At 43.7% G+C, this 72,089-nt stretch overlaps 1 protein-coding gene and 1 non-coding gene across 2 annotated transcripts; both read right to left on the reverse strand.

Moving 5' to 3' along the window:
- Positions 1-3,058: 3,058 nt before the first annotated feature.
- LOC120848786 lies at positions 3,059-15,727 on the reverse strand. Its single transcript, XM_040220812.1, has 4 exons — positions 15,655-15,727; positions 13,989-14,071; positions 6,832-6,933; positions 3,059-3,160 (listed from the first exon to the last, which is right to left on the reverse strand). The coding sequence occupies exons 1-4, from the start codon at positions 15,725-15,727 to the stop codon at positions 3,059-3,061; spliced, it is 360 nt and encodes a 119-aa protein (XP_040076746.1).
- A 12,246-nt stretch (positions 15,728-27,973) lies between these two features.
- Trnaf-aaa lies at positions 27,974-28,055 on the reverse strand. Its single transcript has one exon. It is a non-coding gene; the product is annotated as a tRNA-Phe (tRNA).
- Between the last annotated feature and the right edge of the window lie 44,034 nt (positions 28,056-72,089).

Below are 72,089 nucleotides of genomic sequence, written 5' to 3' on the forward strand. Positions count from 1 at the left end.
GCCTGACCTTAGGTGACGACACGGTGCCGGTAGCGGAGTCGGTGCCATCAACATCGCTCCCGCTCTCGCCTCCCTTCGCCACCGGATCACCGGCGAGTGCCTCTGCCTTGTCGGCGCCAGCTCTCCTCTCAATTTTCACTTCGCTGCCGCCGCAGTCATCGCCGTATGCATTCTCCTCGCGGTCTTTCTCCGGACTTATTTTAGTCTGAGCGCTCCTAAAACACTCCGGAGCGAAGGCTGCAAACTCCGGCATCGGCGCGAGGACGGCGCGGGGTTCTTTCGCGAGCTCTCTCATTTTTGTTGGGTCCTTCGAACTCCATTTTCTCATCGCCTGAATCTTGTCAGCTTTAATTCCTTAATTTCGCGTTGCAGTCTAAGAATTTCAAGCGCTATAGCTGCCGACCTGCTACCTACTCCGTCCTCCGCCCCCGAAGAGCCGCCCTTAGCCCCTGATATTGTGCTCTTGGACATTGTGAGCTTCGGAGGAAACATCCTGGGTCTTACCTGGGAACGAGGGTCCTGCCGTGCCGTCACATTTCCCCGGGACGTCTCTGTGACTCCTCTGTGTTGCCTCCTTCCGCCGGTCTCGAGCCCTTGACTCCCGGAGCCTCTCGCTGGGATGTCGCTCCGTCCGCCGCACACGATGCAACAGGCTATTGCCGCCGTCTTCTCACGCAGATATTGGCGGGGCTCACCATCAGCTGACGTCGTGGCGTCCTTCTTGAGTCCCTTGACTCCCGGAGCCTCTCGCTGGGATGCCGCTCCGTCCGCCGCACACGACGCAACAGGCTATTGCCACCGTCTTCTCATGCAGATATTGACGGGGCTCACCATCAGCTGACGTCGTGGCGTTCCTCTTGGGTCCCTTGACTCCCGGAGCCTCTCGCTGGGATGCCTCCCTTCTGACTGCCCCGACACCTTGTGGTACACTGTTACGTCACAGTGCACGGCGGGAACTTTGAATTCGGCCTCGTATTTCTATTTTTTATTTTAAAAAAAACTACGCAACTCTATAGTGAAAATATTTTTTGTAATGTCCTTATGTGCCATTTCAACGCCTCTGAGTGACGGCGGCTCCAAACACGAGCGTCACGTGTTTCGGCCTGGAATGCCTGTGGGGATGATGCGGGGGTGTCCCGGTGTCCCGCGCCTTGACCGCGCTCCCTCCCTCCTCTCTGGTCACTTCTGTCACGTGACCTGAGGAGGAAGAGGGAACCAGCCGCGCGCGACTGCAGCGCTTGCTAACGCTTGAAGATAAACTTTCGGCAGCCCTGTGCCTTTTTAGGAATAGACATTATGCGAAAAATAGGGACTCTAACCAAAAGTTTAATAAACATTTACCAGACGTTTCGAGACCAGTTCGTCCTCTTGTTCAAGGGCGAATGACGGAAAGAACACGCGTCGCTGAAATACACTGAGAAATGTATGAGGCTTTGCTAACTGCACGCAGTTCCGAGACGTAGGTGCTGGGCAGGGAGCCCTAACAACGATTCAAGTTCCCCTTTGTGTGTTGAATGAACCAAGACTCAACAAAGAGCCGCTTTCGCCAATTTCTCTCCAAGGCCAGCACGGTGCTTCTCTCGAAGTCCACTGTGTGGCCAGCTGCTCCTGCGTGTGCCGCGAGGGCACTGGCATCCACATCCTTCTCTCGGACATCGTATTCGTGTTGGGTAAGCCTCTCTGCGATGTTCTTACTTTCGCCAATGTATGAAACCGGGCAATCTTTATACATGGTATGCGATAGACCGAACCTTGGGCCTCTTCTTTGGGGTGCCGATCCTTTGGGAGGGGCAGGCGATGATCCATTGTTCCCGTAGGCTTATGAGTCACCGCAAGAAGGTTTGAGGTCCATCTCCCTGCTGCCTCCGTCGTGGAACTAAGTTCCGAACAACTCGAACGTCATTGCTCGTCAACCTCCCACACCCACGCGAACGATAGAACGTGTGTGGCACGTTCAGATTCCTAGCCGCATAATTCCGCGCACATCATTGGCTGCATCTACACGGGTTGCATTTACATAAATGCGACCTTAGCGCGTCAAATCGAGATTCTACTAATTTGATTGATAGCAGCTGGGTAGATAAGGAAGAAGTAGGAAAGCAGGCAGCGTGCAAATGGTCTCCTCTCGATGCGTTTCGCTACGATCACATTCATGTAAACGTAGCCATGAATGCGACCATATTGAACCAAATCGAGATTTGACTATTTTGACCGGTAGGAAATTTTTATTTATTTTATTTATTTATTTATTTATTTGGTAATAATGGGTAGGAAAGGAAAAAGCGGGAAGACAGGGTGCGTGAGCTTGGTCCCTCTTCGATTCGATATTCGACGATCGCATTCATGTAAACGTTGCCACAGTATAATTAATAAAGTCGAACTTCCTAGAGATTGAATTCCTCAGAGAACAATTGTTTTCGGGAAAATCGAACGCCGTTCCCCTCCACACATGATTGAAATGCCACACAGTGCGTAATTCGTATCGCCTGATCCCGGACACTATTGTGTGGTAAAACATAAATAATAAAAAATCGAAGACGGCGAAACACTTTAAAGCTAGCGCCCGAGTTCCCCAGCTGCCATTCTTCGAGCGTTTTTTCTTCTTTTATTATTTGAACTTTTGTTCTTGTGTGTGGTTTGCCCGAGGCTATGTTCCAGATTTCTCAAGTAGACACTGTGAAACCTTCAACTAACTATTGCCTTCATTGTTTCCCTTGAATTACAAACCCTAATTTTTGAAACCATATGTAGCGCATTGTGTAAGACAAGGAAAATCTTGAAATAGATTCGATAATTTTAAATACATTTCACTCCTGAGTTACAAATACCGTCTGCAAATTTTATCTTGCCACATATTGAAGTAGATGCCTTAGAAAAAGATATATCAAGGACACAGCAGAAAACACTTGTACCGCAATACAGCCCAGTTTGTAGTAACTGAATATCACAACATGAACTAAAGAGGAGATATACATTTATATAAATGATAGATACGGATGAAGGGCACATGACACTGCTTTATTTATTGCAGTCGCCGTAGCAGAAGTTGCTTCCTTTGTTATTCAATATTGCACCCCCTTTTCTTAAGGCTATCTTTAATCGTCTGCATTGTGTCACTAAATTCTTGGAGGGTGTTTTTCAGTTTTTGAGAGCAGGAAGTCTGAAAAAGAAAATGCAATTCTGGTTTCAGAGCACTCAGAATACAAATATCAGCGTTCAAATAACTTCGTTTTACTGGTAACCACTTCTTTAATTCCACTGCAATTTTTATGTAATGAAATGCGTGATAAAAGATCCACCTAGATCCACCCATAAGGAGGCACACATATGTGCTTTTAGAGCGGAGATCTTAGGAGCCCGTTTCCGAGTTGAGCGGCGTCGGCGACGCCGTCGGTGTCGCTGTCGCCGTCGGCGTGGGCGTAACCGCGCGCATTGCGATATGGGACGTTTCCCCGTTAATGTTAGCAGGGAAATTTTTCCGCTAAATTTAGCGGGGAAATTTTTTAGCTTTATTTAGTGGGTAATTTTTTCCGTTATATATAGCGAAAAATTTTTCTGCTAAGGTTATAGGGGAAATTTTCCCGTTAAATTTACCGGGGAACTTTTCCCGCTAAATTAAGTGGGAAAGTTTTCCAGTAATATTCGCTAATAAAGTTACCCGCTAAACTTAGCGGAAAAATTTCCCGCAACATTTAGCGGAAAAATTTTCCCACTAAATATAGCGAAAAACTTTCCTCGCTAAATTTAGCGGGGAAATTCACGTCACGTGGCCTCATCACCAATTCAATTTCTCCCTAAATTTAGCGAGGGAAATGACGTCACAACTTCCAGTCACGTCAGCCATGAACAAATTCAGAGGCAGGAGGAGAGGTGGAGGAAAGGAGGAGGAGGAGAAGGAGGAGGAGGTGAGGATGAGGAGGGAAGGTGAATAGAAGAGGAGGAAAGGAGGAGGAGGGGCGTACCCTCCCCTCCTCTTCCTCAAGAGATTGGGCTATTTGGGAGGAGGCTTCGTTTCAAAACTTGCACCATGAAAATATACTTTTATCCTCTTGACTATTTTAATAAAGGTGCCGTGTCACTATTTCTGGGCTTTCAGTAAATAACGCGCAGCATTAGTCTTTGACATTCACAACCTACAAAACATGGGCTAGATTATATCTCATAATGACAGTCACCACAATATATACAAAAATCGGCATTACTTCCTCAAATTACAGACAGAATGAGCGGCCACATGATCTCGTGCAGAATGTTTGCCGCCCAAAGTTCATCACAGCCGTGCACTGGGGTTGGCAACCACATCGCACGTGCTAAGATGCGGACAGTGTTAGGTGTCGGCTGTTCGCGTCGCTGCAGCGATTTTACTCCAATCACCACCCGAAAACTTGTTTACGCATTGATTGTTTTAAGACCAAATCGTGTGCCCCCGCTGAATTCGGGTCCAAACTATGAGCTGCATTTGAATATAGTTATTAAAGATAATCCCGCGACTACGACAACGATACGATATGTGTTACTGCGTCATTATGGTTGACGAGGGGGAAGTTGGAAGAAAAATTCCACACGTATCGTCAAAATTACGCAGCGACAAAGACGCTTCATGGTCAGTTTCAGAGCACAAGTTCCAGTATGTTTGTGTAAAAAGAAACACGTCCCAACCTCAACACGAACAGCACATTCATAAATACTGTACTTTATGTATTGTGTCCCTATATAGTTTTTTCCCTATCGTTCCAAGGTATTTTAAATACTAATATTACTACTTGCAACTTTCCCTAATATTGCTACCACTGCTAATACTCTTTCTTTTATTCCTGCTCCTATTTTTGATAAATATACAATCACCTTTAGTACTTATATCATTATGTAACAAAAATAAGCGAAGACACTTAAGACTGCTTACGTGTAGGAATGCCATAGCATTCCTGCACGTAGCGCATTCCTACAAGCAGCGCGCCACGTCTTCCTTTTTCACACGGCACTCCTGCAGTGACGTCACGCTCCTCACTGCGCAGGCGCGGCACCCCCGCCGGCTCCACGGCTTCCGTGACGACGCATCTGCGTTGGCGTGCTTTTCTTTGTGTTTTATTTTATTTTTTAATTATTTTTTTAGGCGCGTTTGTTTTTCAGCCAATGGGAATTTATGTGCCCGTTTAGCTCAGCTAATTTAAATTTACGTGCGGTTTCGCTCAACCAATTGGTATTTAGGTGTCGTTTTTCGCTGCTACCGACATCAGACAACTCCGGCTTCGTTCCATGGGCAGTTAATACTCTCACAATTATATTTTGATATTCTAATAATTATTGCTGCAAAGCAACAGGGAGGACCAGTCGTAAATATTAAGCAGAAATTCGCCTCATCACCAGGCTGAAAGACTGACGGAATTGCACGTGGCCATTGCCTCCCCATCTACGTCCACCAGTCATCGTTAAGATGGTTGTTTGCATAAACGCAACACTAAGCGGCCTTCAGAATTTTGGCTGGTTCGTGAGTTGTCTGTTCCTTCCAGCCTCTTTAGTAGTCGACGTGATCATGTGGAGTTGGGTATAAAATAAGAGGCGTTTTCGATTCCATGAAACAATTGTCAACAATGTTTGCAGCTGTCGCACGTTAAAATTATTTTGTGCTATATGCCGTCAGTAAAGTGGAATAGGAAAATGTCTGATTATTCTGAATTTATATAACAAAGATGACTGACTACGTCTTTCCCAGGGGATTTGATGGAATGACGCATGGTCTTGCAACTGTAAAACATGGTTCGCGTACTAGCTCTGCACACAATAAGCAGAGAGACAATAAACAGTTTTAGTGGACCGTACGCTATAGCTTTGCGTACGCAAGGAGATTGCGGGTCCTGAGTGCGCATGCGCAGAACGGAATAGAAGGGCTGGCGTATTGCGTACGCACGCAACGCTGGTGATTTTGCGTTGCTGGCTAGCGGGCCTTGCGGGACGCTCTCGTGAGATCTCGGACCCAACGAGAGCGCCAGTTTCAAGATGGCGGTTGCCTCGACTGGCGCAGCAAGGGCGACGTGGTGTTTTCGAAGTTCTGTGTTACGTGAAATTGCGTGGGGTTCAGCTCGGCGATTCTTCCTGGGACTTACCGCTGTCGAATCAGATCGCCCTATAGCTGAAGGAGTGCACAGTGGAAATGTTCGCCGCTCGCAGTGTGCTTCGACGCTGCGATCTGCTCATCGCTAAGCCTATTCCCACAGTTCATCGCCGATGGACGAACGACTCTAAAAGAAATCGCCGAAGTCCTCGCTATGCACTGGATATTAGGGTCATGAATTTCATTTCGCGATAGCATTGATAAAAGGTGCCGTTTCCACGGGACGACTGACGGAGGCTCCGTGATCGAATTTGGCTAGGCACTCGTATTCGTGGCCTCTGTACCCCGCAGAAAAGCGCGCTTGACGAGGCATCCGTGGCTTGGTTTAATCTTAAATAAAATGATTGGACACTTTTTCTTTTTCAATATTTCTTTCCAGGAGCATGGTTGCGCTATAATCACCCGGAATTCTACGACTCTAGCAAATTTTACCAAGATCATGCGCGGTGTTCAGTCGAAAACGTAACGCACAACTAAATTCGGTCCAAGCAGGTCATTTTTAGCTTACGCTATTGCGTATTGCGTACGTAAGCTCCAGCAACGCTATACTAAAGCTGTCTAATAAGTACCACTTTTCTCATGTCTGAACAACAGAAATTGAACGATAAATATTTGTTTCAAATATATCGAAAAAAGGCAGCTGCCATAAAACTGACACCGGTAAAACAAACAAAACGACAAAAGCGCGAAGGCAGTGAGAACATTTTCTCGTGACTTACCATTGTTGCACCGCGGGGCCAAACTGACTCCGGCAACTTCACCCTCTTGGTACCATCATCGCATCCGAGCTCGCCCGTGTCAGAATGCATAATATGAAAATACTGCAATGCGCCGACATATAATGTCACAAATAAGAATGAAAATAAAGCTATCTCCTATAAAAAACAAACTGTTACTAATGCTGTATACAAAAGCTGGCGCCACCGTTGACACACACGCGCGTTAGAAAATAAAGAAGTGCAATGCACGGGGGCGCCGGTGGCGCGAGCAGTTCAGCATGCGCCTGGAACACCATCGGACGTGGCCTGTCTCGGTCTTTATTACTACCTCGTAACAACAGGCGACGAAGGGGAATTCACGTATTTAACCTGCTTGCAAGATGCTGAAGTACGGTACACTGGAGCCTTTCGACCCCGAAAGTCAAGTCTTGCAAGAGTATCTGGAACGAATGGAACAGTTCTTCGCAGCAAATGAAGTCCCAGCCATCAAACTTCCTGTGCTGTTGTTGGTCGCGGACGTATTCCACGCTGCGAAGTATGTTCGCACCAATGAAGCTGACGGAAGCGACATTGGAGGCCAGCCTACAAACGCTGAGCTACCATTATTCGCCGAAACCGTCTGTCATGGTGAGCCGTTCGAAGTTTGATAGCCGAGTACGACTAAGAGCAACAATCGATCAGTGACTACGTAGCCTCACTTAAGATCGGAACATTGCGAGTTCGGCACATTCCTCAATGACCTCCTACGAGACAGAATTGTTTGCGGCATTAATGACGGACAAATAAAAACTCGTCTGCTTGAAGAGCACCATCCAACGTTGGAGCTCGTGGTTGTTAGGATTGCACAAGCTATGGAATCCGCAAAGCGTGACGTAACCGAGCTAGGCGAAGCCGCGGCATCTTCATCAGCGAGTATCAACGCTGTTCAAGTTCCTCAGAAGAAGCACGTGAGCTGCTATCGTTGTGGTGATTGTCACTTTGCAACGGAGTGCCCGCACATCCGGGACATCTGCAACCATTGCAAGAAAAAAGGACACATAGCCAATGTCTGCACAACGAAAAGCGCAAGCTCTAGCCAACGTGCGTCTGCAACAAAGCAGAAGGGAGGACAAGAGTGACTTAAGTAAGCGAGCTCCAGTACACGTCGTTCAACATCCAGAACGCTAAGAGGTTTCGTTTGACCCTTCTAAAAAGTCCAATCTCTTCGTAGTTGAGCTGGAACTTCAAGGTAAGCCAATAAAAATGGAGCTCAATACCGGGGCAAGTGTCTCTCTATCAAAGGAGAGACTACATTCCACCAGGAATTTGCTAACCTTCCCTGCGAGCCTTCGAAGGTCCGTCTGAGAAGTTACACCGAAGACTAGAAACCTGTGGTCGGGAAAGTCACCGTGACTGCGAAATTCAAGGACCACCACTTCGAGCTTCCACTATTGGTGGCTGAAGGCGATACTCATACGCTGTTGTAACGTGATTGGATGGAAGCATTGAACATGACTGTATTCCACGTTTCAGATATCTACTTCGTCAACCCTGTCCAGCAGCTCATAGATCAGCACACCACTCTCTTTTCTGACGAACCAGGAACATTCCAAGGAGTCTCGGTGAACTATCAGTTCGATAAGGCGCCAAACCACGGTTCTTCAAGGCACGAAGTGTCCCATTTTCCTTGCTCGACAAAGTATTGGAAGAACTCCAGACATTAGAGTGAGAGGACATGCTTGAACTCGTGAAGTCTTCCGACTGGGCAGCACCGATCGTCCCTGTCACTAAGAAAGACGGTCACATTCGCATAGGCGCAGATTATGAAGTGACTGTAAATCCTGTTGCAATCCTAGACCAGTATCCCACTCCAAGAGTCGAAGAGTTGTTGCCGAAGCCTTCAGAAGGCTTCAAATTCACCAAGCTTGACTTGAAGGACGCTTACCAGCAGTTGGTCATCGATCCAACTTCACGGAAATACACCACAATCAACACTCCCAAAGGACTTTTTGTGTAAAAGAGGTTACCATTTGGAATATTTTCGGCCCCATCAATCTTTCAGGGAGAGATGGAAACCCTGCTCCAAGGTCTCAACCATGGCGTCGTCTATTTTGATGAAATTCTGGTGACGGTAACGGATGACAAGGACCATCTCAGCAACCTCGATAAGGTATTCCAGCGAATTTCAGACAGAGGAATCAAGCTGAAATTCACCAAGTGCAAATTTATGATGGACGCTGTCGAATACCTGGGCCACATCATCGACGCAGAAGGGCTGCACCCTGCTCCAGGCAAAGTCGAAGCAGTCCTCAAGGCTCCTGCACCAAGCAACGTCAAGAAACTGCAGAGTTTCCTCGGCTTGGTTGACTACTACAGGAAGTTAATCCCGAGCCTATCTTCTGTTCTACATCCCTTGCATCACCTACTAATAAGTAGGCCACCATGGTGCTGGAAAAATGAACAAAAAACTTCCTTCACTGAAACAAAAAAACTTCTGACTTCGGCCAGCGTGTTGGTCTATTGCAACCCAAAGGAGGAACTTACACTTACTTGTGGCGTGTCCCCATTTGGTCTGGAAGCTGTTCTGGCCCACCGCAATGCCCAAGGTGTGGAACGTCCTATCGCGTTCGCATCCAGGAGCCTACAGCCGGCTGAAAAGAATTACTGCCAACTGGACAGAGAGGCCTTGGCCTTAATCTTCGGCGTAACTAAGTTCCATCAATACCTCTGGGGAAAGCACTTTGAAGCAGTAACAAACCATAAGCCGCTGTTTAGACTTCTTGGCCCAAACAAGGCCATCCCAGAGCGAAGCTCTCCAAGAGTGGTACGTTGGGCCCTCATGTTAGCTGCGTACCATTACACCGTAGTCTATAACCCCGGCAAGGCAATTGGACACGCTGATGGATTGAGCAGATTGTCATGAAAGAGCAAGCACATCACCGTGGAGCCGCCAGCCGACATCTTCATGTTGAAAGGGTGCTGTCGTCAGCCATAGTAGCTCAGGCTTCAAAAAGGGATCCTCTCTTGTCGAGGCTTCATCACATCTTGTTGGAAAGTGGCAACCTCCCTCGGGAGGCCGAATGGATGTCTTACAAAGTTCGAGAGCACGAGCTCAGTCTACAAGAAGACTCCGTGCTCTGTTGAACCAGAGTCGTGATTCCCGCGTCTCTTCGACAGGAAGTCCTGAAGCTCATTCACGGAAGTCACCCGGGCATTGAAAAAATGAAAACTATCGCCCGAAGTCACATATGGTGGCCTAACATCGATGAAGACATCTCAAACAAGGTGAAGTCCTGTGCGACTTGACAGGAACATCAACACCTTGGCCCTTTCCAGAGAAACCGTGGTCAAGACTGCACATTGATTTCGGTGGACCTTTCCAAGGTCATTGCTTCTTGGTCGTCGTTGACAATTTCTTCAGGTGAATTAAAGCCATGCCTGTGTCTTCTCCATCTTCAGAAGCAACTATAAACTGCTTAAGGACCATTTTTTCAACTCATGGATCATTGTATCTGACAACAAAACAGCTTTCACGGGTGCGAAATTCCTGGAGTTCCTCAGAAGGAATCATATTCGAGGTGTCAAGGTACCGACGTACCATCCCGCATCAAACGGTGCTGCTGAACGCGTAGCTCAGTTAATAAAAAAGAAGTTGAAGAATGCTAACCCGGCGACTTTCAGAGCAAGATCGCCAGGTTACTTTTTCAGTACCGAACAACACCTCATGACCTGACAGGTCGATCTCCTGCAGAACTACTCATGGGATGGGTGCTGAGAACCCCTCAAAGCGCTGCGTCCGGACCTTCAGAAAAATGTTGTAGTAAAACAACTGAAGCAGAAGCTGCATCAGGAAAAAGGAGCACGTCGTACCTTATTGCCGACACCTGACTCCAGCGTCATTGTGAAGAATTTTAGGCCATGGTTCAGCGTGGTTGCCAGCCACTGTTATCAGACCAACAATTGTTCATCGTCCATCGAAGTACAACTGGAAGACAGAACCAACTGGCACAGACACGGCGACCATATCAGACTCGACGACAGGTTCCCACCGGTCACGCCTGAGTTGCCAGAACGAAATGCACTCAGTTCGTTCGCTGAACAACCAGCAGCCAAGGCAGGAAAAATGGGGCAGGTAGATGAACCCCCAGGGGCTCGAGCATCAATGCCACCGCCGTTGTCTCCTCAAAAACTTGTCGAGAGATCGATCGCTACAAAAGACTTTCCAGTTCTGCGCAAATCAACGCGCACAAGAAAACCAGTGCATCGTTATCCTCCCAGAACAACGATCTCGGAGGAAGGAGTGTTACGATTGCCGCATACAAAAGCTGGCGCCATCGTTGACACACACACGCTTTAGAAAATAAAGCAGTGCAATGCACGGGCGCCGCTGGCGCGAGCAGTTAACAGCATGCGCCTGGGACAACAGCGGACGTGGCCTGTCTGGGTCTTTATTCCTGCCTCGTAACACAAACAAACAAAACAATACGAAAGTTGAAAAGGTGAATTTAAAGGCCTGCCCTCAACCAGAGAAAAGGAACCCGGCCTTCACTTTCTTCCTCGCAAACCCTCCCATAACATAAAGGGAGAAAATCACCTCTCGGTTTCTCCTCGACATGTTACGACTTGTTTTTTGTCCGCCTGATTGGTATTTTTTTGCGAATGTGGGGTGGGTACAATGAAAGCTTAAAAGTAACCCCAAACAAAATAAAATTTACTATTTTTTTTTTTTTGCTGTGCCTTTACAAAGCGCAAACCACTAAGAAGAGAAGAAGAGGAAAGGACAGAGTGCTTTGTTAAATCATTGTCTAGATGTTCAACCAACTAGCGCACCAGTTGATCTTGAGTCAAAACGACGCCGAGCTGTGATTGGCTTTGATTGAAAGGATAGTGCCATAGTAGGTACACCTCAATGCTAGATGCCTTGAAGTCTACCCTCTGTATTTTTTCAATCAGCCAATAAGAGCTCGACGTTCTGACGTCATCGAAACCCGTGTGCAAAAAGTAGACGAACCTTCGGTTTGCATTGTTCGAACGCTCACATTTGTTAAATATCATGAACGAGTCCTGTCGCGGAGGTCGTTAATCACTCCATTTAGGGGCGAGAAATATGAATGGCTTTCGGCTATCTTTTCTTGCAAACATATTTTCGACAGCTAAGCGCATTTTCAATTGAAACAACTGAACGGGCGGCGGCGTTTAACCTCATCATAAAAAAAACAAAAAAACATTCTAGTAGCATTCGCTTTGACGCGCACGTACCCCCAAATAGTTCATAGTCTTGACGTAGAACTACGTCTTTCTCCGCGCTTGAAAACGGGTGCAAAGTTGGGAGATCGATGCCAAAGAAACATGATCACGGAAGTGACGTCACACAGATAACACCGGCCTCCTAATGCGTAGTAGGTATGCGCAGTAAACAATTTTAGCTCATTTACTTGCTCCTTTACATTCGCCCTCTCTTCGAAGGAACTCACGACCTTGACATCGCCCTTGACGTCATCCTAGAGGTCGTCCTTGAGGTCGTTTTAGTGGTCCTTCTTGACGTCCTTTTTGACATCGTCCTCTGGGACGTCCTCCTTCAGGTCGTTCTTAAGGTAACCCTAGAGGTCGTTATAGACGTCGTCCTAGACGCCGTCCTTGAAATTGCCCTGGAACTCTTCCTAGATGTCGTTTTTGATGTCGTCCTCTAGGACGTCGTCCTCACCATAGTCTTAGACGTTGTTCTCGAGGTTGTCCTAGACAAATCCGATCGCAATTCATACACAATCAACAACAGAGGTTTTTGAATCAATTTCTTATCTGCTGGCTTGCTCGTTTGCCAGCTTTAACGCGGCGCGCTCCTTCCTGTCTGACTGAAACGGTGGTAGACCGGCTCCGGCACTCGTGATTTCATAACCTCCGCTCAGCGCTCTAGACAGCGGCCGAGCTCGCGTCCTCGGTGGCACAGGAAATTCACGCGACTCTCAAGCGCGAACCCCCCCGCCCCCCTCTCATTTTTTGTGCCACCCGCATGTAGTTATACGGAAATTTGTGCAACATGATACACCTATGCACCTTTTTTTTTTACTGTGAAAATGTGCTTTCTAAATTTACACAGAAAAATACAAAACTGTGAAACTAAACAAGTAACGGCAAAAGGCGGGAACCTAGCCGCTAGCAATATTTGATATTGCGCCTATCGAAATCAACAGTCGACTCGATTAGGGTCAGCAGGGACAGCGGTGAGAGACTAGCCCCCAACCCAGTGAGTGGGCTCAAAAAAGGTTATCTTTTCTTGTGGCCGCGTGCTTCGTGGAAAGATGTATACACCGGCACGTGGCCTGACGTCCCGCAGCTGAGGTGGCGCTGCTGTTGACGCAGCGCACGAGCAGATGTATAACTTGACGCTTGTCTGGTTCCTGTGCACACGCAGTGCCCACGCCACGCGCCGACCTGTTTGTCAGCGGTGTGCCGGTGAGACCTCTTTACAAACAAGTTAGCTTTTGCCCAAAACAATGGTGGGGACTGCGCGTGTGCTGGAACCAGATCCGCGTCAGTCTCTGCGGATGTGCTGTTACGATAGCAGCGCTACCACAGCTGCGTGATGTCATAGCCGAATATTGGGGTATAGGAAAGGGCCATTAGTGTGTGATTTGATCAGGGACGTTGGCAGTCGTCAAGCACACAGTAGAGCTTCGTGAGATTTCGCCAGGTGTTAAATAACCTGGGAATGGGGGATATTACGCTAGTGAAGGAACAAGCGTCACCTTAGCGCAAAGAAACGAATGAGCACCAGAAACCTTAGGTACCCTTCGTTTTAAGAATTGTAAAATATTTTTACGCAAGGTAAAGATTCCAAAATAAAACCCTTCAAGCTTTTTAGGTTCAGGAATTTCCCCCTCTTGAATACCTACCACTTTTGAGCTTGTCTAATTACTCGCTCCACCTGACACCAGTAGAAATTACGATATGGAAAGACCGCCGTGTATTTTTTCGCTTTATGTGCCCCCGTGTTCACGCGACGTGTCACTAACTTCGTAAATTGGTTAGTGTTTCTAAAAATACTACGGGTTTTCATGCTAAACGCCGGGTTTTAGTAAAAATGGTAATAAATAATTAGTCTTTGCGCTATAAAAAAATAGAAAGACCCTTTAGAATATTTGGAAATATATTTGTTTTTAATTGTTCGCAAGACTTACAGAATGTCCAAAAAGTTCGCAATATATATTTGCTCCTCCACGAAGAGCATGGAAGCAATCCATTGAGGAAGGCGTAGACCCCTCTGAAAAAAAAATTGAAGGTACACTTAGGCGAGGAGATTATTGTGAGTTTTAGTATTACGTATACGAGCAAACGCAAGCACTGACAGTAATTTCTGGAGAAGGGGAACAAGGGTGAAAAAGGGCAAACACAAATCTCAAAACACAGTTTGGAGATTGTGTTTATCCTCTGTCCCCTTGTTCCCCTTCTCAAGTGATTGTTATCGTTATTCTTGTCCAGCTCGCTTGCAGATTTGTAATAATTTCATTATCATAGCATGCACTTTTGCGTTCGCGTCAACATTGCGTAAAAGGCGGGTACATTGCTAGTATTGCAGCCACAAGTTCGCCCAAATAAACACTGATATTAAGTTTTACCTTTGTCAAGCATTTTTATTCCCAACAATAATCATTTCCAGTTATTCAGTTAAACATTTTACTGTCAGACTTGCACAAAATATCCGATGATGTCGATAAACATCATCATTCGTTATTTTTAGCACTACACATTAGGTGCATATTTAGCAACTGATTCCTCAATCCCCTCTACAGCTTCCAAGAACGCAAACACCCGGGGTTTTGTAACAGCTGGATTTGCGACATCAAGATAATCCAATTCCTTGAACGCATGTATAGACGAAACATTTTCTGTTCAACAGTGCAGCCTGTGTGAGGCTCTTAAAGGTGCCTTGAGGAGGTTTCTGAGATCGTCTAAATATGGCAATAACTCACTCTGCTGGCCGTAAACATCCTAGAAATCCGTCAATCATTACGATACGCGTCCGATTTCCCTATTAAAAATGCAATCAAAAATCGCAACACACCCAGGTCGTCTTCGGAAATGGGAGGTACATGTTCCGAAACAAGAAGCACTGTCAGCCAATGGCAAGCGAAGGATCCTGGCGAATACCGACCGGTGGAACCGCGGAGTGATATCTCGAATGCGTGCGGCTGACGACCGGACACTTCACTACCGCGGAAGACACGAAAAAAAAAAAATAGTGCCCTGTGTTTGATACGATTATTGCAACATTATATTCCGTCTCTGCGAAAACCTAACATTTTTCGAATACTCTTTTACCTGCTTCTATTATCTACAAAAGCATACACATTTTGTAGTAACAGCGGTTGCAATCTTAACTAAATGTCGCGTTTTTTTTTTTTTTTTTTTGTCACATGTCCTGGCTGTCGGAACGATGCTCCTCCCATCGCCGGGGATGACTTCAGTGTGTTCAATTATAGCTTTTTTTAATAGAGAAATCGGCTGCGCGTCGCTATGATTTATGAATTTTTAGAATGCTTTGAGCCCGCACCGTGAGTTATCGCGGTATCTAGGCGATTTCAGAAACCTTTTAAGGGCACCTATAAAAGATATGCGATGTAGTGACTTCCTTTTGGTCAGGTTTGTATGAACACTATTTGTTATACCCTCTTCAGACACCTGATATTCTAAAGCATTGTAGCAATATCAAATGACGTTCAGAGGGCAGCGGTGGCATTCAATGACAGGTGTTTCTTAAAGAAGTAAACCTGGCAAAATATATTTCGAAAGAAAGCAGAAGAAAATGTTATATTCGTTAAATAACTATATCTTTATACTACTTACCTTCTTGAGATGCCAGTAGGATAGGCACCACGGCGAAAAGTACGAGCAGCATGTTGCATATATCGCGAAACATAATCGCAGTCCAACGGGAACGTCCTCCTAAAAGAGAAAAATTAATATGAATATAGCCTCGAAACTCGACAGCGCCATCTTTTTCTCGGAAAGTAGAGTCAACGTGGTTAAAGCAGAGCTCCTGCGAAATATTAATGGTCATCGTTATTTTATCAAGCATTCAGCGTGCACTAAATATTTTCCCCTGAATAAGTCTATGAAATATCCCACAAAAAATATTTATTTTCTTTTGAGAAAACAATTTTTGAAGTTTACGCATCTGCATCACGATCTTCCGCTCTACTGGCAACACTGAGCAGTGGCGGCAATAATTTTCACGTCAAATGTTGTATCCAAGAGCGGATCCTTTGCCCTCGTTGTACGTTGTAGTAATCCGAAGTTTGCGACAAGACAGTGGCGCCGCGGTGCAACTCCTCGCAGAGGCATTTGGTGTTTAACGCGACCAGACTGGCATATGCATTCTGTGTAGCAGCTAACCTTAGTTTCTAAGATTGGCTTACCTTAGCACAGCGCTACGTTCAGGACCGCACTCGGCGCTAACTCTTTTTACGCGAGACTTCGAACTCGAGAACACAGATCCCCTCCATGCGCCGGCAAAAACCGTCGCGATCATCTCAATTCCAGCACGTCTACTCAATCCTCCGGCAAGCGAGGAACAATATGTTATTAAAAGGAGCGAAAAACGCTTCTCACGTAAATTTCATCAATTATTGGCCCTGATGAACGCCGTCTCGTAGGGATTTCCAGACTGCAGAAAACACGAACGCTTTTCTAAGGCATATTCCAGAGCAGGTAAAAGAGAAACATGGCGTCGTGTTGCCGCCGTTGGCGTTTACAACTGCGGGACGCACAAATGAACCCGAGTTCCGAGCAACTCCTGCGGGTCGAATGAAGTAAAAACACAAGCCGAGAATGCGGGATTAGGGTAGGTTTTAGAACTTCAAGGTGTGGCACTTTCACTCCGGAGCGAGATCGAGAAACACGGCCGCGGGAAGGCGCAGACGCGGCTAAGATGGTGCGGGCAGAGCTCCCGAGCGGGAACAGCCTCATTAAACGCGGACGCTGACGTTCATGGCGCGCTCAAAGAAACGGCAATGTTGTGCTTCAGGAAGAGCTGGTGAAATCTGAATTCTCCTTTCACATTTGTTCTCTCTACTTCTAAAGTTCGAAGTTGACAATGGGTTCTGTTCCTTCCCGTGTTGGCAACATCCGGGTTTACGTTCGGTCTGTACCCGATTCTAGAGGCTTCGACAAATGAACCTTACTGTTTTCTTTGGGTGAAGGACATTCCCAGCAGTAGAGTTCGACTGACGTGTTCCGGGATAAACGTTGCTATGCCCTCATACTGTTAAGTTGTTTTTCGGGTTGCCCACCTGCCCTTGTCGCAACAAACGGTTATTCAGGTTAGAAATAAAATAAGACTGTATCCAAGTTCTTGTGCACGTTACTCGTCGAAAGTAAAGAAATACCGTTACTCGTTACTTGGCCTTAAGAGCAGCTAAGTAGGTTACTCGTTCCTTTTCTAAAAAAAGTGACTAAATAGGTTACTTGTTACCAAAAACAAGTAACTAGGTAGAACTCGTTACTAGTAACGCATTGTGTACATTTCTGGACCAAACACCCGAGAAAACAGGTAAAAAACGAAAAAAAAAAGGCTGAGATGTCTGAACTATCTGTCGGCCTTTTTACCTGAATTATCGGGCTTCTTATCATGACTAAATATACACCAGCTCGCCTGCGCACTTGCATTCAGTTCATTAACATATGTTGACTTTTTATTTCCTCAGCTATCCGAGAGAACCCCCTAAAAAGATATATGGTGCGTGAGTACGCAATTGATATTCCTAATTAATATATATAATTAGGTTTTTTAATTATTGGAAAGGTCCAAACTATCCCCCTAAATACCAAAAATAAGATAACAACGTCGCTAAAAAAAAAAAAAAAAAACATCGACAGCAATCCGTTTTTTACACAAAGGGTGTTATGAATACAATTTCACGAGCACATATTGAAATCTAGGCGCCTCTAAGAGCGCGGCATTGCGACAAACACTAAAACAAAAGCGTTGCAATGTCGAGGAGAAGTTACCTAAGGCTTTCCTGCTTCAAGAATCTTGAAGTGGCGATTGCCAGTCTGAGGTGTCGAAAGTTTGCTGGCTTATTTATATCCCTGGTTGTAGGCGTGTGCCTCGCAACGTGTGATTACGTGAGCATTTCCTCGCCAATCGTAGCTTCGGATGCAGGTGGTAGGAGACAAAGACGGCACCTGTAAACTTGACCCTTCCACTCAATTCGAAGATCATTTTGCCGCCCTTGAAAAAGAAACAATACAGCAAAGAATGTGCGTCTAAACATATACGTATATATATATACTTTTGTTTTTTTGCCGCATCTTTTATTTTCTTCAATTTTGCAACCGCGTTTGGTTTTTCAAATATTTTTCGTAAGAAGAGTACGATACACCTCTGAAAGATCATATTTTACGCTGTCGGCACAATCTAGAGTCGCGGCGCAGAGTATGCAGGGATTTGTCTTACAGAACTGTTAGGTAACTGCAGAGAGGCCCAGGGTAGTCTTCAAGATAACGCAGGGCAGTCTATAGACTTTTTCTGTGTACTCTCGTCTCCAGCCACCTAATAGGCGTATCCGGTATGGGCGACGAAAAAATAATCCAACGTTTCAACCTGCAAATAGTAAAAAAATAAAGGGGAGGCAAAACGACAAAGTGTGACGTTTACGCTTATATCCTAAATGCCTTCTATTGGCGTGGCGACGGCAAAACAATGTTTTCGCCCATACTGGAAGTGACGTCAATTCAAGATGGAGGCGCACTTGCAGAAAAGGTCTATACTTCGTTTCAGCTTCGGTCCGAGCGCGGCCGATGTTATGAGCCGAAGGGCCAATCAAAGAGCGCAATAAGCGCAGCGTCATGGTGCGCTCTCTGCGCTTGATAGGACTAGCCGGCGGAGGAACGCGCACAGAGAGGCGGCGAATACCGGCCGGTCCTATCAACTGCAGAGAGCACGCCATGACGTTGTGCCTCTTTCGCTGTTTGATTGGCCCTTCGGCTAATAACATCGGCCGCGCTCGGACCGAAGCTGAAACGAAGTATAGTGTGTTCCCCTTCGAGTTCCATTACAGCCGTCGACGCTGCGATCATATGTACCCGATCACACAGCGCCGAAAGTGCATCGTCACGGCGCCTATCGTTCTTGCGCGTTTGTTATAAACGACAAGACCAATCACGCGGAGTGAATGCCGCCCCGATGCTGCGCTTATTTCGGTGCGAGATTGATTTGCCCGCTGACAGCAGATCCACGAAAACAACGAGAGCAGTGATCGTGCGATTTTGGCATTGCTCGATTGGCCTCAAAATCGTACCATCGGCTGCAGTCGGACCTTAAATGAAATGGAGTATAGGGTGTTTTCACTTGACGTCAATCCGCCATTTCGTTGTTAGTTTCCTTTATCAAACAAATTTACTAATTAGAAGGATTACGTCGCAACCTGTTGAGGGGATGTCAGCGTGGTAAGATAAGCTTCTATGCTGCACGCATATGAGGGATCATGTATGTCCTTGGAATGCTCGCCTTTAGTACACGCCAGACAGCTCACAAAAAAAAAAAAAATATGGTAAACGAAATCACGTGAGTGAAACCACCATATTCGCAACTCCAACGCCCTATAGATGGCTGGGCGGTATAGTTCCGAGATGGCGGAAGAGACGGGGATAGATTCTCTGGGATTTCCCGTGCGCGGGTTCGCTGACGCTCGTAACCGCGCTAAAAGTAATTCCTTTGTCTAGAAATGCGAAGCGTTCAGAAGAGGAGCATAAAACGAGAATGTTGACATTCAAAAGTTGCGAAAACCTCACCTTGCGAAGCTTTGTGGAGGGCGATCGCGTTCTAGGTACCGGCCACGTAACTGTTTGAGGTCAAATGTTTTTGAAGGTGAAGAAGACATCGTGGTGTTCTCGCTTTGTTTGGTCAATAGTGCTCTAAAAGTTGAGCCGCGCACGGTAACCGTCAAATCTCCGGAAGAGCAGCGTTCACAGTTCTGATGTCTTCGTGTCACAGGCTTACAACTCGATACTTATCGTCGTGGTTTTAGTATTGCAACACGTGATTCAACTGCGCCTTCGTTATTGATAGGAAGTTATGGGATAGCGTGGGGACCCCTGGATACCGTACGTAGCAGCATTGCAACCGGAAGCTCGCGCTGCATTTTTTGAGCATAATTTTCAACGCGCGCCGGGTGCGTTGCCGTACTCACGGTAGCCTAAGGTAACGCTAAACTAAAAATGCCTATTACCATCATCGGCGTGCTTAGGGGTTTTATTTATTGCTCTATCGAAAAGAAAACTTTTAATATACCGTACTATTGTGTACCGTGATATTTGTAACGTCGCGGCCCGCCTCGCCAAATCTGCCCGTTCTAAGCTCGCGTCACGAACGGCTCTCTAACGCGGACGCGCTTAAAAATCTTTGTGCATTTCCCTATTTGCCTTTACAATTACCTGAAAACAAATATGCGTATTCTATCGTTGGAAAGTGCTTGGAGCAAAGGGTCATGTTCCTTTTGACGGCCTTAGAACGCAAACCCATTCCCGATTTCTATTGCTCGATATACCGATGCGCGATCAGTTTTATCCTGCACTTACGGCAAGTAATAGACTTCTCGTAGACCGCACGCTAGAGGTCTACACTATAAGCGGGAGCGTTTGCCGTCCCGTTGAGTACAGATTGGGCTGGCGACCACAAGACCAGAAATCCGCAACGTATGCGACATACGAAAAGTTCCTAATGAAATTAGACATCTGGGTTCCTTCGGGCAGCGCCACTGCGAGGCGGAACACAAGAATTCCTATTTTAACGCGCCCACTTTTTTGTTAAAACTGCATCACGCACAAAGATGGCGACCAGAACCATGCAATGACAGCAGCACCAAGGCACCAAGGCCGACAGTTGCTGCCAGCGTCTCCGCGCCGCCACTGCCGTCGCCCCCGTTCCACTGGTACTTCGTTCGTCCGCGAGAGGGCGAGCAGAGGGCTGGACTTGCTAATAGTGAGCTATACACTGCCAACCAGTTTTGTGCTGCTGCCCCAAGGCCCCAAGCAGTGAGCATTATCGCGAAGGGGAACAATTTGAGCTTCCCAAGAATAGGGTAGAAACGATCCCTGGGTCTGTTTACTCAGCCAGATAACTGATTCGATAAAGACATTTAGGACTGATGATGTGTAAGAATGCGAAAGCAGTCCAACGCCCAGCGCATTCCTACAAGCAGCGCGTCACGTCTTCGTTTTTCACATGGCACTCCGGCGGCGACATCACACTCCCTCACAGCGCATGCGCGGCACCCCCGCCGGCTCCACGGCTTCCGGGATGATGCATCTGGGTTGCTTTTATTTCCTTTGCTTTTTATTTCTGAGGCGCGTCCCCTTTGACATTGAGTGGCCCCACCAGCTTCCGTGATGAGGCATCTGATATGACGCGTCGCAGCCAATGCGAATTTACTGCTCGTTTCGCTGCTACAGACAATGCCGGCTTCGCTTCATGCGAACGTTAATGCTTTCGCGTTAAGCATCATTTGTTTCACCTACGCGGTACCTAAACGAATGCCGCGAAGGCCTGCTGGCTAGGCTCGTAAAAGTTGGATTTAGCTCTGGGAAAAGAATGCTAAGTTTCTTGATATATATATGCGAAATATACTTTGTCCCAGTATTGTACACGTTACTAAAAAAAGTAATCGATTACAATTACTATTAGACTTGGCTAAAAAGTATTCGATTAGATTACTTGATTACTCGACGGCAAAAGTAATTGGACATTACTTAAAGAAGTAATCGTTAGTTTTCCGATTACTTTAGTGTGTGAAGAGACACCTTTAGCGCTCGTAACAATGAACTACTTCCAACCTATATTTCACATTTGCACAAGTATTGAAAAAGAAAAACTGGCTCCCTCTTCGTGGTCGTTGCACCTTCACAATGCGGACATAAGCATAGAATTCGTTTGAAGACGTTTAATGATTTGGGCGTTCGCCAATGTGTGTGTGTTTGTGTGTGCGTGTGGGGGGGGGGGAGTGGAGGGGGTTCTAGATCTTGTTAAGCTTGAGCAAAGGTTGTCGCTCAAAGTTTGCGTCTCATTTTATTATTCACATGTGGATGAGCTCGCATGTTATACAAAAGAGCAGCAGCTCCAGGATTTGAAACGGATCATGTGTAGTAACCATTAGCGGAAGAGATCGCCTCGACCACTTCTCAACTCGAAACATTGCTTGTCACAAAGACCACGTAGGGGAGATAGGAAATATATCAACTGCCTTCGTTATATTTTGCATCCGCTTTAGGCATTCTTCGGTTCTGGTTCTCCTACGGGCTGCGAGTAGGTACCCTAAGCAGGATTTTTTTTTTTTTAAATTTCTCTGTGTCTGTGCGTGAGGGGGCTAGTTTGAACGAAGGACTCACAAAGCTACATACTGTTTCCTCAAACTTCGCCCTGAATGGCCTTTGTCATGCACTGTGGCTTCCCTGGGGCTTCCCACTCCCAGTCCCAGCTCGAAAAAAAAAAAACACAAAAAAACGGACATTCCACAGGAACTGTACATAGAAAGAGATTGACCTCGTTTCCTACAGCTCCGCGAAAATCTTTCTTTCTTCCGTTCGAAAAAAAAAAGCACATTTTATTTTTGTCATTTCATTAAAAAAAGGCATGCGCCGGGGGGGGGGGGGGGGGTCCCATGGGACAAATTGTAACGGTTACAAGTAATTTTATTACTTCAAAAAGTAACCAGATTACTCTTGTGATTACTGCCTAATAAAAGTAATCAAGTGATTACAAAATTACTCCAAAAAGTAATCGATTACAAGTAATTTGATTACCTGTAATGCGTACGGTAAAAGTCTGCTTTGTCCGTGTAATTTAGAAGCAATTGTAAAGGTACTGTATGTAGAAATAATCTGAAACTAAAATTAAAGAAGAATACTATTGAAGGGTTACGTCTGACGAGGTGATGTATCAGACGTCCTAGACCCTTTGAGAGAATTTACGAGTTTGCTGAATAATTACACGCGCAAAACGTAGGCTCCAACCCACCCATGAAAACCAGATTCTATTATAAATTCTTATTTTGCTTTTTTCCATACTTTTATGACGCAAACTCGCAATTTTTACGCTATTGTGTCTTGAAACACGTTCTTTGGTTTATTCGTCGTTGCTCCTTCACCGACATAACGCCGACGCCTAAGCGCCAAAGAAGGATATTAGGAGTGCATATCACTTCCGCTAGCTTTACGAATAAAAAGTGAGTGAAGAAATGGCATGTAAAATAAATTACTTATTCCTATAAAGATGCCGCAAACCCCCTCCCCCCCCCCCCCCCCTGGCCCCCCTTCCGTAAAACAAATATATAAAGTTTGAACTGATTCAATCGTAACGAAGTTGCGAATCGCCTTTCAAAGTTCATTTCGTATTTCTTCATTTTTATTGTGCAACTATACTATGGTATAACAATTACAGATTACTAGAATTCCTCATGATTCAATCGCCACTGAGTTGCAAGAACCAGTTAAAAATCTTTCCTTTTTTTTTTCTTGTTGCATCTTTGTTACAGTATAATCATTACAGATTTAGTTGATTATTTTTCTGGTTTGTGTATTTAAATGATGATAAGTGTATTTTTATACCTGCCATACATTCACTTGTTTTTATTCGTAAACCAAGAGAAAGAGGATACGTCTCCAAATTATTATCCTCTTACGCCAGTCAAACCACTGCCGTTCTCTCGGTGGAGCAGCCACGAGTAATAAACTCAAAACTTGTTCAAAGGCCCAGTAATACCTCAAACAAGAAGACAAACACATTTTAAAAAGTCTCGGTTTCAATGTGAATAGAACAGAGATTTCAGGGCCGGAGAAAATTATCCGCATCATAGCACTCGGCCAGACGCGCCAAAATTACTTTTGCTTTCTAAAAATGACATTACCAAATTACTTTGCCTGATACAACTAACGCAATTAGTTTACATTGAAAATTACCACAGCAAAAAGTGCTTAATTACTATTGCAAATTACTGGAAAAGAAATGAATTGCTCAATAATTTTCTTTTTAATTTCAGTACAAAAATTAATTGTTACTTCTTGGCTATATATATATATATATATATATATATATATATATATATATATATATATATATATATATATATATATATATATATATATATAATATAAAAACTTAATTTGCATACTCCGTTGTTTGCAGTCTTCCACACTCGAAGCAAGGCGAAGATTGTTGTGACGATGTAGACGCGAGTTTTAGAGACACGAGATGTCTGGGGGGCAGTCCATATTCGGTTAACTCAACGAATCTGGACGATTCATATCTTCACTGTGCCTATTGTTTTAGGTTGAATAGATACGGTTGCCTAAGCACATTATCATGAAAGGTGCGTCATTGACGCGTGGTGGTAAAGTCTTTTCCATAAACTTTACCACCACGCGTCACTTCACGGTGATTTCCTCGAGCCACCTGCCGTTATTTTTCCACGCCGCGATCACCCCTACAAAGTTAAACGCATAACCTGTAAGTCATCTGCCTTTTCCCGGTCATTCATTCCACGTACCACAATCGATTGGAATAATCTACCATCGCACATTACCTCAGAAAAAGACACCACGAAGTTTCAAGAACAAATTCAAAATACTGATGCCATCTAACTTTTGCTGTTTTACATTGTTGTTTCCTCTTTTCCGGAACGTGCAGAGCAAATGTGTACCATTTTGTTTGTACCTTGACTCAGCTTTATTGCGGTGTGATGAGTGAGTGTATGTTTTTTATTCGTTTTTGAGTGTATCCTTTATTTTCTTTTTATTATTAAGTGTATTGATTGTTTTCTAGTATTCTCCTATGTTGTTCACTGTGCACTAGTTCCTATTGGAACGATTTATGTACCCCCCCTATGTAATACCCTCTCACGAGGGCCTTTAGGGGTAATATAAATAAATAAATAAATAAATATTGAGAACCGAAGCCTTTTAAATTCCTCCTACCATTTTAATTTTTTTTACAAATAGCTTTGTATTTCTTAACACTCGCGCATAACTCTCGCAGGCTTCCAACGAGCTACAGGTATTTGAACTCTTCAAGACGTCTCCATGAGTTGCACATACCGTTTTTAGTTCTTAATATTTACTTTTCTATAATAACGTTCAAACTGTTTTTTTTTCTTCTTTTTTTTGAGCAGGCAATTTGTTGGTGGTGTTTTTATTTTCAGGAAAATACACTTGAAACCGAAACAGTATTTCACCACTTTCACTACCATTGCTGGCATTAGGTAATTCGTTACATTGTCGATTTACCTACACCTAAGGGTAGTTCATTATATTAAAAATTATTTCTATAAGTAACAAAATTACTAGCTGTATTTCCGTTACCCCCACCTTTGTATAGTGCTAACCAAGCAAATGTTCTTGGCAGATTCATGTCCTTCTATAAATCCCCTCATTAATAGTGACCGTCCAATACCTTTTTTTCTTTTTTTCCAAATCTTGGTTCTACACTATTTTTAACGTCAGGATTGTTACGCCTCGTTCACACACTTGTAACCGATTAAGACCGAGGGAGACAAGAACGGTTTCTAAGCCTTTTGTGACGGCGTATAGCCGTCACAAGAGGCTATACGCCTCTTGTGACGGTGACTTGAGGCCATACGCCTCTTGTGTATAGCCTCAGGTCCGCGAAGAGCTTCACGAAGAGCGGCTTAGTTTACGACAACTTAGCTAAGAAGTTCGTAAGTTAAGAACATCGTAAGAAGAGGAGAAATCGGTATTCACGAACGCGTTCTTAAGTGAGAGGAGGAAAGCGACGTTTTCGTACTGACAAACTAGAGCTTACCGGTGCTATTGTAATGGCGACGGCGTCTTCGGCAGCACGAACCACCAATCGGAGAGCTCGCTATGGCTCGGAGCAGTTCGGAGCACGTGAATTTTTAATAAAAAACACAGGCGGCCTTTCCTCCACCGCTTGTCTGGCGTTCGTGTCCGTGCAGTGATATGTCGACGCTAACACGAATTAAACGCGCCCGAATGCCGAGGCCGAGATGCGTAACAGCCTCCTTTGACTGCTACGTACTTGATCGCTACGAAGTCAACACAACTTACATCGTTGGTAAAGGACGGCCCGTGTCAGTCGTTTGCAAAGCGACGTAGATGGAAACAAATTGCCGCGGCGTTTTTCGCGGCCTCGAAGATGCAGGAGCGATCCGACGTTAAAAAAGATACGTTTGAACAACGAGAGTGTCAGCAAGAGCCACGTAAATACCTGTTCACACTCGGAGCGGACGCGCGCGTTTGATCGAAGTGCTGTATTCGCTCTGTTGGACAGCGAATTGGTAAGCGCTTCAGGACCGATCTTTTACGATTGCAACTCGATACTTACGTGACACTCGGCAAAGATTGGACCGGCATCGCGTAGCTCCCACGAACTGTTATAGATCCACAGTGACGTGCAGTCATGTTAGAATTAAAATAGAATACTAATAACAAAGTGTACAAACCGTGTTGCGTAGGTAATCTATACGGCGTTTATTTGAGGTCTATATAACACAAAACAAGGATATAGAATCGATTAGAGTCCCTTTTCGACGACAGCGTTCGTCACCGCTGCCTCAGAAAACAAAAGGAGATGGCAAGGGGAAGAGATTGAGTTTTTAATCTAAAATTGAGGTCACCGAACAAACTATTAGTACGAGAAGAGTCCACAAGGGTCGCGCGGGCATATTCCATAGCAAGCCAGCCGGTCGTGGGCAGACGGTCTTGGCCAAGGACCGTCGGAGCAACGCTGCGTCGGAGCAGGGATGAGTGCCTGCTAAGTTTATATTCTGCCGAGCTCGCTTAGTCGGTGGGATCGTTGCCGTTGTAGCTTTCCCCGGGTGTTTGTGGATCCAGCATTCATGTTTTTAGTGGCCGGTTTCACGAACTTCTTTTTTTTTTTCTTCTGCTTGAAGTTAGGACGCGCGAGAAGAGCACGTAGAAAAATAAATGTCCGTTGGTAGTCGCGACCAAGTAACTGAGCGCCGCTGTCGGCCATGTTTATTTGATCTTAGAAAGCGCGTAAGACAACTCCGGGGCTGTCGTAGGTTTCCATCGTAACTTGCGCAAAAGTTACGATAATTTTTGTTTTGAGAATACGAATTTGTTCATACGTTTTGTCGTACGCACCTTTCTGACGCAAGATCGTTTCGTGAACCTGGCCACTTGGTTGTTTTAAGTTGTTCTCGGATTTATGGACCAGGCGGCTCGAATAGGTAATCGTGAAGGTGCGCCCACAATGCCTTTGGCAGATTTATCATTTTCTTTTAGTATTAAAGGCTTTGATTAACAAGTCACAGTAAGCAAATATGACAACCTCCTAACTCTAACTCGCCAGAAACCTAGGCTATGTATTATGCACATAGGTAAACTAAAAAGATTTTTGGATCCTCAGAAAAAAAAACTTTAATATTTGAAATGAAAGAAGCTAAAACTAAAAACTGCCCGGAAAAATGCCATTTCTTCAACTAGATAATAATAAGCTTTATTTTTATTTCCCAATACAGAGGGATCACATTCGGTAGCAACATCGGCAGTAAGATAATTTCAGTTAGTAAAATGGAGTGCAAGAGGTAACAACGTGAATTTATTAGTGCGTCAGAATACTGGTTCAATCTTTAGTTTATTGGCGGTATTGAGAAACGGGGTATAGAACCGTTCCTTTGGGTTCGGGGGCGCGCTGGAGCCAGACTTTTGACGCCGGGCAGTGGTTCCAAATTGCCAAAAGCGCAGTTCGCTTTCCCTTTAAGCTTCGTTGCAATGGCAAACAGTGATTCGGGATATTATTTCGTTTTTCTGTCTGCTCAAAAACCGTGTTTTTTTATTTTTTTTATAAAGGATAGGCGTTTTTTTTTTTAAATGAACTTTGGTAGTGTGCTTTGTGTCTGCAGTGGATATTATAACCAAGGGAAAATAATATTTGCCTTCTGCGAAGTACGCCTCGCAAGTGTAAAACTGCGTTGATTGAATTGTTGGCGTTGCTGGCAATGCGATCCCCGGCATATGTTTCTCAAGCATTGCGACATTCAAGTCAAGCGAAATGCATATTTTTTGGGGGGCGAAGCTCATTAGGGTCCAGCCTTGTCCGTCCGGCGTCCGTGCTCACATCGACTGCCATCCCAGTTGTCTTCTTAAAAAAAAAAAAAAAAAATGTTTGCGCAGTTGACTGGATTCGAGCCTGTGCGGGGAGACCCCAATGGATTTTTAGTCCATCGCCTTAACCACTGGGCCACGACTGCGGGACGAGTAGGGGGCTCTGAGATATGGTAGTAACTCAAGAGCTGGGGATGTTCTCGAAACGCAGCCCGGAACTCAGTACTACCTATGAGCAATAAAAAAAAATCAGCACCATCATCACTACCTATGAACAAAATCAGTATCATCAGCACCACCAGAGCTCCGCCCCAATCAACATCATTCACCACGTGGAGATGCGGTCATTTTTTACTTTATGGTTTCGCTCGCTCTTTTAAGTTAGAGTTATTTGGATATTGATGAGGATACTATATCGTTCAAGTTTTCTTTTCCCGTACAGTTGCGCAGTCAGATACACTTGAACTCAGGCAAAAGGTCATTGAAAGTTACCGGCTGCTGTAAGCCTTATTCGTTTTTCTTCGATTGGTGCGAATATTTTGAAAGACGAGGCATGTGCAGCCAGACCGCAGGAGTTAGCAAAGCCGTTCGAAAACCGACGCGGGGCGTTAACACGACCACTGCTTGTCTGTTTCCACGTATTTTGAACGGGTCAGATAACAAAATCTGAATCTTTTACTACTCATATTGTTGCACACATCCGCTACCGTCAAAATGACTGCATTGTAAATAATGCAATAATGCACTCACTCATACTGTTATGACTAACACAAGTGATCACCCATCGACTTACATTCTCGTCAATACTGTCGCCTCCCTTTATATTCTTATATGACCTCAGAATGATCATTGTGAACACAGTTGCTGTAATTCCAAATACGTTTGCTCGCGCCAATATTTGTTTCATGGTTCTGTAGGCGCAATTATATTTTATATTTTAGAACCTCTCCATCACGAAAGGACTTCAATATAGCCATATATATATATATATATATATATATATATATATATATATATATATATATATACAGGTTTTTTTTTTTATTCTTACACATTTGTTTAAAAAAAACCGTGAAAGCTACACTAATGCGGTTTGAGCAGGTGGGTTAATATATAATTAACGAATTTTAATTAATTAGCCGACTTATCGCAAAGATTAGCCACCCACACAATGTCCGCCTGTCCGTATAACCCACCTGCACAAACCGCATTAGTGTAACTTTCAGGTCTTTTTTTTTGACAAATGTGTAAGAATAAAAAAAACACTCTGTATATTTATATATATATATATATATATATATATATATATATATATATATATATATATATATATATCTTCGCGATAATTGGGGGGTTAATTCAAAATGTTTATCATAAAATTTCAGTTATTTAGTTCGGTGGTGTTTCTCCTCCACATCCCCTTTATGATGTTTTTTGATGTCTCCAACGTTACCAGCACGCTTCAGCATAAAGAATATTCTACTGTCTCATATTCTAGAGCTTATCTCATCTGTCTGTAGCAGCTAGGGTAAAATTGCGGTCGATGCTAATCTAGTTCTGGCCCGCAGCCTTCCGTTGTGCTTTGGCTGCGTACTAATGAGACTCCGAAATGCCGTCGAAGGCAGAGAGCTCGCGCAGAGGGCGAAGCTTGCAGTATCAGACGTTGCATGAACGCGACAGCGCAGGTTTGGGAGCAGCTTTCGTTGCGCGCACTACTTCCTCGTACACCTTAGACATTTTTCGACAGATATAAGCTCGTGACCATGTCATTTCCTAGACTGCGCTGTCTTTTCTCGCAAAGTACCAAAAAAAGAAAAAAACTTTCAAGCGAAAACCAAATGAAGTGCTAGGTTTAAAAAATTTTGGTTACTGATTTTATATGATGCATGACGAAAATTACGTTACATACCTTATGACCAAAGCCCCCTATAGTTTCTCTAAATTTGCAGAGCTTCGAGAAGCATGAACAGCATATGTAATTTTGTAACTTTGGCTCTTCGTGTGCATGCTAAATCCCGTGCAGTCACACAGAGTGCACAACCCATGCCAATGGACTATTAAAGCGATTTTAATTTGAAATCTACTGGCCCATGCAATCGATTACGACTATGTGATCTCCTGATGATTCACTCGTGGTTACGCCTGATTTAAACAAAATATACCACTGAAATCAAACTCATGGCTAAAAACAAAAACACAAAAAGGTGTGCTACTTTGCATAAGGTCACATTTCTATTGCATGCTCCAGTTAGCGTTAAATGTGCACGGTCAATCAACTGGAGATATAGAATTAACTGCCGTAGTTGGTTTATATTTTGATGAAAGTAACGAGCAAACCTAAAAGTAAATTATAGAATGTTTGTTATTAAATTAGTGTATAAACTGCTGTTGCGAAAATGTAATGAGGCAATTGTAAAATTACTTAAAAAAAACCAATGAATTACAAGTAATCTGTAACCTGCAGCGGATTATCGTTTAACACTGCAAGTGCCCTTGATGCTTTTGTAACCCGGTAAGGATAGCTAAAAGCTGCTCCAGTGATATATCAAAGGTGCTTTCGTGGACAAACTGATACCATGATATTAGAGGAATCCCCGTCAGTTATTCTTAGAAGTTCCATATAAAAGATATCCAAAACCACTTAGTACGATTTATTCTCAGCAACAAAAAGTTTACAGCTACCGACAACGCATTGAATGCCTACCCCTGCCTCCAGATTCTTCAAAACACGCAGAACATGTGCCCCATCAATACTGCAAAGATGTTAATGCCACCTTTCTTTCCAGCATTCATTGATAAAATGAACCAACTTGAGGAGATTACGATGAATTGCTTTACAAAAATCACGCTTAGGACACTCACTTTATAGTTCGCTTCCGGTGCGCAATACTTAGAGCAAGAAGCTTAATTATAGCACCCCATATTTTAATGAGCAGAGCAGTTGACTTTGTTCTATCATAGATTTGTTTAGCGACCACTTAATTTAGTACTTTCGTATTCGGGTGCATTCTGATTATCCCGAAAAAGGCTCGACATAGCTAGTCTTTTGTGCTTGTTTTAAGTTTGTCAGCGTGTGGGTTTGCCAGGCTGATTTCTCCAAAGTAAATGACGCCTATAATATATTACTATGCAACCTAATCTTTTATTAAAGAAATGGAGTGCTTGCACGATGCAACACCGGCCTCTGGTCGATCATCAGCGCCATCTTCAGTCCACTTCCACCATACCTTGTGTCCGGAAAGTCAGTACGGTTGTTCAAATACCTTGTTACAGTTGGATAAGGAACGGACTCGTGTTAATTGCAGAGTTCCTTTCTCAATCCTTTTCGCTTGGTAGGATTTGCGTGTCGTCCAAGCACCTAATATCATCTTATCTCCTGGCTTCCAAAGGTTGAAAGCGTATGACATCTTATTTCCAGCTTTTAAATAAAAGTAGGATGCGCGCGGGTGAATAATTCTGATTTTATAGTCTGTTTGAAGCAAATAAAACAAGCTATATTAATAATGCACATCTATATATATGTATATATATATGTATACATATATATATATATATATATATATATAGAGAGAGAGAGAGAGAGAGAGTTTTGTTTTAAATTAACTCAAAGTATATTTCTTGAACATTTTTAATTATATATTATATGTATTGTCGGTACGATTGGATACGTTCCTTTTAGAAGAATATTTTAGTGTGATTTTATGAAACACCGTGCAAATGCTCACTCAGTATGGTTAGAAAGCAAAGTGGTTAAACCGGAGCGATCGTCCTACAGCAGCCCACCATCTTTTGAGTTCAGGAAATCTTTGCATAAAGGGAATGGAACCTGAAAATATTTGCTGCCAGAACTTTTCTTCCAAGCACCAGACGTTTTCATATACTACTCTAGCCGTGGATTGTTAGATTTCCAGTATAGGCTGAACGTGTCAGCCGTGAGCCCCCTGGTGCCGTGTTTCGCAACCTAAAATACGGCTCCTGCCAAGGGTTGGCACTGCCCTTGTGCGGCGCTGAGTCCCCTCCAGACGGATGTGACGTACAACAAGTCATAATTTGGTCCCACATCCTTGCCACCACCGCTAGAGTACGCCTCCCTTATCTCTGGGTGGTGACGTCAGAACATCTGGAGTACCGACGTTGTATTTTTCCCCCTTTTTCTTTGGAACGCGTGACAAGGCGTTTTTTGGTTCACACTCTGATCGTCCTAGCTTTTGCCCAGTGCTTCGACTTCGTTGGAAAGCTTTTGGTTTCTTTGTATTTTCCTCGTTATCTCGTTCCGCACCAGAGCAGGCACCTTTCTGCATGTGTGGTAGCTTGAGACGCTCAAGTTTGTACAATGCAGAACAAGACCTAACAAGTCCTTTTTTTTCGCAGTGCTTCCTAGGGAGAGCGGGAGGCCTATGGTATGGCAATTCTATTTTCTTTCCATTTCACTTTTATTTAATCATAATAAATTCCAGAATAGCCCTCAACGACTTTCTGATGATTCTGATGTAAAAGAATTCGCGAAATTGTTTTCAAAGACAAAAACAGTTTTAATTTTCTTTCTTTTAACTACGTTCTTTTTATGTATTCAAACTCTCAATTAATTAATGCACCAGGTTCGAGCACCCGTTTAGTAAATCCGAGCGCGATAGGTAAAGAAACCGATTTATGCGGTAAGTTGAAAATGAATTCGGTCCATTGCGTCCACGCTTCACTAAGAACGCTCACAAATATTTCTATAGGCAAATTTTAGGCAACCGAAAAAATGTGAGATATAGGCAAGACAATATAAGTAAATCAAGAATGTGAAGTTGAGGATTTTGCGTAAAATACAGATTTTTTGAAGACATTTTAAATATGTGGAGCAATGTTTACAAGTATACATACGAACTATGTTAAATAGGGGAAAGAAAGTTTGAATCACTCATTGAAAATAAAAGAACAAAGCGAATTAAAAAAAAGCAGATTTAAGCATTTCTTGCGAAACACAGAAGGATCACCTTCGGTAGCAACTTCGTCAGTAAGAGAATTCCAGTTTGTAAAAGTGAGTGCAAGAGGTGAGAACCTGAATCAATTAGTGTTAACGAATATTCGTTCGATATTTAGTGCATTAATGGTATCAAGAACCGGAGTAGAGAACCTCTCGACTAGGACAGGTGGCGCACTGGAGCGAGACTAGTGGCGCCGCGCCATGGCTCAAAATCGCCTAATGCGCCGTTCGCTTTTCCCATCGTGCTTCGTTGCAATGGTGAGCAGTAATTCTGAATATTATTCTGTTTCCATGTCTGTTCAAACACTGTGCATTTTTGTTCTTGTTTTATGGAGATAAAGGTGATTTTTCGCAAAGAAGGTATGGTGGTGCGCCACGTCTTTGGGGTAAACCGCATAATCAAAGAAAATGAACATTTGCCGTCGGCGAAGTGCGTCTGGCAAGTGCAAGACGGCGTTGATTGCTTATTTGGCGTTGCTGACAATGCGATTTTCAGGATATGTTTCTCAAGCATTGCGACATTCGGCTTAGGATGAATGTACATTTTTGTTTCTTTATGATTTCACCCGCTCTTAGAGGTCAGAGTTATTTGAACTAAGATGAGGATTCTATACTGTTTAACTTGTCTTTTCCCGTACTGTCACGCGGTCATATACACTTGAACTCAGACAAGTGATCTTGGAAAGTTACCAGCTGCTGTAAGCAGAAAAAGTTATTCTTTTTTTTTTTTTTGGGGGGGGGGGGGGGAGGGGGCAAAGGACGTCAATAACGAGACATGATACCCGCGCCGTCCGTACCCGAAATCCAAGTTGGCATCGCAAGAACTGCGAAAGTGTCCCAGCAAAACGGGGAAACTTGCAACCCCCTATCTTTTTCTTTTTTCTTGTGACGCATGCAATAGCGCGTGCGCATGTGGGGCGGTGGCTGCGTCCTTCTCTACGAGCAGCCAATCCGGCGTGAGCGTGGTTGCTAGGGGGTCTATCGCCTGTGCCCTAAACATATGCGACCGGGGATAAGATTGCAGAGCCAGAACTTTTATTCCAAGTACCATGTTTTCATATACATCTAGCCGTAGATTGCTAGATTTCCAGTATAGGCTGAACGTGTCAGCCGCGAGCCCCCTGGTGCCATGTTTCGCAACTTAAAATACGGCTCCTGCCAAGGGTTGGCGCTCCCCTTGTGCGGCGCTGAGTCCCCTTCAGACGGAAGTGACGTACAACAAGTCATAATTTAGTCCCACATCCTTGCCACAACCGCAAGGGTACGTATATCTTATCTCTCGTGGTGACGTCAAAACATCCGGCGTCCCGACGTTTTCTTTTCCCCATTTCTTTGGATTGCGTGATAAGGCGTATCTTGGTTGTCGCTATTATCTTCTTAGCTTTGACCTGTGCTTAGACGGTGTAATGGCGCGTTCACACTCTTGCAACCGAGAACGACCGAAACAGACGACACTTTATAAAACCTCTAACAATTTCTTAGGACGAGAGAACACACTGTCACGCTGGCGCCATCTATGCGGTGACCCTGGAACTGCATTTCACTAGAGCGAAGGTTTTGCGGTATTTCCGAGATCAAATGTGCGTAATACCTCTCAGAAATGCACGTTTATAACACTGACAAAAGTTTTTCCAGCCAAGCAAGAAAGGATAATGCGCGAGAGAAATAGAAAATATGCCGGACCGCCAAGTTCACAGTGCTACCCAATAGATGGCGCCTCTGTGTCCTCTCGTTGAGATTTCACGTTTAAATATCTAAGCTTAAATGGTAAAACAAAATGGCTAGGTGGCGTAAGCTACCGCCCGATCGAAAGAGCGCAGCCGTATTCATCCATCCATCCATCCGTTGTAAGAGGTTTCATGGAACCCAGTTTTAAGAGGTCGCAAGAGTGTAAACGGGCCTTAAGAGTTTTTTGTTCCTTGTCATCTTCCTCGTTTTTGCATTTCGCACCAGAGCAGGCACGTTTCTACATGTGTGACAGTTTGAGACGCTCAAGTTTGTAGTACGCAGAACAAGTCCTAACAAGTCCTTTCTTTTCGCAGCGCCACTTGGGCAGAGAAGGAGGCCTATTCCTCATGGCAAGGAGTTCAAGGAGAATCTTGGCACGCGGCATTCGAAACAGAAATATTGCCGTGACTCGTGCTTGTACACTGTCCTTTGTATGGTATGGGAGCAATGGGACCCCGGCTGTAGCTCACAAAGATGCTTGTATCCCACATAGCTCATCGTTAACACAGTCTCTCATTCTCAAAATACGGAACGTCTCGTCACAATCTGAAAAAAAATCTGTACAGTCTGCATCAGACGTGTAAACATTACTAAAAAAAGAATTACATTTAAAATTACATAACGCTAAATTGCAACTAATTACATTCACGATTACCCTTCCACAAAAGTAAGTGACCGTTACCCAAAAAAGTAATCCGCTACTTTCTTGGCGTTAATTTTTACCTTGCTATCCCACGGCAAGAGACAAAACACGAGAGTGTTGAGGAAGAGTTTATTCTTGCCACCAGCCCCACTTTAGTGACATTGAGCAACAGCTGGCTCTCGAAAGTCTAGTCGGACGTCTTGCCTCGTTTATAAGTGAAGATGTCGTCCACGGCGCTGAACACTTCTTCAATTGAGGCACACACGAATGCCTGACGCACTGCACAGCGAGCTCCTTGAGTAACATGGAACGGCTCTCTGTCCTGGCGTAAGCGCAATGCTACGGTGTTACAGTCGGAGTTTGGCGCTGTTGGAATGGCAAAGCTAAAAACATTGGAATACAGATACTAAAACTTCGAATAAAAATAATGTATGTCAGTATATTATATAAACATATTTTAGCCTGTAAATATATTGGAAAACAGTGGCACAGGAAAAAGGCAAAACACAGTAATCACACCTTACAAATAAATTCGAGGTTATGCTATTATATCACTACTGCATTGACTCTGAGCAGAAATCGTGCCTTGGTTGAGACGTCGGTAAATAAGAAGATTGAATTTTTAAAATATATGACACCAAAAACATCAAAGAATCCCTTAGAAAACAAAAATATAACGTCGAATGAAGCGGAAATATAGACGCACGTTTTTTTTATGCCGTCCAAAACCCACGTAGCACGGGTCGGCCGTAGCACAGCTCGGACTTCTTTAGCCTAGTGTCAGGTGAGGCGACGGCAGCGTCTCCACATAGACAGCCGTAATCCTTATTTTTTGAAATACGACCTAGATGAGAGTCTTACTTCTTACTTCCGCTCCTGGAAGGTCTAAGCAAGCACTTTCATTGTGAAGCCGTACATCCATAAGCTATAGAGCACGATTTTATTACCGCTGTACGATCATCGCTGAAAGTTACCATATATTACCTATAACGCATCCTGATATTGCAAATTTAAAACAAAAACATGAGAAACGAAAAGCCTTACACAGATGATAGGCAACTTGAAGCTTGTACAACATTAGGTGAAATACAGAACCAAATCAAATAAACGTTAGTTTCTCGCAAAGATGGTGTGTTCTAATACATTTTGAGCAGCTTGCCAGTTAATGTCACATCAATTTCAGTCGGTTTTTGCGTTGAACTTTATTCGGCAGAAAACGGAGCGTCTCCGCCTTTTGTGACATAAAATATTAGTCGTCATTGTAGCCGAGGCGGGCATTGTTTTGCAAGACGCGCAGTCGACGATTGTTTTGTGTCCTCTCCGGATCTTCGAAAGCAAAAGAGTGAAAGGGCAAAAAGTAAAGGCGCGCACAGATCCACGACACAAGCTCGCGTGCACTTTGACAGTTTTTAGTTCGTTAGGAGGAAACACTGGCTTTCAGCTTGCCTCCTATTGCTTGCGCCGGGAGTCCGGTGCTTTGTATGAGAGTGCTTCCCCTTTCGCCGAGGCCGAACTAGCTGGCGAGTAACAATTGAAGAACAGCCATGAGAAATAGGATTTGAATTGTCGAGGTTTTAGGTGAAGTGAAGAAAGTTTTTAGCATCCGAATAACGACAGGCCTTGCGTTTTGTATGTTGTTGTTGGTGAGTGAAAACAAAATGTAACAGATAACACTCACACCCTTACTTAAGTAAGAAAATTACTTGAAGATTACGTCGTAAAATATCGAATTATTCCCTTACGAAGTTAGTGTTAAATATAAGGTGTTGCAACTAACATTGTTACTTCTAAAGGACAACGGAAAGTTTTGGTCCTTACTGTAGATAATCAGTGTAATATTTAAACTTTCGAACCTGTATAGTCTACGTACTCCAGTCCGTGAAGTACGGTCAAGTTCAAGTTCAAGTTTTTACCCCTCAATGACATACCGAGGAATGTGTTACAGGGGGGGAAGTGCGAAAATGCAGAAAGTAGTTTTGTAATATTTTGTGATATACAGCGCGTGTAATATACAGCGCGCTGTATATTACAAGTTTTGTAATATACAGCGCGTACGAAATGAATTGAACGCAATTTAAGATGGCCGCATAAATCGGTTTTTTAACTTATCACTTTAGGATTTACTACAGAGGTGCCTAAATTTGTTGGACGTTTTCCCTAAAATTCTGGAGAGATTTCCTCGCGTAAGTGAACCAAGAGAGACCAAAAGCAATCTTTGCATATACTTTGAATGTACAATAAAAAATAATAAGTGTTACTGTGGCGCTTATATAGGCCAAATTAAGTGAAGAATATGTCAGCCAACTCTATGTATTTTTTTTATTTCAAAAATTCTTCAATCGCAGTAAACGCCAGAATAGCCCCCAACAGTTTTCTAATAATTTTGTGATAAAAGGCTTAGCGACAATGTTTTCATATACAAAACCAGTTTTTTTTTTGTTTTTGTTTTTTTACTTTGGAAATATAGTGAATTCATAGTCTATATTAATGAATGCACCAGCTTCGAGTTTAAATATAACGCAATTTAAAAAAGTTTAAATTGCGTTCAATCCAGTTTGCCCACACTGCACAAAGAAAGTTCATAAATATACATAATTCAAATTTTGGCAGGCGCAACGAAGGTAGACTTAGTCAAGAGAATATGGAGTTTTCGTTGAGCGTTTTCGCCATTTCGCAAGGATCTCCGCAACCCGCTACGATACATGGAACTCTACAGCCAAGGCCATCGGCGCGCAGGCGCAGTAGCGGCTTCTTCATTTCGTAGGGCTTAGCGGAAGGTGAAATGCGGTCTACAAAAACTCCCTAAGAAAAGGAAATCATTGAAGTGGAGTTGAGCATTTCGCGCAAAATACAGATTACTTCAAGTTAATATTACTTCAAGGCAATTTTAATATCTGGAGCGATGTTCGCGCGTATGCATAAAAACTGTTTTAAGCAGCCGAAATAAACTTAGACATTGAGATTGGTATCACTCAATAAAGACTAATAGAACAAAAGAAAAATAGAAAATAATCACAATAGCAAATGTAAGCATTTCTCGCGAAATACAGAATGATGACATTCGATACCAATTTCGTTAGTAAGAGAATTCTAGTTTGTCAAAGATGGTGCAAGGGGTGAGAACTTGAATCTGTTAGAGGGAACGAATATTGGTTCGATCTTTAGTGTATTGACGGTTTTGAAAAACGGAGTATAGACTATCAGCATCGCGCCGTGCCTCAAAATAGCCTAATGCGCCGTTCGCTTTTCGCTTCGTGCTTCGTTGCAATTGCGAGTAGTGATTCGGGATATTATTTATTTTTTTTTCTGTCTGCTCAAAACTTTGCTTTTTTGCTCTTTTTTATGGAAAGATAGGCCATTTTTTGCAAAGTCTGGTGGTGTGCCAGGTCTCTGTGGGGGATGATATATTCGAGGAAACAGAACATTTGCCGCCTGCGAAGTGCGCCCGCAAGTGCCAAATGGCGTTGACTGACTTGTTGGCGTTGCTGACAATGCGATCCCCAGCATGTGTTTCTCAAGCATTGAGACTTTCACCTCAAGATAATTGCATATTTGTAACTTAATGGTTTTGCTCGCTCTTGGAAGCAAGAGGTATTTGGACAAAGATGAGGCTTCTATATCGTTTAAATCTTATTTTCGAGTACAGTTGCGCAGTCTCGCTCAGGGAAGTGCACTTTCAAAATTACCGGCAGCTGTAAGTATAATTCGTTGTTGTTTTTTTGTGCGAATGATGTCAATGACTAGATATGTGACGAGACGGCGAGAGTAAAGGCTCTGTTATACTCCGACGTCGAGCGTAGCAACCCCGGCGATGGTGTGTTACGATTTGACGCTGTTTAAAGAGCACCTAAAAAAACAACGTGTTTTTTTTTTTTTTATCAGTTTGGCTGGAAAACGTGTGTCAACAAATTAACTTTACGCGAAAAACAAATTATAGAGCAATATTGACAGCGCAATCGAGACGTGATGTAGTCTGTAGTCACCTCCTTTCTACTTGTTTTCTCTGAGCATTTCGGGCGTGTGGAGGAGAGGTGGATCGGCTTCGCCTTCACATTGAGGTGGAAAGAGCGAAAGTCCTATGCAGTATTTCCTGAAGGCACATCTGGAATGACTGAGCTCCACCAAATTTGTTTTATATTTTCCAGGCCCTCGCACAAGGAAATTTATTGAAAGTCCCGAATTTGTTCCAGCACGTTCCAAATAGACCCACAAAAGCTAATGGATTGAGTGGGAATTGGGAAACATAAAATTGGTGTTAAATTTCATGAAAAAAACAACAATAGCATTTCTTTTTAGTTTTCTTGAAAAACAACTCCGCTCCATTAAAAATAAAACTATGTAGTTCCTTTTAGTATTACCTACGAAGACCACACGTCAAATATAACAACCTAGTTCCGTCTCGATGTTTCTTGAACGGTCCGGGCAAACTTCGCGACTCGCTAAGTTGCCGAAAATCGGCTAACTCGAGCAGGCGAATGGATGCGGCGCAACCAACAGCTCAAACAAGGCTCCGGCGGGGGCGTAGCCAACATTGATCCAAACGTCTTCGCCACTGCACCTTTTTTCTAGTTTTTACGTCTCTGGGCAAGCGTAACGGGTCAGGTCAGCAACGTATCCTCTCGGCGCTCAGCGGTGTCCACGTGATTGGCGTAACGCGCCTGCGCAGCTCGCTTCTTGGGAGCCGTCCGCCCGTCCCGCCGTGGTCTAAGGCCGTGGTCCTGCCGTTACCGCCTTCTCCCGCGTCACAACCGCCGTCATCGTCTCACAGTTTGTGATTATTGTCTGAAGCTTCGTTCACACGACGGACATTGCGTGCTCAGACTTATGCCGCAGTTATACAGACGTCGTCGAATGTCGTACACCCCAAAACGCTGTGAAGAGTGCGGCGTAGATGCCACTTGCGCCTGGCACGCGTCCGCCCGCATACCACCCGTCGTTGCGTAGAGGATCACCTGACAGCTCGTACCACGGTATAGCCATGTCCTTGGCGGCCCAAGGCCAATGTTGCCTGACAGAGCCGGAATTTCAATTTCAATTTCAGATCGTGTTAAAAATTAGTTCTAACGATACATATTCCATTTTTTATTTTTTTTTTTTTGCAGAAGCAAAATACGTTGTGTCTTTTACGAGTGTTTTTTTTTGTGCGGAATTACTCATTATCACGAAATATTCGGAATATAGTGGAGCTGCCCATTAAACTTGGAAAGTGAAATGTAAAAACAAAAAAGCAGGGTTCATTACATGGAAAACATCTGCGCTCCTCATTGTCGATAATTTCAGATGTTCAGAATATTCTTCACAATGGGCGCCTGTCTTTCCATTACCTAATATCCCTTTACCGAAGTCACGTGTACAACATTTTACTTCCCGCTGCGTCTTAAGGAGACAAACAGGTTCGTTTAAACTTCACGAGCCCGTATTCATTAACTGCTGTGATCCCCACGTCATGACTGACGACGTCGAGAGAAAGCTTTGCGCTGCATGCTGAGACGCCTAGAGAGTCATCAACTTTGACCCGCAAACAGGTTGGGTAGTCTATACTCTATTTCAAAGCTTGCCAATATGTATTTACTTTCACATACGTTTATTTTTGTTCCATAGTGTTATGATAGCTTCTCTTTAAATTATTTTCATCGAAGACAGACAGACGCTCAGTAAGCTGTGTGTTCGATCAATGACCAACCTATCACTGCTGTTTTTTCTAAGTAAAATGTTATTAATTAACCCTTGCCTATAGGTGACCTGCAAACTTTTAAGCCATTTAACGATTGAATGATTCATTAAAATCCCGAAGAATGTTACTGATGTCACAAGAAGTAAAGTGAAGGAACGTCTGAACAGCATGTCGAACTTATCTTGTGTAGTGGCCACAATACAGATACGGCAGGTACCTCAGGAAAGGCGGCAGCGAAGAGCAAAGCGGTGCGTGGATCAGATGTATAGAGTTACGGAGACGAGAAACATGTACCGTAAAATACTGATCATCTACCGCTTCCACAATAAACGCCCTCTTAGCAATTTCGTAACATTCGGAAGATAGACAAAGAAGTCATCTTTACACATTGTAGAACCTAATTCGAGCGCCTATTCCCCAGTTTTTAAAGATTATTTCCATGATTTCAGTGTGTGCTTGCTCGAGAAATAATAATAATAAAAAAAAAAAAGAATGTGCCACGCACAGGGGCGTTCTTGATCGACGAGAGGCACGTGTTGCATCATTCAAGCACTCCATTTCTTAAAAAACTTAAGTTCCACAGTAATAATTCATAGGCTTCATTTAATTTGTACAAATCAGCGAGGTAAATCCGCACGCCGACGAGCTTAAAGCAAGCCTACACCATCTAACTAGCCTTTTTATGGAGAATCAAAGTGCGCTCGGAGAAGAACGTACAAAATTACGTAATTCACTGACCAAATCTATAATAAAATGATATGATCTGTCGGACTCCCGTCCGACACAGATGCCTGCCATGAGGCCCAGTGATTTAACTACACAGCCCCTAAGGTGTGTGTGTGTGTGTGGTGTACCGCAAGAAAGGCTACAAGCGCGAGCTCCTTGCTCTCCTGAATTAGGTGCAGCTGCCAACGCTATGAGCTCGCGCTCCTAGCCTTCGCTGCAGTACAATATAAGGGGAAACAGAGTATGGCATGCGACTTTCCACGAAAGATGTCAAATTGTAGGATCGGCCTTTCAACCAGAACCACATGGAGTGTTTTAATTTATTTCACCAACTTTTTAATTGAATTGGAAGCAAATGTTTTCATAGTTAATTCGCATTGTCTAAATAACTAAAACATTCCTCATTTATAGTTGATTGATGCCCATAGCAATAAAACAACTCCAAGCAAACGTGTTGGTAGATTTTAGATCACGATGCGAAAGAAAACATTTCCTTCTTGTTCCTATAGTTTAACTAAGTTTAGACGATAAAATATCTGAACACTTGTTACATAGTGATCCGTGGACAACTTAAAACGGCGCTAAATCATTATACGGACAGCAGGTAGGTGTAAGTTAATCTCTATTCCCAACTGCTTGCAAATAGCTGCTTCCTGTTCTGTCCCTTATGTGTGATTTTTTAAATATTAACCTCTTTGACCAAAGTTCTTGCATTTCGAATATGTTTCGAGCTTGATATTACAAAAAGACGTGATTAACCGTTTTTATACAAAAACAAGTATACATGCATAAATTATAAGGAAACATATTCCGCAACAATCTGTATTCGATGAAGTGAGCATTTACAATTTCAGACAAGCGGTTCAATTACCTCACACGCAAAAAGAACAACGGCAAGAAATACCGGGTGTTTGTGAGAGATCCGAAACCTGGCATTTCGCACCACAAAAAAAGAAAAAAGAAAAAGACAACTAGACATGGGGACTTCAACTCCTTCAAAACGCAGCCCCAGTTGTTCGACCAAGATACCAAAAAGTCAACACTTACCATTACCGGAATAAAACTTTAGTGGTAAAAAACTGTTTTCGTCTACGAGAACACGTCGCCCGCGAGAAACAGCAGACGGAATGCCTCTGTTTGCGACCGCAACTCAGAGAGGGCGCCTCAATCGGCCAGGGGTTTTTGGGTAGTTTCGGTTTCGGTCTAGCGGTTTGCGGCACAACACCGCTACACCGTTTCTTATGTGCTCTGCTACGTTTGGGTACAATTCTAGGTTGTTAGTGGACTGTTCTTTAAACTCAGGCTGAGGATCGCTAATTTGTTTATTTGTATATTGCTTTCGTTTATCGTGGATAAAGATGTTTTGTTGCTTCACCAGCTGGCTCTGCATTTTTGTTGTTGTGACGAGAGCCTTTCCCTGATTTACAGGTGTAAAATTGTGTGCGACACCGGTTGTTTAAGACGAAAGTAATAAAGCCAGCGATATATGAGTAGACAACAGGGCACATACAGATAATCTAATTTGTATGGGCATTCAGAGACACGCGAGAGCAGGCGCGTCAAGAGTGGCCAGGCCCCATGACGAAAGCATTTGGCAGCCCTAAAAAGGACCTTTGTCAGGGTATTAAATTATGTAAACCGTACACTTGACGGGAAGGTGGGAGTTGGTTCCGTAGACTGTTGTCAGGTCAGTTCAAGGCAGGGCACTACGCTCTAGTTCGGTTGGAACCAGAGCTTCGACGTGGCCTCCTAGGCGCCAGGTACAGAGGCCAAGCCTGGTCACGTGGTTTCCGAATGCAGCAGCTCGCTTCTCGTCCGTGATGAGAGCGAAGGCTGCCTGGATGCGCTGCTTTAAGGCGTCGAGTGTGGGGATGCGGCTCTTGTACACCTGGAACTTCACAAACCCCCAAGCGAAAAATTTGCATATCGTGAGGTCTGGCCACGGCACGTTCGATTATCCCCGGCCCATCCAGCGTCCTGGGAAGGTATTGTCCAGCCAGTGCCTTACACTGGAAGACCAGTGAGGTGGCGCACCATCCTGCATAAAAATGCATACGTTGGGTTGCATGTGCAGTGCTTCCAACTCGGGAGGGAACTCATCCTGCATCGTCTTCAGGTAGGTGCTTGCAACTATGTTGTTGAAGAAAAACGGGCCAACGACGACCTCTCTCCAGATTCCGCGCCAGACTGTTACCTTCGGCGACTGCAAAGCTTTCTCGAGATTCCGGTGCGGATTTGTCAAACACCAATAGCGGCAGTTCTGTGTGTACACCTGCTCGTCCAGGTGAAACATAACCTCATCACTAAACAACAGAAACTGAAGATGGGATGGACCTTGTGCAATCCTGAAGAGCTCGTCTCGGCAAAAGTCGAGCCGCTTTTCGTAGTCTCCGGGCAACAACTCATGAATCAGGCCGAGCTTGTAAGGCGCATCTCGTCAATAGCTTTGCGCACGGTATACGTGGGTACTCCGAACAAACGCGCGGCTCTTCGCGGAGACATGTGGTGGCGAAGCCGAGCTCTTCCTTTTGAGGAAAAACATGGAAGACGTGCGTTTTGTTCTTGACGCTATATTCTTCTGCAAAGCGCCGGGCCCACATCAATATCACCGCCTTCGAAGGTGGTTCGAAAAAAAAAAAAAAAATTGTGCTTGACCTTTTTGAAACTCCTCAGTTCGGTGTTCGAAAGTACGACCTGATTTCGTTGCTTGCGCATTAACTGCCGCATGAGGCATACCAGCTGGTAATATAAAAAAATACAACTGATTATGTACAATTAATGCAGGTGTGCGTAGTTGGCTGTCGGCGTCGTGAAGACAGAAGCAGACGGCGCCTGCTGAGGTATTTCTCTGGACACATTTTCATAAAAACACTCGAGTGACATACAATTCCAGTTATTTTATTTAGTTTTGTTTCCTACTAGTAATAACCGACGAAGTTCGGAACAAGGATACAAAACTTTTGTCAGGTATTTTAACTTTGCCGCCAGACGTTCGGGTTAGACAAGCGGGACAGCGCGGGAAGCTTCGGGGACAAGTGGCGTCATCTGTGGGATGTGGTCGCAAACATAGGCATTTCCTCTGCTGCTTCTCACGGACGGCGTCATTCACAGGCGAAAACAGTTTTTTACCTCCAACTTTTTATTCCGGTAATGGTAAATGTTGACATTTTGGCATCTTGCTCGAACGGCTGGGACTATTTTTTGACAGAGTTGGAGCTCCCCGCAATGCATAGTTTATTTTTGCGGTGCAAAAAGCCGGGTTCGGATTTCTCACGAACACCCGGTATATTCTTCCTGCTGAAAAAGGTCCGCACGGGCCTCAATATCTTTCTGTGGAAACTCTTTGCCGCGCACTTTCTGTTTCGTTTTTTTTTTTTTTTTTAACACTATTTCTCGGGCAAGTACACACTCCAATTTTCGGAAATAATCACGTGAAATTGGGGAGTGGGCGCTCCTTAGGTCAACAATTTGTAAAGGTGTACTTTTTGGCTATTTTCCGAATGTTAAACATTTGAGGGAAGGGCGCTCATTGTGGAAAGGGTGGATAGTGAGTATTTTACGGCACGTGTTTCTTGTCGCAGTAACTCTATACGGCTGATCCGCGCACCGCTTTGAGCTTCGCTGTCGCTTTTCCTGAGGTACCTGGCGCGTCCGTATTGTGGCCACTACGCAAGACAGGTTCGACCTGCGGTTGAGACGTTCCGTCACTTCTCTTCTTATGACATCAGTAATATTCTTTAAAAATTTTGTCAATAATTAAAACGTTAAATGGCTTAAAAGTTTGCAGGTCACCTGTAAGCATAGTTAATTAATAACATTTTGCTTATAAGAGGCAGCAGTGATAGGTTGGTCATTGAATGAACACACAGTTTACTGCGCGTCTATTTGGCTTCGATTGAAAAGCATTGCAAGCAAAAGTATAACACTATGAAACAAAAAAATAAACGTACGCCTAAGTAACTATATTGACAAGCTTTGAAATAGTGTATAGACTACTCAGCCTGTTTGCGGGTCAATGTTGATGACTCTCAAGGCGTCCCAGCATGCCACCCAAAGCTTTCCCTCGACGTCGTTAGTCATGCCGTCGGGATCACCGCAGTACATGAATATGGAGTTGTTCGCAAAGTCCAAGAAAATCTGCTCGTTTCCTGAAGACGAAGCGAGAAGTAAAACGATGTACACGTGAGTTCGGTAATGGGGTAATAGTTACTTAAAAGACAGGCGCCTCCTGTTGAAGAACATTCTGAACATCTCAAATTATTGACACTGAGGGGCGCAGATGTTTGTATTGCTTGTAATACACTCGGCTTTTTAATTTTTTTTTACATGTCATATGTCAGGTTTAAGAAAAAAAAAAAAAAAAACGCATGTTTTGTGTATTTTCTTGAAATATAAAAATATACATATTTACGTTTCCTGACTCGCACTCAGTTCATTAGTTTCCGTGGGAGTATCTCGAACGTGCTGGTAAGAAGGTGTGACTTTCAATACATTTTCTTACGCGAGCGCCTGGAAAATATAAAACTCAATTGGTGGGGCTCAGTTCTTCCACATGTTCCTTCAGAAATTTGTGCACAAGACGTGTACACAGTAGCCTAATATTTCTTAGACAATATGTTTTCCTGTTTATGCAGTGGGCATAAAGCAAAACGCGGGAACTTTCTTACCTATGAGCAAAGCTGCTACCAATGTCCGGTGTCACAGTCAGTGCCCCAGCTTCGTCGTAACATCATAAATATAGTTTATCTTCTACAATGAAACGCAGGATTTCTGACTAAGCGTTCCGTCTTCAGCTGAAAATCGGCACAAGTAGATATTCCGCTAGAGTAAGTATTTGAAGAACATTGTCTCTTTTCCCAAGGATCACGTCATGCTGTTCGAAGTACCCAGCTGCCGCTCGTGCGTCCTCGTGCTCGCCTCGAAGCTGTACAGGGACCCACTTTCCAGTACCAGGTCGTCGTAACTGCACCTACCCATTGTGCCTGGGTACAAGAATAAAAAAAAAAAAAAAAAAAACCTTCGATATTTATTTTGTCCAGGGATGGGCAGTATTTCAAATACAAATATTTTAAATACGTATTTTAAATACTTTGTGTATTTTGTATTTGTATTTAATTACAAATTGGGTTATGTATTTGACATGCGTATTTAAATACTAAAACGTAAGTATTTAAAATACAATTGTAATTAAATACAATTTTGCGGGCGAAAATACATCCCTCAATTTTATTGTCGAGACTCATTTTGCTCATCCTAAGACGTGTCCAGAGCAGGAAGAAAACTACGTTCTGCACCGAATGCAGTGTCTCTCAATCAAGCACAAGCGTTGTGTGACTTTGTGATTACGGTGCTAGTCCTGGGCAAGAATAGTGACAAAATCGACGTTCACAGGCAGACTGGCTAAATAAGTGCCTGTGACAACTTGTGATGCTTTCCAGCCTGCTTTCCATCCATATTTTTGCCTGGAACATTCTAAATGCGCGGGTCGTCCAGATTTTCGTAACTGGTGCGAGTTGCAACAATAAAATATTATCTGGCTAGTGCTGCGCGTCTTGGTCGTCTCAGTTCCCTCTCGGTCTAAACCAAAATGTAATCGACAAAGAAAGCTGCTTGAAGCTCTGTACTTTTTTCACCTATTACGTCCAAGCTTATTGCATTTTTTTAATTATATTTCTATTACGTTACTAGAGCCTCGCACACTAACTCCCGAGTGTGGGATGCAAAATTAAAATGAGATACCCAGAAACTCGTTGCAGGTGCCCTGAAGTCGCTGACGCAAATTTTGAGGAATGTATTTGGAAAAGTATTTGGAGAAGACCAAATACATTTGGTTGTATTTGTATCCTGTACTTAAATGCTTTTTTGGAAATGTAATTAGATTTGTAATTAAATACATTTTTGACGAAATATTTTGTATTTGTATTTCGATACATATTTGCGTGTATTTTGCCCATCCCTGATTCCGTCCGTGATATTTTACCTTTCGCGTCGAATAATACGCACTTTAATGTTTTCTTTCAGTCAGATCGAAGTGACTACGACCATGATGAACATCTTAAAGAATCTATATGAATGCGACTTTTTTAGCAGATTCGCATGGGGCCATCACTTGATTTAAATGCTGGCGAATTTTCCTCAGTCTGCTGCATAACATTTGCCAGTTCACTATTGTACTATCAAACTGGTCGTATAAAAAACACACCAAGATTTCGACACAATGTTTTAAATACGCACCCCTTAAGTCTTCCGGCAGTAGCAACCAGGGATAGTAGATTAGAGTACCAGAAACGAACGAATGTATAACAGAGCTATAGAAACGAACACGAACAGAAGCCATGTTGAATTAACCTGAGACCGGGGTAGAGAAGAAACATCAAAACGTAGAAGGGACAGAAAATAGACAGGACGACGTCTCAGACTCAGCTAACTCATTTATTTAGTCCACCTCCTTATATAGTCTCAATCTCAAGGTCATCTCCACCAACACAAAAACACGAAGTTATACAGATCAAGCGCCAGAGCCTTCATCACACAATGCAAGAACGTTGACAACGTTTACAAGTCGACGCGATAAGGCAACATTCATCCACCCTCAAACTTGAGCAAAAGGATCAATTCCCCTACTATTCTATACACAGTTCATACTTCTGAATCATAACACGCCCTCTCTAAAAAAAAGGGAAAAAGCAAAATACTGAAACGATACTTGGGCCAATACACGTGGAGACCCGCACAAAGCAAAAAAAAAAAGATTTTACTGGTTTTTGGAAAATCACAAGCACTTAAAACAACCTAACTGACAAAAAAAAAAAACTTTACACTTTTAGACAGCTTTTTCAATTGCTTCCAAACTGTAGTGAAGCCTGACTTATGCAGTTGCCAAGAGACTTTATCCGCACGATCTCCCTTACTACTCTATTTGCATCGTTCCTCTCTTAGTGTAATATTTCCGTGTCCGACCAGAGCGCCGTGCAGTTGTTACATTCATGAATATGTTTTGTGCATTGTTCTTTCCATTTCTTTTATGTTCGTTTAATCTATCATTTATCCAGCGTGACGTCTGTCCTACATACTTAAATCCACACTCTAATGGTATCTCATACACAACACCGGTCTCGCAACATACCGATTTTTCCCGATGAGCCTTTTTGCCTTCGCTCACACCTGTTTGAAATGGCGTCAGTTTACTTAATCTGAAATCCGAACTAAAGACAGTGTCTACTCCAAACTGCCTCGCACATGCCGTCAGGTTGTGAGATGTCATGAAAATAAGGGATTACAGCAAAGCGGTTCCTTGTTTTCTGTACAGTGTCTCTCCTGCCTTTAATAAACAATTCTAATTGCTGTTTTATTAAACTGTTGCCTTTCTACTGATTCAGTGATATGATGGATACATGACCTTTCTAACGTGTTCCTAACCAATGACTTTACCATTCCCGCCTTTACGGTCTTCGAATGACAACTCATTCTTGGCAAAACTGGTTTCGATTTTTCTATACCATATTCCCAACATAACCCACGATTTACGTGAATACGTAAATCGAGAATCTACAGAAGATTATCTTCCGGTTTTTCCACAGTAAACTTAAATTCTGGAGCCATTGACCTTATCACACCTTCTCTGGTTTCTATTAGACCTTCCCTAAACGTGCATATTAAGATGTCATGTACATATCTTCTCACTATTACCGTACCCGGGGACAACTCCTGTAGATTATCGTGCACTGCGCGATCCAAAGAGTTTAAGTAAACTTCAGCTAAAATCGGTGTGACTGATGACCCTATACAAACACCTTCTTTTTATATATGCTTTCTTCCTTCGTACTCCACTACCGTTCACTTCAGATAAAACTCCAAAAAAAATATTAAGAAACTTTCTACCGATATACCTGAGCCCGATGGGAACTTAACGAGATCCATCTCCAATGCCTCCCTGACTCTCTGCATTAACCGGGTATTTTCTAGGGAATAATACAAGTCGTTAATGTCCATCGATAATACTGAACAACGCCTCCCACGATGAGCCTCCAAACTGGTAATCAATTCATTTGAATTTCTAAGTGATAATGAATTTTCTAAGCATACATAACCCAACCCAACCCCTTCTGTAGAAACCAGTTTTGCCAAGAATGAGTTGTCATTTGAAGACCGTAAAGGCGGGGATTGTAAAGTCATTGGTCAGGAACGCGTTAGAAAGGTCATGTATTTATCATATCACTGAATCAGTAGAAAGGCAATGGAAAAGGTTGATAAGTGTAGGTTATGATGACAGTTTTATAAAACGGCAATTAGAATTGTTTATTAAAGTACAGAAACCAAGGAACCGCTTTGCTGTAATCCCTTATTTTCATGACATCTCTCACAACCTGACGGCATGTGCGAGGCAGTTTGGAGTAGACACTGTCTTTAGTTCGGATTTCAGATTAAGCAAACTGACGCCATTTCAAACAGGTGTGAGCGAGTGCAAAAAGGCTCATCGGGAAAAATCGGTATGTTGCGAGACCGGTGTTGTCTATGAGATACCATTAGAGTGTGGATCTAAGTATGTAGGACAGACGTCACGCTGCGTAAATGATAGATTAAACGAACATAAAAGAAATGTAAAGAACAATCCACAAAACTCAGAAATAGCAAAACATATTCATGAATGTAACAACTGCACGGCGCTCTGGTCGGAGACGGAAATATTACACTAAGAGAGGAACGATGTAAAGAGAGTAGAAAGGGAGACAGTGCGGATAAAGTCTCTAGGCAACTGCATAAGTCAGGCTTCACTACAGTTTGGAAGCAATTGAAAAAGCTGTCTAAAAGTGTAGTTTTTTTTTTGTCAGTTAGGTTGTTTTAAGTGGTTGTGATTTTCCAAAAACCAGTAAAATATTTTTTCTTTTTTTCTTTGCGTGGGTCTCCACGTGTATTGGCCCATGTATCGTTTCAGTGTTTTTCTTTTTCCCTTTTTTTTTAGAGAGGGTGTGTTATGATTCAGAAGTATGAACTGTGTATAGAATAGTAGGGGAATTGATCCTTTTGCTCAAGTTTGAGGGTGGATGAATGTTGCCTTATCGCGTCGACCTGTAAACGTTGTCAACGTTCTTGCATTGTGTGGTGAAGGCTCTGGTGCTTGATCTGTATAACTTCGTCGTTTTGTGTTGGTGGAGATGACCTTGAGATTGAGACTATATAAGGAGGTGGACTAAATAAATGAGTTAGCTGAGTTTGAAACGTCGGCCTGTCTATTTACTGTCCCTTCTAAGTTTTGATGTTTCTTCTCTATTCTACTCTCAGGTTAATTCAACATGGCTAATATTCACCAGCTCGCCTGCACCCTTATGATTTTTTCTACGAACAGAAGCCCGCTGGACGCCTCAGACTACCGGGTTCTTTCGCACCCCGAATATTGTCTAAAACAAATTTCCTTAGATACTAGATCCTTGTCGAATTAAAGACCATCAAGCAACGTTGGCGGTCGCTATTGCTTGGACACGAAACGCGTGATTGGAACCGAGTCCTCACCGAACGCTGACGTCACGCTCGTGACCAAAACGAGCAAAGTCGAGTTCACGACCGACGCTGAAGCAATCCTTGTGTGCATTACGTGCTCAGAGTATGTGATCAAGCAATGACGGAGAGGTCTTGGCGCGGACTTTTAAAAAGCGTCTATTCCGGAGAGAATCACACACGTCCCGAGACTTACCTGGTTCTCTTCTAAAGTATATTTTACCAAGTATGCGGCGAGCAAGTGTTCTAAAATGCGCTTGTTTCGCACCGAAATGGGGAGTGGCATGTCTATCAAAGGGAGAACGCGACAGAAGGCGCGATGACGAGGCAGCCAAGCACCCGCCGTCATCAACTAAAATCCGGGAAAAAAAAAAAAAACGCATGTGGGCGGTAAAAAACGCACGAGGTGCACAAAGAGCAGACAAACTTGCAGGCTGCATACTTGCGAAAGGCCGGCTGGGAATTTGAAATTTACGAGAGGTTTAATACATTTAGTCAGTAGGCTGAATCCATTATATTGAATATATCCCGCTTTATCCGGCGGAGACAAGGTGCCCTTCTGGAGACAGATAATGAAAACCAGGGCCGTAAAGTACCTAGGTGCAAGTAACTGAAAATCGGTATCTAGCTAGGTAATTTTGTTCTACCTGAGGTACAAATCTAGGTATTTTCATTTCTCGGTACCTGCGTCTTAGGTACATTTTCCAGTAACTTCTAACTAAATGGATTTGCTTTTTACAAGTCCTTTCTTATTCACTTCGTCAAAGTAGTCGAAACTATAAATCTTGAAGTGTTAATACACTACCATGTGCAGTGATTAACGTTGAGTGGGGTACGACCTGGGAGGCACTGACTGGACCGAACGACGTTTTAGCGAACGAAGCCCCGCCCATGTTGTTTCATCGAACGACCGCTTCAAGCTACATTCTCTAGCTCTAGCTACATTAACTTATCGACTTTATTATTAATTTATTACCTGAAAGCTACATTTTATAGCTCTATAGAGCTAGAAAATGTAGCTGAGAAGGAGCCCAAACGGAGTTCTGAAGCGATTCGATAAATGAATGTAGCTACAGCTACATTCATTTATTGAATCGCTTCAGAACTCCGTTTGGGCGAAATAGCGACCTGTTTCCTTCCTCTCAAACCAAAATCGACTTTATTGCGTGTCTGAAGCTCCTCTAGACAGCTATAAAAGGGAGGAGATAAATTGAAAGATGTGCGTAGTTTCTCTTAAAGCCCCTGTATCTGGAAAAAGTGGCGCATTCTGTTCCCTCCTCCTAAACTGCGATCGAAGATGTCAGATAAACACTTCGAGAAGGTCCTGATTCTAAAGTAGAATTGAGCACTTAAGTGAAAAAGATAACATGACCTGTAATTCTCATATGTGAAGGCGGTTTTTCTTATTTCTGGCATTGGACACCAATAAAGCACATTTATCGAACTCACTTTCGTGTGTATCCTTATACTAAAAGCTTTATTTCTGAAATATTTTGACTTGGAAAATAAATAAATAAAGTAGGTTGGAACTAACTGTACTTGTACCTAGGTACGCGCCTAGGTACGTACTAGGTACTTTTTCCTATGAGTAAATGTAACTGTACCTTAGTTACAATTCTGAAGTAACTTTTACAATACTGATGAAAACCCACCTGCCCACAGGCGACCCACTTGCCGTCATTGAAGATGTTGCTCGGTCTGTCCGGCTCTACCTCGGGTAGCAGCTCCATTGCGCCGGTCGTCCATTCAAGTTTCCGGACCTGGCGGTTTACAGTGACCACGCTCTGGTTTGGGTCGGATCGGTACAGAATGACGAAAGTCAAGATGCCGTCCGCAGAGAAGGCTATTTTCGTCATCCTTCAGATCGCGGAATATAGGAAAAGTTTGGTTTTTCTACAAACTTCTTTTAAGATCGCTTTTTTTTATAGCTTTACAAGGCCGCTATAGTTAGACAACTTAACAAACGCAGTGTATGGCGATCTCAAACATCTTATCAGCGCTTAGCAGCCACCGATATTGCGACATTTTCCCCTAAGATGTAGGAAAGAATCACGAAGCAAGCAGCGCGAAAAGAATAAGCAGCACCGTCTGCGTTACTTTAAGGTGTCAGTGACACCGTTCACGCTCCGCCTTCGTATAACTTGGCAAACGGCAAAAAATGCGGGCTCCGCGAGCCAATCAGAGCATCGGAGTGAAGAACATGGTAACCCACCGATAAGGTAACAGGGACTGGCGCAAGGTGCCGCGAAATGGTATCTGTAGCTTGCGAGCTCCGTCACATATCACGGTGGCTGAGGCGGACGCGCGGCATGACGGCTGGCAAAGCGGCACCTTGCGCCGGTCCCGGTTACCTCTTGAGCATAGAACGAAAATGAGCCAAAAAGACATGACTGCGAGCATAAAGGAAAGCTAATTCTCGAAGCAGGAATGTTGACAGTGGCAGCACGCCGTTAGAAGGCTGAACCAGTCATCTCGGCTGGTGCTCCCGCGCCCTGCAAACTTTTTGCTGCCGACTTACATGAAGTAAGCGTTCGAACAGGTAGTTGGATAATCTATGCTCTATTTCAAAGCTTGCTGACATATCTACGTAGACATGCGTTTACTTTTGTTCCATAGTGTTGTCATTGTTTCTCTTGCAATTCTTTTTCATCGGAGCCAAATAGACGCGCAGTAAACTGTGTGTTCAATCAACGACCAACCTATCACTGCTGTCTCTTCTAAGTAAAATGTTATAAATTAACCCTTGCCTATAGGCGACCTGCAAACGTTTAAACGATTGAACGATTGGAATATTGACTAAATTCGCAAAAAAAAATTTACTGATGCCATAAGAAGACAAGTGACGGAACGTCTCAACCGGAGGTCGAACTTGTCTTGCGTAGTGGCCACAATACAAACACGGCAGGTACCTCAGGAAAGGCGACAGCGAAGCTCAAACCGGTGCCCGGATGAGACGTATAGAGTTACGGCGACATGTACCGCAAAATACTCACTATCCACCCTTTCCACAATAAGTGCCCTTCTCTCAAATGTTTAAAGGAGCTGTGCAACGATTTTAACGTTGAAAGAATTGGCATTTTCTGCTTTTGATATTGTTCACTGTGTCACAAATGGCAGAAAACACACCTCCTTTCATCGCAATGTTGCGATTCCGCCGCATAATAGCGAGGCAAAACTTGGAATATTTCCCGACCTGCAGCCACGAGCGGCGGCCATGAGAAACAAGCGGCGTGACGTCACTTGGGTCGTTGTAAGAAAGATAGCAAGTTGTGCGAATACCTGCTCGATAAAAGGTAACTCTTTTTACAAATCTTGTCGTTCCAACATATATATAAATGCGTCAACACCCTGGTATCATCGACAACTTTTATTATACGGAGTTTTAGTGGCGCCATCTATCCTAGGTCCACAAAACCGCGAACAGCCGCCAGAAGCCGGAGGGGGAGGGGGACAGCGCCGGACGGGCAAGGACGGGTGGTCACGCGGTCAGCAGCGGATGAGTTCTCGCTGCTCGCTGATGGCTCTAAAGAGAGAACTTTTCCGGAACTCCGCGCCTACTCTAGTGACGTCACTGTGCACGTGACCCGGAAGACGATGCACGAGTTGAGAGGCGGCAAAAACCTGGATCTTTTTCATTTTTTTAAGTAAAAACTAGGGTATCCAGGCAAAATCTGTTTTCTGTAGTTCACTGCAGAAGTGTCAGGCATCAACTTCCACAATTATTTAAGCAAAGCCCTGAAATTGTTGCACAGCTCCTTTAACATTCGGAAAATAGACAAGAAACGCATCTTCACAGATTGTTAACTTAAGGAGCGCCCACTCCCCAGTTTTACATGATTATTTCCAAATTTTGAGTGTGTGCTTGCTCGATAAATGATCAAAAATTAAATAAACAAAATTTGCGCGGCAGAGATTTTCCATAGAGAGATATTGAGGCCCGTGCGGACTTCTTCAGCTGGAAGAATATACCGGATGTTTGTGAAAATCCGAACCCGACTTTTCGCACCGAAAAAATAGACAAGACATTGCGGGGAGCTCCAACTCTGTCAAAGTGTAGCCCCAGCCGTTGGAGCAGGATGCCAAAATGTCAACATTTCCCATTACCGGAATAAAAAGTTGGAGGTAAAAAACTGTTTTCGCCTGTGAGATCACGCCGTCCGTGAGAAGCAGCAGACCAAATAGCTCTGTTTGCGACCGCATCTCGCAGATGGCGCCACTTGTCCAAAGCTTCCCGCGCTCCCCCGCTTGTCTAACCCGAACGACTGGCGGCAAAGTTTAAATACCTGACAAAAGCATCCTAGCTTTGCCCATAACTTTGTCGGTTATTTATAGAAGGAAACAAAACTAAATGAATTATCTGGAATTTTATGTCACTCGGAATTTTTTTTATGAAAAGGTGTCCACATCAATACCGAAGCAGACGTCGTCTGCTTCTGGGTTCACGAACGCCGACAGTCATCTACGCGCACCTGCATTAAATGCTCCATATTCATGATTTTTTTTATTACCAACTGGTGTTCCTTATGCGGCAGTTAACGCGCAAGCACCGAGGTCAGGTCGTACTTTCGTACACCTAACTGAGGAGTTTCAAAACGTTCAAGCGCAAGTTTGTTTTTTTCGAAATAGAGCTTACGGCCACCTTCGAAGACGGTAATCTGAATGTGGGCCCGGCGCTTTGCAGAAGAATGTAGCGTCAAGAACAAAGCGCACGTCTTCCACGTCCCGCCTCAAATGGAACCGCTCGGCTTCGCCATCGTCTGGGCCTTCGAGGCAGATCCCCACTTGTCTCTGCGAAGAGCCGCGCGTTTGTTCGGAGTATCCACACACACCGTGCGCAAAGCTATTGACGAGATGCGCCTTACAAGCACGGCCTGATTCATGAGTTGTTGCCCGGAGACTACGAGAAGCGGCTCGACTTCTGCCGAGACGAGCTCCTCAGGATTGCACAATATCCATCGCATCTGCAGTTTCTGTTGTTTAGTGATGAGGTTATATTTCACCTGGACGGGCAGGTGAACACACAGAACTGCCACTATCGGTGTTTGAGCAATCCGCACAGGACGCTCGAGAAAGTTTTGCAGTCGCCGAAAGTAACAGTCTGGCGCAAAATCTGGAGAGAGGGCGTCGTTAACGCCTTTTTCTTCGACGACTACGAAACTGGAAGCACCTACCTGAAGATGATGCTGGATGAGTTCTTTTCCGAGTTGGAAGCACTGCACTTGCAACGGAACGTATGAATTTTTATGCAGGATGGTGCGCCACCCCACTGATCAACAAGTTTAAGGCACTGGCTGGACAACACCTTCCCAGGTCGCTGGATGGGCCGGGGATCGCCGAACGTGCCGTGGCCAGACCTCACGATATGCGAATTTTTCGTTTGGGGGTTTGTGAAGTCGTAGGTGTACAAGGGCCGCATCCCCACACTCGATGCCTTAAAGCAGCGCATCCAGGCAGCCTTTGCTCTCATTACGGACGAGGTGTGAGCTGCTGCGTTTGGAAACTACGTTATCAGGCTTGGCCTCTCTACCTGGCGCCTAGGAGGCCACGTCGAATTCCTGGTCCCAACCGAATTAGAGTCGTAGTGCCCTGCCTTGAACTGACCTGACAACAGTCTACGGAACAAACTCACACCTCCGCGTCAAATGTACGGTTTATTTATTTTAGTACCCTGACAATGGCCCGTTTTAGGGCCGCCAAATGCTGTCGTCATGAGGCCTGGCCACTCTTGACGCGCCTGCTCTCCCGTGTCTCTGAATGCCCATGCAAATTAGCTTCTTTGTATGTGCCCTCTTCTCTCCTCAGATATCGCTCGCTTTATTGCATTCATCTTATACAGTCCGATGTCGCACACAGTATTACACTTGTAAATCAGAGAAAGGCTTACGTCACAACAGAAATGCAGAGCCAGCTGGTAAAGCAACAAAACATCTTTATCCACGATAAACAAAAGCACTATAGAAATACACAAATTAGCGAGCCTAACCTGAGTTTAAAGAACAGTCCACTAACAACCTGGAATAGTACCCAAACCTAGCAGAGCACGTAAGAAACGGTGTAGCGGTGCTGTGCCGCAAACTGCCGAACCGACACCGAAACTAACCAAAACCCTTGGCCGATTGTGGCGCCCTCTTTGAGTGGTGGTCGCAAAGAGAGGCATTTCGTCTGCTGTTTATCGCGGACTGCATCTCCTCGTAGACGAAAACAGTTTTTTATCTCTAACTTTTTATTCCGGTAATGGTAAGTGTTGACATTTTGGCATCTTGGTCGAACAACTGGGACTACGATTTGAAGGAGTTGGAGCTCCTCCCCGCAATGTCTAGTTGTGTTGTTTTTTTTTGTTTTTTTTTTTTGCAGTGCGAAAAGCCGGTTTTGGGTTTCTCACAAACACCCGGTATGTCTTTCCGTTTCCTTTTGCGTGTGAAGTAATTAAGCCGCTTCTCTGAAATTGTAAATACTCACTTAATTGAATAAAGCCTGCTCGCGGGATATCGATTCTTATAATTTATGTATACTTCTTTTTTGTATAAAGGCGGTTAATCAACTCTTTTTGTAATGCCAAACTGGAAATATATTCGAAATGCAAGAACTTTGGTCAAAGAGGTTAATATTTAAAAATCACACATAAGGAACAGAACAGGAAGCAGCTATTTGGAAGCAGTTGGGAATAGTAATGAACTTACACCTATCTAGTGTCCGTATACTTATTTAGAGCCGTTTTAGCTTGCCCACGGATAACTATGTAACAAGTGTTCACATATTTTATCGTATAACCTTAGTTAAACTATAGAAACAAGAAGGAGATGCTTCCTTTCACATCGTGATCTAAACTCTACCAACACGTTTTATTGGAGTTGTTTTATTTTCATGGGTATCAATTAACCATAAACGAGGAGTGTTTTAGTTGTTTAGAAAAATCGAATTAACTATCGAGACATATACTTAAATTTGATGAACAAGTTGGTGAAGAAAAAAAAAATCATTTCATGTGGTTTTGGTTGAAAGGCCGATCCTACAATTTGACGTCTTTCGTGGAAAGTCGCTTGCTAAAATACGGACAGATCCTAAGTGTACGAATGTTCGTGTGCGTGCGCTTGTGTTCGTGTGTGCGCTTCCTTGTGCGTGTGCGCATAAAGATATGACACCAAATTTTATCCTGAACCAACCAAAACGCGTGGCTTAGCAGGCGTCTCGAGTATTCCACGAAAGACTTTCGGAGCCTCTGGTGGCCGCTTGTAATTACTGCGAGTTGAGGAAGTGAACGCTGCTCGTTCACTTCCGGGAGAGGAGAGTGGCCCTCTCCTCTACCGCCCCCTCCCCCTTTCCTCTTTACAACGCCTACACACACACGCCGCAAAAGTTAGTGATGGACCGAATCTGCCGAACTTCAGATTCGGAAAAGTTCCGCACATGCCGAAATTTTGAAAGAAAGTTCGGCAAAGATTTGGCAAAAATTTGGCAACTGTCTGCGCACGCGCACGGACACGACGGGGCCATGGATCGCAAATGGACGCCGCGCAGACGCGCGGTTACCATCGCACAGTTTAGTACAACCAGCGGTTACGGCGAGGTGTGGAGTAAGCGACACAGAAACTGTGCGTTTTTGAGCTTTCGCGAATGTGGTTCTCTTCAATATTTTCTGCCTCAAGAACAGAAGATCGATCAGTAATTTACGCAGTCCACTGCGCAAGTGACAAATGATGTGGTGCATTCTGGATAACGTGATTGTCATTTGACCTTTCCATTGACGCAACGATGTAGTTGAAACATTGACTAACAACTCCACAATTACGCTCAGTGTGCACAGCCCACTGCCGTCAAACGGGACAGAGTCATGAGAGCTTGCCACAATGTATGGGGTGCAGCTGGCATCTTCGCCATAATAAGATGCATGTTTTCTCCCTTCTTTTCTTTCCTTTTTGCGTACTTTCTGTAGTGTGTGTATTCTGTACATTTATTTGTCTGTTTTGTTTTTTTCATATCTGGTGGCGGGCTGGCAGCAGACATGTACTTACAAGCTACTCGAAAAAAGTAATTAAGTTAAGTTACTGAGTATTAGCCTCAAAAGTAATTTTAGTAGAGTAGAAATTATTGAACTGGAAAGTAATTCAGTAAATTGCTAATTACTGCAAAAAAAAGAGTGAATTACTTTTGAAGTTGTGTTTATTTTTTTTTTATGCTTCAAGGAAGTACTTACATAGGCTTTGATGCGTTAGCGAAATTCTGTTAGCCGAATATAAAGCGGCTTGTGTTTTACAGGAACGCTTTAATCGCTTGTTCTGCTTCTGCATTCCTAATTGTTGTGTACTTTTTTTTGGTCAACGATGCACTGCGGATATATCATTTCACCTTTGAACTTTAGCACTGCCTCAGCTTGATTTTGCAGACAGTGTTTGATTGCTTACAGTGTTGCGTAAAGTACGTCCAAAAAGTAAAAACTACTTGGAAGTACAAAGTAAATGAGAGCTAGGTTATGTACTTCAATTAAAGTAGTAAGTACACCGGGTGCAATGTAATTAAAGTGAAGTACTTATAAACACAATGCACTTCTAAAGTAAAGTAGAAGTACTTTTTAACACACTCTTTCAGAATGCCCTTTAAATGCCTATACAGCGTTTTTTTTTTCGTTTTTTTTTTTTTTTTAACAGGCCGGTATGCACAGCTTCAGGGGAAATCGGAGGTGCATCAGTTTGTTTTTGGAAAATCGGAGGTGCATCAGCTTTTTTGGAGGCGGCAATTAATACGCCATAGAGTAATTGCTTCATTCTCGTTGACGAACCATTTAGCACAATCAACTTATAAGGCACTTATCTGTATCGGTCTTTTAGCCGCCATTTCTTCACTCAGAGAAATGACCAGATGACGTCTCGCAAGGCAGCACAAGCTATACAGGAGCACCAGATCAACTTCAGAGCGGGTGCTGCACTTTGTTACCTCCTTTGAGTGAGGATGTAGTGTGTATACCTCCTGTAGTGGGCAAGAATTCCTACATTGGGGAGAAGCGGGGACGAGCCCTTTCTTCAAATACGTCAAGTCTCTTTGAGCTTCAAATACAAAGAAACGCCAGTCTTCGGCGCTAATCCCACAGTTACTCGGCCTCTCTTGCATCGTGTCTGTTCGCTCTTCGCGCCTCATAGCAGCGTCGTTGCTGTGGGGGGCTCGTTAAAATTTTAGGGCGTTTTGGACTATCCAAATCGCTTTCTTCTTCCCCCCCCCCCTTTTCTACGCCACCATCTTCCCCCTCTGCAAATATCAGCTGATCTTCTAACATCTTATCTCTGTTGATAGGCAAAGCAACCACTAAAATTCGAAAGTAATTTGTAATTTGAGTAGAAGTCACTCGGAAAAGTAGTTAAAGTAAACAACTAATTAGCAAAATAGAAATGTAATTGAAAGTTACTAAACTACCCACAAACGCAGTTAAACTACATTAACTTGAGTACAGTAGTTGAACTACGTACAAGTCTGGCTGGCAGGCGCTCTGCGTAAGGGTTTTCACCTATCTGCCTAACCCCGCACACCACCAAATGGGGCCCTTCCAGTATGTGCAAGTAAAATTATTATTAGAACAATCATGTTTTCGCCTCACAAGTAGCTTGTGCCAACATCGAATAATATTGCTTTTTAGTTCACTTTATTTCGCGATTTTCATGTACCTGCATAAAACTAAACAATTAAAGAGCTATATCATGCTCGACGTTGCGCATCCGACATTCCTAACTCTCCCCATCTTCGTAAACGTCCCAGCGTGTCCTAACAACAGAAACCGGAATTGTAAAGGTTAAAAACGGCAAGTTGCGAATATGGAACGCACACCTTCATGTAAAGAGCTGGCGTCAAGTGACTCAAATCGAAAAACATGCATATTTACAATATTGTTATCTCTTCTGGTGAAGGCTCAGTAACCGTTGCGTTCGGTTTCGCGCACGAAACGGTGACTCCCACAGAAAGTAGGAACGCAGTGATTGCCTTTATTTTAACAAAGTAAACACACATGCAGGCGTGCGCTGATGAAGCCTCAAAATCAAAACTCGTAGCGTGATTCGTGACTGCGCCGGCTACTACCCAACTATGATCCAACCTTGTTATCATGCCACTTTCTCCAAGTAAACACTAAAATTGCCAGACAACACACAAAAGTGACATCGATACAATTATCTTGTAGAATATCATCTTATTTAGTCATAACTGTGTCAATAGGGACTACATGTATTTATGTATAAAGCAAATTTTTTGTCAGAAAAAAATAAATATCAGTGATAACTCTGGTAACAGTGTAGTTTTTCCGAATCATTGCCAAATCAGAAAAGTTCGCCAAAAGTTGCGCCGAATTTTCGATTTGGCAAAAGTTCGGCCCATCACTAGTAAAAGTATGCCACCCAGTGGGGGGGGGGGGGGGGGAGGTCTGGTTTGCGCGCCCCCCCCCCCCCTCCCCCCACTCAAAAACAAGTTGGTACGCCACTGTCTATGCGCAATCCTTAAACTCTCCAGTAAGGTACAATCCTATATCCGCTGCAGCACTACGTTGGGACAGTGAAGAGTGTTGTTTGCATTCAGAAATGACATTTCGCTTGCCCTGATCGCGAGCAGTTCCGCCGTGCCCGCTGAGCAGGAGAAACGAGGGACCCTCACTCGAGCGCTTCCCGTTACCGCCGCGGGAGGGCGAGCGTCGAGCTGGAGACGCGAATGGAATTCTCATCTTTGTCCATATAACTCTGACTTCCAAGAGCAAGCCAAACCCTAATGAAAGAAAAGAAACGCATTTATATTGAGGCGAATGTCGCAATGATTGAGAAACATATCCTGGAGATTGCATTGTCAGCAATGCCATCAATTCAATCGACGCCGTTTTGCACTTGCGAGGCGCACGTCGCAAAGGGCAAATGCTATTTTCCGTCGACTTTATTGTCCGCCAGAGCTTGCACACCATCAAACTTTCTTTGCGAAAACTGGCCTATCTTTCTATAAAATAGAATAAAAAAACACAGTTTTGAACAGACAGAAAAAAGGAGTAATATCTTGAATCACAGCTCGCCATTGCAACAATGCACGACGGGAAAAGTGAACGGCGCATTAGGCAATAGTGAGTTTTAGTATTCCGTAAACGAGTGAACGCAAGCCCTGTGCGTTTGTGTTAGCTTCGCATGTTCCACACTGCGCGACCCTAAACTGCGCCCTTAGAATGTCGCATGGCGACTTTGCGCATGCGCAGCGTGAAGAATGCAACGCTAACGCAAACGCACAGCGATTGCGTTTGCTCGTATATACACTCACTAATTTTGCGGCACGGCGCGGCGATTGAAGTTACACTATACACTGTTTTTTAATACCGTCAATACACTAAAGATCGAACCAATATTCGTTCCCACTAATAGATTCAAGGTCTCACGTCTCGCACTATCTTTTACAAATTGGAATTCTCTTACTAACGAAGTTGGTATCAAACGCCATCATTTTGTATTTCGCACAAAAAAAGCTTAATTGTGCCTTTCCGATTTTTTTCTATCTTCTTCGTTTTATTAGTCTTTATTGAGTGATACCTATCTCAATGTCTAATTGTATTTCGCCTGTCTAAAATAGTTTATATGTATACGCGCGAACATCGCTCTACCTATTAAAGTTGTCTTCAAGTAATCTGTATTCTGCGCGAAATGCTCAACTCCACTTGAGTGATTTCCTCCTATTAGGAAGTTTTTGTAGACTGCGTTTACCCGTCCGCTAAGAACTCCGCAACGAAGAAGCCGCTACTGCGCCTAAAACCCGATGGCCTTGGCTGTAGAGTTCCACGTATCGTAGCGGGTAGCGGAGATCTTTGCGGGATGGCGAAAACGATTTACGAAAACCCCCTATTCTCTTGACTATGTCTAGCCTTGTTGTTCCTGCCTAAATTTTGCTTATGTATATGTATAAACCTTTTTTTGGGCAGCGTACGGGCAAAACGGATTGAACGTAATTTAAACTTACGGCATCAATCGGTTTCTTAACTTATCGCGCTGGGATATACTACAGAGGTGGTAAAAGCTGGTGCATTCATTAATTCAGACTGTGACTACATTGAATTTCCGGAGAAAAATAAATAAATAAAAACTGATTTTGTTTATGAAAAAAATGTTTCTAAGCCTTTAATCTCAGAATCAACAGAAAAGTATTGACGGCTATTTTGGCGTTTACTACGATCGAAAAAGTTGTGAAATGTAAAAATAGAATTGGCTTACCTATTCTTCACTTCATTTGGCCCATATAAGGGCCACAGTAACACATATTAATTTTAGTGTGCATTCAAAGTATAAGGAAAAATTGTTTTAGATCTTTCTCGGTTTATTCAGGTGAGCAAATCTTTCCACGATTTTAGTGAAAACGTCCAACTTCAGGCACCTTTGTAGTAAATCCCAGAACGATAAGTTTAGAAACCGATTTAAACATGAAAAACAGTGAGTGCGCAGGCGAGCTGGTGGAAGTTGATCATGATGTAGAATACCCTAGACTGTGGTAAAAGCTCGGAAACTTCGTGGTAGAAAAAAGACAGGGGAAATAACTCTCGGACTCAGCGTCTCAAACTCAGATTTAAACAGTCAGCTTAAATAGCGTTCAATCCATTTCGCCCGCGCGGTATATTCAAAAACTCTTTCAGACGTTCTGTATTTTCGCACTTCCCCCATGTAATACATTCCTAGGAATGTCATTGAGGGGTACAACCTTGAAATGGACCTTTTGCAGAAACATCGGTTCGAGAGTAACTGGTTCCAGTACCCTCTTTCTCTTCCTTCTGGCCGAGCAGAGGGGGGAAGATGGTTTCGTTGTGTCGACTTCGGGGCGGAAGATTACGCAGGTTGAGGACAAAGGCGAGTTTGGGGGAGCCGTATCTAGGTCACAGCGTCTCATTGGGTAAACAGGATGTAGCTGATGTTTTGGGAGTGCAACGGGTGGGAGAGGCCTCGCGCGCGCGTTGTTTTCTCGCCACTCAGCCTCGACCCCAGTCGCGTGTCTAGGTGGCAGCACATATTCGCCAAGAGGTCCATTGAACTTGACAGTCTTTCGCGGACTGGAGTACGTGGACTATACATGTTCGAAAGTTTAAATTTTACACTAATATCTACAGGTGCGGACTAGAGCTGTACATAATCCGTTAAAAGTACCGAAATTAGTTGGAATCCCTTATATGTATGAGTAACTCTGTAAGGGAATAATTAGATAGTTTACGAAGTAATCCTGATGTAATTTCTTTTCTTATTTAGTAAGAGAATGATTGTTTGCCATTACATTTTGCCTTCCTTCGCGACAAAAAGAAAAAAAAAGAAGAAAAGAGCGGGAATATAAAACATTAACAACAACATACAAAACGCAAGACCTGGCGTTCTTCGGATGCTAAAAACTTTCTTCACTTCACCTCAAACCTCGACATTTGGAATCCTATTTTTCGCGGTTCTTATATTGTAACGCGCCAGCTAGTTTGGCCTCAGCGAAAGGGGAAGCACACTGATACAAAGCACCGGACACTCGACGCAAACGACAGTAGACAAATTCTGGAAGCCAGTGTTTCCTTCTAACTAACTAAAAAAGCGACCAAGTCCACGCAAGCTGGTGTCGCGGATCTGTGCGCCCTTTTACTTTTTGCCCCTTCACCTTTTTCGCATTTGAAGACGCGGAGAGCCTGCAGACTTGTACCGTACGCATTACAAGTAATCAAATTACTTGTAATCGATTACTTTTTGGAGTAATTTTGTAATCAGTTGATTACTTTTATTAGGCAGTGATCACAAGAGTAATCTGATTACTTTTTGAAGTAATAAAATTACTTGTAACCGTTACAATTTGTCCACGGGACCCCCCCCCCCCCGACACACGCCTTTTTTTTATGAAATGACAAAAATAAAATTTGCCTTTTTTTTTTTGATCGGAATAAAGAAAGATTTTTGCGGAGATGTAGGAAACGAGGTCAATCTCTTTCTATGTACAGTTTCTGCAAAATCCCCGTTTTTTTTGTTTTTTTTTCGAGCTGGGACTGGGAGTGGGAAGCCTCAGGAAAGCCACAGTGCGTGACAAAGGCCATTCAGGGCGAAGTTTGAAGAAGCAGAATGTAGCTTTGTGAGTCCTTCGTTCAAACTATCCCCCTCACGCACACACACGCAGAAATAAAAAATAAAAAAATCCTGCTTAGGGTACCTACTCGCAGCCCGTAGGAGAACCAGAACCGAAGAATGCCTAAAGCGGATGCAAAATATAACAAAGGCAGTTGAAATATTTCCCCATTTCCCCTACGTGGTCTTGGTGACAAGCAATGTTTCGAGTTGAGAAGTGGTCGGGGCGATCTCTTCCGCTAATGGATACTACAGATGATCCGTTTCAAATCCTGGAGCTGAGCTCATTCACATGTGAGTAATAAAATGAGTGACGCAAACTTTGAGCGACAAACCTTGCTCAAGCTTAACAAGATCTAGAACCCCCTCCGCTTCCCCCCCCCCTCCCCTCCCCCCCCCCCCCCCCCACACACACACACACACTGGCGAACGCCCAAATCATTAAACTTCAAACGAATTCTATGCTTGTGTCCGCATTGTGAAGGTGCAACGACCACGAAGAGGGAGCCAGTTTTTCTTCTTCAATTCTTGTGCAAATGTGAATTATAGGTTGGAAGTAGTTCATTGTTATGAGCGCTAAAGATGTGTCTTCACGCAATAAAGTAATCGGAAAAGTAACGATTACTTCTTTAAGTAATGTCCAATTACTTTTGCCGTCGAGTAATCAAGTAATCTAATCGAATACTTTTTAGCCAAGAGTAATAGTAATTGTAATCGATTACTTTTCTTTAGTAAAGTGTACAAGACTGCGGAGAGGACATAAACAATGGACGACTGCGCGCTCGCAAAAGTTCGAGAGAATTAACAATGTCCTCCTCGGTTATAATGACGACTGATATCTGTATGTCACAACAGGAGGAGACACTCCGTTTTCCGCCGAATAATGTTCAAAACAAAAACCCACTGAAAAGGATGTGGCATTGACTGGCAAGCTGCTCAAAATGTATTAGAAGACATCATTTTTGCGAGATACGAACGCTTACTTGATTTTGTGCTGCGTTTCACCTAATCTTCTACAAGCTTCAATTTGCCTAAATTCCTGTCACCCTTTTCTTGTGTCATGTTTTTTTGTTTTTTTTAATTTGCTATATCAGGATACGTTATTGGTAATATACGGTAACTTTTAGCGATGATGGTACAGCGGTGTGAGGATCGCGCTCCTTATAGCTCCTGGTGACCAGCCTCACAATGAAGGTGCTCGCTTAGATCTTCCAGGAGGGAAAGTGTGAGGTAAGACTCTTATGTAGCTCGTACTTCAAAAGATAAGAATTAAGGCTGTCGCTGTGGGGGGACGCTGCCTTTGCCTCACCTAACACTTCGCTGAAGAACACTGAGCTGTGGAATCGTCGACGTGTGCGGCATGCGTTTTGGACGCCATAAAGAAACAGTAAGCACGGGATAAGTGCGTCTATATTTCGTTTTATACGGCGTTATATTTTTTATGAGAGATTTTTTTCAGTTTCTGTCGTTATATATTAAAAGAAATTAATCCTCTTATTTACCGACGTCTCAACCAAGACACGACGTGTGCGCAGAGCCAAAGGAAGATTGATATAGTAGCATGATTTTTAATTTATTTGTAATGTGCAAGTACCATTCATTGCTATTTTCCTACACCACTGCTTTGCAATACTTGCAGGCTAAAATATGTTTATATAATATATTAATATGAATTATTTTTATTCGAGGTTTTAGTATCTGTATTACAATGCTAATTGCTTTTAGATTCCAACAGCGACAAATTCCGACTGTAACAACAAAGCATTGCGCCATCAACAGGGCAGAGAGCCGTTCTTGTTGCTCAAGAAGAACGCTGTGCATACGCCAGGCACTCGTGAGTGCCTCTACAGAAGGGGTATTCAGCGCGGCGGACGACATCTTCACTAATAAACGAGGCAAGACGTCCGACTAGACTTTATTCGAGAGCCAGCTGTTGCTCAACGTCACTAAAGTGGGACTGGTGGCAAGAATAAACGCTTCCACAACACTCTTGTGTTTTGTCTCTTGCCCTTGGATAGCAAGGCAGAAAGTAACACCGAGAAAGTAACGAATTATTTTTTGGGGTAACGGTCACTTACTTTTGTGGAAGGCTAATCGTAAATGTAATTTAGCAGGATACGTTGTTGGGCTAGTTGGTTCATCTTAGTAAAACACATAAAAGAGTGCGAAACAAGACAAGGACAAGAAGTATACAGGACAAGTCCGAATTAAATGTAATTAGTGGTAATCTAGCGTTCTGTAATTTCAAATGTAATTCCTTGTTTTTTTTAGTAATGTGTACAAATCTAGTGCGGACTATACAGGTATTCTTATTTTCAGATTATGACAAGACGTTCGGAAATTTGAGAATGAGAGACTAAGGTAACGACGAGTAATGTGGGATATACAAGCATCTTTGTGGGCTAAAGCCGTGGTCACACTGCTCATACATCATGCAAAAAACAGTGTACAAACACGGGTCACCACCATATTACTGTTTCGAATGCAGCGTGTCAAGGTTCTCCTTGAACTCATTGCCATGGGGAATAGGCCTCCTGCTCTGCCCAGGTGGCGCTGCGAAAAAAAAAGGACTTGTTAGGACTTGTTCTGCGTACTACTAACTTGAGCGTCTCAAACTGTCACACACGTAGAAGCGTGCCTGCTCTGTTGCGGAATGCGAAAACGAGGAAGATACAAAAGAACAAAAAAAAAAAAAATCTCCAACACCGTCGAAGCACAACTCAAAGCTAAGACTATAAGAGCGTGAACCATGAAAAGCGTTATCACGCAATCCAAAAAAGGGGAAAAAAAAACGTCGAAACGACAGATGTTTTGACGACACCACGAGAAATAAGATATGCGTACCCTAGCGGTGGTGGCACGAATCTGGGGCCAAATTTCGACGTGTCGTACGTCACTTCCGCCTGGAGTGGACTCAGCGCCGCACAAGGGGAGTGCCAACCCTTGGCAGGAGCCGTATTTTAAGTTGCGAAACACGGAACCAGGAGGGCTCGCGGCTAACACGTTCAGCCTATCCTCGAAATCTAACGTTTCACGGCTAAAGGTATATGAAAACGTCTGGTGCTTGGAATGAAAGTTCTGGCTCCGGAATCTTATCCCCGGTCGCCTATTTTCAGGGCAAAGGCGATAGACACCCTAGCAACCACGCTCAAGCCGGATTGGGTGCTGGACGCAGCCGCCGCCCCACATGCGCACGCGCTATAGCATGCGTCACAAGAAAAAAAAAAAAAAAACAGGTAGGGGGTTGCAAGTTTCCCCGTTTCGCTGGGACTCTTTCGCAGTTCTTGCGATACCAACTTGGATTTCGGATACGGACGGCGCGGGTGTCATGTCCCGTCATTGACGTCATTCGCCCCCTCCCCCCCCCCCCCCCCCCCAATAAAAAAAAAAACAGAAAGAAAAAAGAATAACTCACTATGCTTACAGCAGCTGGTAACTTTCCAAGATGACTTGTCTGAGTTCAAGTCTATATGACTGCGCAACCGTACGCGAAAAAACAACTTAAACAGTACAGAATTCTCATCTTTGTTCAAATAACTCTTACTTCTAAGAGCGGGCGAAACCATAAAGAAACAAAAATATACATTTATCTTAACGCGAATGTCGCAATGCTTGAGAAACATATCCTGGAAATCGAATTGTCAGCAACGCCAAATGACGCAATCAACGCCGTTTTGCACTTGCCAAACGCACTTCGCAGACGACAAATGTTCATATTCCTTGATTATGTGGTCCACCACAGAGACGTGGCGCACCGCCACACCTTCTTTGCGAAAAATCGCCTATATCTCTATGAAGCAAAAACAAAAATGCACAGTGTTTGAACAGACATGGAAACATAATAATATTCCGAATTACTGCTTACTATCGCAACGATGCACGGCGGGAAATGGGAACGGCGCATTAGGTGATTTTGAGCCATGGCGCGGCGACTAGTCTCGCTCCAGCGCGCCACCTCTCCTAGTCGAAAGGTTCTCTACTCCGGTTCTCGATACCATTAATGCACTAAAGATTGAACAAATATTCCTTATTACTTATCGATTCAAGTTCTCACCTCTTTCACTCATTTTTACAAACTGGAACTCTCTTACTGACGAAGTTGCTACCGAAGATGATCCCTCTGTGTTTTGCGAGAAATGCTTAAAACTGCTTTTGTGTTTTTTTTTTTTTTTGCTTCTGTTTTGAATTAATTTTGTTCTTTTAGTTTTTATTAAGTGATACAAGCTTTAAGGTCTAATTTTCTTTCTAATCCTCAACTTCACTTCCTTGATTTCCTTATATTGTCTTGCCTATGTCTAACTTTGTTCCGTTTGCCTAAATTTTGCCTATATATATTTGTGAGCGTTCTTAGTGAAGCCTGGACGCAATGGACTGAATTCGTTTTCAACTGACCGCCTAAATTGGTTTCTTTACCTATCGCGCTGGGATTTACTAAACAGGTGCGCGAAGCTGGCGCATTAACTAATTGAGAGTTTGAATACATTAAAAAACCCGTAGTTAAGGAAATAAAAGGAAAACTGATTTTGTCTATGAAAAAAATTTCGCGAATTCTTTTACATCAAAATCATCAGAAAATTGTTGAGGGCTATTGTGGAATTTATTATGATTAAACAGATGTGAAAGGAAAAGAAGATAGAATGGCCATACCTTTTTGGCCACTTCATTTCGCCCAAATAAGCGCCACATGAAACCATGATATTTCTTAGTACACACGCAGAGCATAGAAGAAGCATAGTTTTTGATTTTTCTTGATTTAGTCAGGTGAGCTAATATTTCCTCTAAAATTTTAGCGAAACCATTCCACAACTTCAAGCACCTTTGTATTAAAACCCACAGCGATAAGTCAAGAAATCGATTTATGCGGTCAACTTAAAATCTGTACAACCCATTTCGCCCGCGCTGTATATTCCAAATAGTGTTCCATACTTTCTGTGTTTTTGCACTCCCCCCCATGTAAAAAATTCCTAATAATCACATTGAGGGCGAAGAACCTGAACTTGAATTTGACCGTCTTCCGCGGACTGCTGTACGTGGACTGTGCATGTTGGAAACATTAAATATTACACGGATTAGATTGAAGTGCTGACTACACATATTTCCTTTTTTTAAAGATAACGACAAGACGTGCCAATTTTTGTGAATGAATGACTATGCTAATGATAATTTATGTAGGATACGAGCATCTTTGTGAGCTAAAGCAGGGGTCACACTGCTCGTATACAATTGAAAAAGAGTGTGCAAACACGGGTCATAGCAATATGCTTGGTTCGAACTCCGCCTGCCAAGTTTCTTCTTGAACTCATTGCCATGCGGGATAGGCCTCCTGCTCTGCCAAAATGGAGCTGAAAAAAAGAAGGGACTTGTTAGGACTTGTTTGGCGTAGTACAAACTTGAGCCTCTCAAACTGTGACACATGTAGAAAGGTGCCTGCTCTGGTGCGGAGAAAGATAACAAGGAAGATACAAAGAAACAAAAAATTTTTTAACGCTGTCGAAAAACAGGTCAAAGCTTAGACGATAAGAGCGTGAACCAAAAAAACGCCTTGTCACGCGTTCCAAAGAAAAAAGGGGAAAAAATACAACATCGGTACACCAGAAGTTCTGACGTCACCACCCAGAGATAAGAGAGGCGTACTCTAGCGGTGGTGGCAAGGAGGTGGGACTACATTATGACTTGTTGTACGTCACATCCGCCGGAAGGGGACTCAGCGCCGCACAAGAGGTGCAAACCCCTGGCGGCAGCCGTATTTCAAGTTGGCGAACTCGGTACCGAAGGGCTTGAGGCTAACACGTTCAACCACTAAAGGTATATTAACACGCATGGTGCTTGAAATACGAGTTCTGGCAGCAAACCTTTCCAGGTTCCGTTTCCTTTATGGAAAGATTTCCTGACCTCAAAAGAGGTTGGGCTGCTGTAGGACGATCGCTCCGGTTTAACCACTTTGCTTTCCAACCACACAGAGTGTGCGTTTACAAGGTGTTTCATTAAGTCACACCAACATTGTGGGAACCACGTGTTTCCCGTCTCCCTATCTAGGCCTAGCACAAGCAGGCCGTGGGAGCGTTATGGCGACGTCATCCCGGATACGGGGGTAAGGCCGCGTTCCTCGAAGAGGGCGTGTCTTCCCTCGCCCTTTTGGGTGAAAGTGCCTCCGGCGCACCCTTCGGAAATGATTGTGGACGCGGTCCATCTGCGGGATAAGCCACACTACCTACCCCGGGCGCGTCCACTTTCCGCTGCTAGATAAGCGGCCGCGAACGGCGGCCCTGGCTCTCGTCCGGGGAAGGCTCTGGGCCACGGAGCCTCGTTCTTTTTGGAGCTTTCCCCTTTCCACGAATCTGCCTAATACGGCAGCGTGGGCCCCCTCCAGGTGAATCTGTCTAATGCGACAGCGGCGACCCTTTTCCCGTTCTTTTCTTTTATTAGTTTGGCCGACGGGCACGGCGTGGTGGCACAACAGCCAAATAAACCCGCTTCTTCAGTATCTTTGTGTTTTGGAGTGAATCCTCTCCTCGAAGCCCACGGCAGCCTCCGGACGGACCCGGCCGTAGCAGTCCTCAACATCGAGTTACGGAGTGGGATCGAACTCGTGGTGCCGTAAGGCAAGTCGAATCCCACAACATATCTTGTAAAAGGAACGTATCCAATCGTACCGACAATACATATAATATTTAAATAAAATGTTTAAGAAATATACTTTGCATTAATTTCCAGCAAGATAAAACTATATCCACATATATATATGCATTATTAATCTAGCTTGTTTTATTTGTTTCAAACAGATTATAAAACCAGAATTATTCACATGCGCGCATCCTAATTCGATTTAAAAGCACGAAATAAGGTGTCATACACTTTCAACCTTTG

This window comes from Ixodes scapularis, unplaced genomic scaffold, assembly GCF_016920785.2.
Source record: "Ixodes scapularis isolate PalLabHiFi unplaced genomic scaffold, ASM1692078v2 ptg002746l_1__unscaffolded, whole genome shotgun sequence".
NCBI classification, from domain to species: Eukaryota; Metazoa; Arthropoda; class Arachnida; order Ixodida; family Ixodidae; genus Ixodes; species Ixodes scapularis.

Coding starts and splice junctions, on each gene's coding strand:
- LOC120848786 (XM_040220812.1), bottom strand. CDS start 15,727: ATGTTTCGCGATATATGCAACATGCTGCTCGTACTTTTCGCCGTGGTG. Junction 14,072..15,654: donor CCTACTGGCATCTCAAGAAG/GTAAGTAGTATA, acceptor TTTTTTTTTCAG/AGGGGTCTACGCCTTCCTCA. Junction 6,934..13,988: donor GCGAACTTTTTGGACATTCT/GTAAGTCTTGCG, acceptor GGCGCATTGCAG/TATTTTCATATTATGCATTC.